The 71,687-nt window shown below is 39.4% G+C and overlaps 3 protein-coding genes across 7 annotated transcripts; 1 reads left to right on the forward strand and 2 right to left on the reverse strand.

Moving 5' to 3' along the window:
• Positions 1-204: 204 nt before the first annotated feature.
• On the reverse strand, positions 205-9,148 carry atp1b3a (ATPase Na+/K+ transporting subunit beta 3a). Its single transcript, XM_055033401.1, has 7 exons — positions 8,702-9,148; positions 6,751-6,879; positions 6,376-6,474; positions 6,068-6,261; positions 4,035-4,085; positions 3,371-3,457; positions 205-1,752 (listed from the first exon to the last, which is right to left on the reverse strand). The coding sequence occupies exons 1-7, from the start codon at positions 8,811-8,813 to the stop codon at positions 1,585-1,587; spliced, it is 840 nt and encodes a 279-aa protein (XP_054889376.1). The 5' UTR covers positions 8,814-9,148; the 3' UTR covers positions 205-1,584.
• A 4,932-nt stretch (positions 9,149-14,080) lies between these two features.
• gk5 (glycerol kinase 5) lies at positions 14,081-29,329 on the reverse strand. Of its 5 annotated transcripts, none has more exons than XM_055033407.1 (17): positions 29,286-29,329; positions 28,644-28,942; positions 27,766-27,859; positions 27,553-27,628; positions 27,335-27,428; positions 24,674-24,805; positions 23,463-23,538; positions 23,059-23,120; positions 22,890-22,963; positions 21,565-21,625; positions 20,777-20,903; positions 20,577-20,681; positions 20,398-20,492; positions 19,045-19,148; positions 18,895-18,954; positions 18,568-18,701; positions 14,081-16,985 (listed from the first exon to the last, which is right to left on the reverse strand). In XM_055033407.1, the coding sequence occupies exons 2-17, from the start codon at positions 28,779-28,781 to the stop codon at positions 16,831-16,833; spliced, it is 1,587 nt and encodes a 528-aa protein (XP_054889382.1). In that variant the 5' UTR covers positions 28,782-28,942; positions 29,286-29,329; the 3' UTR covers positions 14,081-16,830. The 5 variants fall into 5 exon arrangements, with proteins under 5 accessions (XP_054889382.1, XP_054889384.1, XP_054889385.1 ...); XM_055033409.1 differs by having other exon boundaries at positions 29,289-29,319; XM_055033410.1 differs by having other exon boundaries at positions 29,209-29,295.
• LOC129362078 (nucleolin-like) lies at positions 29,090-35,034 on the forward strand. Its single transcript, XM_055033414.1, has 14 exons — positions 29,090-29,432; positions 29,774-29,834; positions 29,924-29,986; positions 30,246-30,347; positions 30,557-30,628; positions 30,710-30,833; positions 30,944-31,101; positions 32,122-32,248; positions 33,378-33,529; positions 33,612-33,759; positions 33,838-33,971; positions 34,048-34,174; positions 34,296-34,471; positions 34,789-35,034. Exons 1-14 carry the CDS (start codon positions 29,418-29,420, stop codon positions 34,848-34,850), a joined length of 1,521 nt encoding a protein of 506 aa, XP_054889389.1. The 5' UTR covers positions 29,090-29,417; the 3' UTR covers positions 34,851-35,034.
• The last annotated feature ends 36,653 nt before the right edge of the window (positions 35,035-71,687 follow it).

The raw sequence follows: 71,687 nt of genomic DNA on the forward strand, positions 1-71,687 counted from the left end.
ATCCTTGTCTTGTCAGTTTATCTGATGCTTGACACCATTTCTCAAAAAGAGACTCGGCTTCAATGAATGCCAAAAATATCCCTTTAAGATTGAAATGTTTGGGCTTATTATTGTCCACAGTCACATAACAGTTAAAGTGAATAAGTTAGCGTGCTAACATGCTGGAGACCTTACAAAGGCAAAAACAAGCAAAAATGGAAATGAAACAACAAATCAGGCTTTTTTTTTTTTTTTCTTCAAAATCACAATTTATTTCATCAGGTCTTAAGGCACCCTGAAGAGATGTTACAGGTTGTTCCTTTAAATAGGGGCTCCTTTTAAGACTGTGTAAACATAGCTTTGAATAAGATAATCTTTTGTAAATCTTTGCTTAAATTATATTTCTTTACAGTGCACAGACATTATGTTTGGTGACCAAAAATACAGTGTGACTTCAGTAAATATGGTAGATATTGTGTGTGTGTGTGTGTGTGTGTGAATATATTTATATATATGTACATTAAAGAGTAATAGATCAGTAGACAATCAGATAAACAGGCTGAAGAAGAGAGTAAGCTAAACAAACAATCTTTGAGACCCAGATAGATATACAGATCACGTAGAGACATACAGTACATATTGCAGTGAAGTTATTTCTCTCCGCCTCAAAACAGCAAACCCTCACCGTCCACACACACCCCGCCGCCCTGGGCAACGCAGCTCGCCCGCTCCTGGAGGCACTCACCCAATCGGCTGCAAGAGGTGGACAAACATGAAGACAGGCAGACAGACAGAAGGACGGACAAACACACATGCAGACACACAGACAGACAGACAGACGGACGGCACAAGACTGGCCTGCAGCTTGGTGAGCCGCAAGACCAATTTCTACCTATAGTTCCCTAAATATGCTTAAGTTCACTATGTATTTATAGTTAAAAGGGCGTTTGGAGTTGGCATTTCATATACAAGGATACATTGGCTATACTCGAGTATCAAGACTTGATGAAGTCTTTTGAGATGAAAGATACACTGGACATGTCCTACAGCTCTACATACAGCAAGATCCCACGTCCTCGCAACACCGGCATCGACGAGGTCCTGCTCACAGATTCAGAGGTGGAAACACTCATTCTGACAGGAGGAGGGTTACAAATTAAAAGAAAGAAGTATCAGCAATTACACACGACAGCTCCAAATAGCTTGGCTCCAATGGCTATAGGTTATTAAATCACATCAGCGCTAAAAGAAAAGAAAAAAGATGGGATCTGAGCTAAGAGAGGGATGAACGGTGTGCAACAGGGAATGGAAAGGATCTGGTTCAGAAACTTGTTCTGAGAACATCAGCAAGAAATCAGATGGAAAAAAGAGTCAGGAAGGTCATCAAAGCAACATCTGACACCAAGCGGCTTCCTCTGCTGGAGGCGTCAAACATCTATACCAGACCCAGAACAGAAAGAGAGATGAAATAATAATCTTTGTGACATATTTGACACTTCCTTCGTTTTTTTAATTTAATTTTTAACATTTTTTCGTAATCCCAAATCTGTTTGTAAATTCAGGGGCCGACAAGGTGCGCTGCCCTGATCCGCCTCCGGATCACTTTTACTCCACCACCTTGATCCGGAAGGTGATGCGGCCCAGGAACTTGTCCCTGTCGTCGTTGTTCAAAAGGTTGGAGCCGTTCACCTTGCACTCCACAGCCAGCTCCTTGTTATAGTCCTCCTTGGTGAACAGAAGCTTCACAGCCACCAGCGGCTCCACGTAGTTCTCCTGCAGCGGGGCGGAAACGCTCTTTCAGCAGTTCTGACACCAGTTCTGACACCAGTTCTGACACCAGTTCTGACACCAGTTTCTCAAACTCAACCCACAATTGCTCCCACAACAACCCAACATCACAATATGTACAATCTGAACTGAAAATGTTTGTCTCTGAACTCTTTTATTGCTCTGTTCTTTGGTCATTCCGATGAGAAGGGGGTGTTTGGTAAATGTGACTGGCCAAAAATACTCAAGCGACAGATCTGAACACCGGGACGTCTCCACATCAGAACGTTCAGTAAGACGTCCCTGTGTCTGTGTCCCAGAGTTGAACGTCTTTAAACGTAAAGAGACGCAGAACAAAACCAAAGCCCATGTGAAGAGGCCGTTCACAGAAAGGCCAACCAGTGAAGCCGTTATTCAAAGAGCAACAAAGTGAAACAGACAGATTACAATTAGCCACTCAGGGACAAAGACCTGAATTTCTGGCGACGTGTCCAGTGGACTGGAGGAACTACAGTGGAGCTGTGTTGCCATAACGTCAGGAGGAACATGTGGGAGGCTTGTAAGCCTGGGAACATCATCCCATCTGGGAAGCATGGCAGCATCATGACGTTGGTGCCTTGTTGCTTCAAGAGGGATTATTGATGCATTTTACTAAAATCTTAATAGACATTTCTCAATTATGTGGAAATATCATATTTCTCATGATGTCAATCAGGCAGTTAAAGGTTGTGTGGAAGTGGGTTTTCCAAATGGACACTCTGCCATATTGGCTACAAAAGCTAATTTGTTGATAATTACTGTAAATTAGCTACAAAAGCACCTTGAAAACAACAAAGTCAATGTTCTAAAGTGACCTACAAACCTTCCTCAGTTACACTAGTTCATGTTTTGGGGACATGAATTGTGACGATTTAGTGGGAGGACAGCAGAAACATTTGAACTGAATCACACACTTTCAAAGGGAAATCTTTCAAGGACTAAGGAAATATATGCAAACTTATAACATAAAAATAATAATAAACCAACATCATTGTGGCTGTTATAAAATAAAACATTTGTTTTGGTTATCCTTTTCCCACTTAAAGAGTGGGAAAAAAATATTTTAATACAGTAGAGCGTAAGTGTAAATGCCTGGTTTTAAGTGCAATGCCTCTGTGCGCCTAAAATGTTTGCAGGAACGACCCAATTAACAAGCAGAGCTGTGCTGACGCTCTGTCTGCACTGATGAATACTTCATCACATCAGCGTTTAGAAAAATCAGAGTGGCTCAGACTGTATTGATGAATTCAGTGAGTAAATATTCGCCCGCTAATAAAGAACCTGTAAGCGATTTCATCAGAAACATGATGGTGACGTCGCTGCAAAAGTAACGCACAGCGACACATTTCACACCCTCCCTGCTACACACACCGTGAGAGCAGGTGAACATCAAAAGTGACAGATGTGTGGCAAGATTTGATGTTTCATAAAATGCATTTCATTGCCTCTATTTAGCTTGTCAGTATAATGCTTGCTAACTCAAAATGGAGTTTGGAGCTAAGACATAGATCTATGTCTTAGATCTATGTATCTAAGACATATTCTTAGATACATAGACATGGACCTTTGAAGACAAGATACTTACATGGGCTTTCTTGCCATAGTAGGGGAAATACATCTTGTCAAAGCGTCCCTCTTTGGGGAAATAGTGCATTTGGATCGGGTTCTCTTTCTGCAGGGAAGAATACGTGTCAGTTTAAATTTCTCATTGGATGCAAGCGAGTTTAGAGTTCAATTAAAAGCAAATGGGAAATGTTTTTAATACAACATGACGCAGGACATGAGCAAGCAGAAGCAGCGTCCCTCTGAGGTTGAGGCAAAGAGATTTGAATGAATTAGTTAAATGAGATTGTTCTGTGTTTAGTCTGAAAAACGTGACATTTCCGGGGTAAAGGAACGACACTGGCTGGGCTAAAAATAAACCCTAAAATGCCACTAAGATGGGTTTTGGAGGCGCCCACGTAATGACCCGTTACATAACAGAAATGTGCTCTTACTCCTACTGGCCTTATCCTGATAATTCACATATCCGTCTTACCCTAAAGACGTCAGTGACAGCATGCAAAAAGACATGAGACACACACAGAAATAAAAAACACAAAAAAAGAAGGAAAACATGAAAGATCAACAAAGGAAATACTAAATCCACAGTGGTAATAAATATGTCTTGTTTTTAATGGAAGAACGTAAAAGACACAAATACACATACAAGAAAGTTGCACATGAAATGCTCCAGTTTTTGTTTTTACTTTGACAGTGCAGTTGATGTAGGGATCCCCGCCGGGCTTCAGGCCAATGATCTGTGAAGGCAGAGACACGGGAGGAGGGTCATGTCAGGGCGCCGCGCCGCCGCACGCAAATCACATCATTTAGGAGCCCGAGCTCACAAGCCTATTCAGACCTGTTGTAACTTTTTGTCATATTGCAGCTGCACAATCTGACAAAAGGGACAGCAAGAAGTGGAAGGAAAACAAAAATAAATAAGAGAATGAAAGCCAAAAACCTGTTGATCAGACACATTGCAGAGGCTGCACTGCTAAAGTCACACATTCAAAAGTTAACATCAATAATTTGGGTTATTCAGCCCGTCATCAAAAACACAATGAGGCTTAATTTGGCAGTCATATTTTCACCATCTTATTAATTCATCTATAAATATCATGGTTTAGAACTAAATATCTAATTACCAAGATAAATATATCATTTATAACCTAAATATAGGAGCTACAGATTTATATTGAGGCTAAATATTTAATTTGAAGCTAAATATTTATCATCAAAGTAACTATCTAGTTTCAAACAAAAATGTGAATCTTTGTATATTAATATATAGCTTCAAACTATATTCTTAGATTGCTATATAAATAAATAGTTTGGAGCTATTTGTGTGAATGTTGAGTTTATGGTGTCATATTTAGCTTGTTAAAATAATGCTTGCTAACTCAAAATGGAGTTTGGAGCTAAATGCTGAAAATATAACTTTTTTTTTCATATGACTGGCTAAATAATCCAAATTATTGCTCTTAATTTTTGACTTTACAGCATCCCATACCTTTTATTTTAATATTAGCTGCAAAATCCATCAGGGCATGTCTCTGTACTTCCATAACATAACATTTGTGTCCCAGTTTTTTTCCCGCACAATATCTCAAACTCCATCAGTTTGCATGGAGCGCATCAATAAAAAGCTATTTAAAGCCATCGCACGGATTCAGACTTTGACTGGGCTATTCTAAGACATAAACAAGCTTCGATCTGAACCATGCAGCTCTCTTCTTTCTCACAGCCTCTCACAGTTTTCTATTTGTATTTTTATTTTCCAGTGTTGCCCTGCATTTCCCTTCAACTCTGGCCAGCTTCTCTTTTCTTGCTAAAGAAGAAACATTCCCATGGCATGAGGCTGCCACCGCCGTGCTACACAATAGGAGGCTGTGTTCAGGAGGATGTGCAGTTTTAGTTTTTCCATCATTGAGACCAAAATGTTCAATATTTTGCCACACTAGTTATCTGCGGCAGTCCATCATGCGTGTGGTCATTTATCGTATTGTGTATCATTTATTGTGAAAATTTCTTAAGGAAAGCTGTGAATGCTAAAAAAAAATAAATTTATAAATAATTTTAATCAATTCTAAGTCTTTACACTGGATTAAAAAATATGTTTTGTTAGTTGTCCATGGTTTTCAACGGAATTAGGTTTATTTGCAACGCTGAATCCAAAACTGACATCCATTTTTCTCCGTCAGGTTTTTATGCTGATTTGATTTAGAGAAATTTCATCTTTTGACTAAATTGATGACATTTTGTGACATTATCAGTTCATTTCCATAAATATTTCTCATCCAAAAATGCTTTGTAACATTTAACTGAATGTTATAAACTTGGATTTCTGTAAATTGAATAATAAACACTGATAAGGGTAAGTACATGTGAACTGAACTTCACGTCTTCATTGTGTAAAATTCTTCATCTCTGTTCTGTCCTGATGATATCTGCTCAAAACTCACTGATCCCAGATCCTCCATATATCAGAACAATCATCCATTTTGATGCTCATGATGCTCCACAGTTCAGAAAGATGATCTGATGGAGCAACATGAATGTGATTTTTGGGTTCAGCACATCAAAAACACCCTGAAACAGTTGGAAAACACAAGACGGTTATTTGATCAGCGTCATCACAGAGCATCACAGAAACTCCCAATGAAACACATGAAAGATTTACAATTGTATTCTAACAAGATGTGAAAAAAAGGCAGACTGTGCCATGAAAGCCATTTGGTACCCGGTTCATTTTGAGCAGCACACAGGGTTTTCCTTCATGGTATCCGAAGTTAGTGTCAGACAGGCCGGAGCAGAAACTCAGGAGCGCCCTCCTGAAGCGGCACGCTTTCTGCAACATTCCTTCCCCTTCCTCCCGCAGGGTGTACTCTCCTGGAGAACAGTTTGTGTTTCCCTCCTGCTCCGTGTCATTGTATCCTGACAGAGACATGATGTGGACAAAGGTCTGCTCAGATCCAAGTCCACAAAAACAAAGGACAGCTATTGTTCACCTGCAGAGCTCTTTTTTTTTTTTTTTTTGAGCGCACTCACTCTGAAGGAAAGACTCCAGGTTTCGGACGTACTGCGAATACTTCTGCGGGTCAGATCTGTTGAAGGAGATGTCCAAAGAGTTTGGCCGGATCGCCAGTCCTGCAGAATGGAGACGTCAAGTGGAACAATCAGAAAGTGAGAGTGAAACCAAAACACAGCTATTAGAGGAAGCATCGTCCACTGAGCCGTTCCTATTCTAGGCATCACTCAGGAAGAGACTTCCAAACAGATCAATGCGAAAAGCAGCAATATAAAGTAGCACTTTACAGTGACAGCATCTAGAGAGCATGAATAATGCAGGCCTCAAAGAGAAAACATGGCCGCTCGTAGCAGATGGTGGTGCCAGACCTTTAGGTGGAGCTGGAGGACACTGACCTGGGCTGGGGATGCGGTCCCTGTACCTCGGCACGTAGTCGTCCAGCGTGAGCAGCATCACCCACATGGTGAGGACAAACATGCCGGCCAGGAAGCAGTAGAAGACCAGGTAGAAGAGCAGGATGAGGGCTGCAGGACAGGGAGACACACACAACGTTTTTAAAGGGCCAGTATTATGTGTTCTCCAGCCAGAGTATCATTTTATAAAATAATTTAGTAACTATGTCACCTTCAGGGAAGTCTGGGCCTCCCTGCTTGGCTGCTACCGCCATGACACGACCCCGGATAAATGGAAGAACGTAGATCGATGGATGTCACCTTCAGTGTTATAGACGTGACATATTTATCAAGTAGGCCTATGACTTAAAATAAATCTGAATTTGTAATTAAATGCTATATGAAATTGGACCTCTGTCTGTGAAACTCCACCTTCAGAAAGTCATCACACTACGGCTCCTCCATTAAAACTTAAACAATGTTTTTAACCAGCGTTTCACTGAGAAGCTGCTCCTATAAAGAGCTCAGCAGATGCTGAGTTCCACCAGGTGTTTGCTAATTCCTGGTGGCTAGTCTGAAGGAGCTGAGCCGAGGAGGGCAGACCTGGGAACTCCAGCTCTGAGGAGGAGTTTCGTCCTCGAAGGCGGAGCTTGGTCCAACCAGGCATTTTGCCACGGGAGATGAAAGGATTTGAACATCTAGTTTTTTTCTGAACTGATGTAAATAGTCGGCTTCTTTTCCAAAAATTTACATCATGTACATTATTATGTACAGTATTCAGTGCAGTTATTACAGAAAATAATGAGATACAGTAATAATACTGTATGTTATTATTATCATTATTACTACTACTATTGTTGCAGTCTTGGTTTTTAATATATTGTTTTTACTTCTGTTGTGTGAACCTTGATGCTGCTGAATCTTCTGTCTCTCTGCAGAACATTAAAGTTTGTTTCCATGGAGGCAGAGGGTCCAGCATGATGTGGGACCTGCCTTGGTTTGCTGCTGGTCTACAGAATTACCCACTTGACACCATTTTAAATCCACTACCTCTGACAATCACAGGTATTTTTCTCCTCAGTCTCCCTTCACACCCTCCCCAACTTTTCAGCAGTTTTCTGCTGCTGTAAAGCGAGAAAACATCAGAATCAAAATGGTTCACCAGCACCTCAGAGATGCCCTTTAAGCAGACCAAAAGAGAGAGTGGGGGACTGGGGGGGGGGCAGCCACCCCCTTCCCACAGCGACCCACCCCTCCTATCTTTTTTCCCCTCATTGCTCTCCAGCAGTATCCCACAATGCACCTGTCCAGTGCGAGAAAGACAGAGAAAGAAGAGAGAGGGAATCCCATTTGACCTTGACAGGCATGCTAATGTGGGCGGCCATGCAACTGCAATGGAGCATCCCACTGCACAGCAGCATGGGGGCCCAGGCAGCCTGACTGAAGCCGGCACCAGCCTATAGGAGCCGGCTTCTGAGAGGGGAACAGCGTGTGTGTGTGTGTTTTGTGTGTGTGTGTGTTGGTTGAGTGTTACCACCTCAGCCTGGGGAGAAGCAAGCATTACATAAAAATTTAAAAAATTCTACATCCTGATCAGCTTTGGATGCAGCTGAGGAATTCAGCAGGACCCTGATTATTTGAGAAGGAAGCAGCTCAGTCAGCAGGGGGAGGGGCCATGGGGGGCAGTGGGGGTCTCTGCAGATACATATCATAAATTATATCTGCTTGAAAACCTAAATAGTCTCACGCAGCAAGAGGAGACCTGGGCACACCTTTAGACCATCCTTCACCTCCATGCGGGCCTGGGATGCCTCCACAACTCAGCCTCACAGTCACCTTCATTCAGCCATCCACGCGCACAAATCAATCATAATAATGAATAATAATAATAACAATAATAAAGAAATCAGGCTGCACAGGTTGAATGTCTGGCAGGAGGAGGGCGCATCCTCACCCCAGCTGCTGGCCGTGCGCCCCAGCAGCTCCCCGGTCCTCGGGTTGTAGATGGAGTCCTTCCAGCTGGACGCGCTCTCCTTGCTGGCCGCTTTATCCTCGGCGCTCGCCATGGTGATGAGGAGGGAGGGGGGCCGAGGGCTGCGGGGGGAAACTTTGTGTAGTCCAGGAAATAAAATTTAAAAATAAGTAAATGTATAAAAATACAAATGTTCCGGTTTTCGCGCCCTTAAGAAAAAAAATGTTAAAGAAAAAAAAAAAAAAAAGAAAAATGCGGAAAAGCGCAGCGGGACGATGCGATGATGAGGCGGCGGTGCGGTGAGTGGTCAGGATTAATGGCTGGGAAGAAATGGGCGGTGGAGAAGGAAAGGAGAGCAGAAGGAGAGAGATGCTCCGGTGGAATAAGAGGAGGGGAGGAATAAAGGGACGTGAAGGTGATGAAAGAGAGAGAGAGAGACAGAGAGAGAGAGAGACAGAGCTGTGACGTCAGCTCTGAGTCTGCGCTGGCAGCTGATGCAGTGCGAACTGGGAGATGCGCATTGGTTCATTCCAGAGACGCACCGCGACGCGCACAAATTCTAAGTAGAGCCCTCACCATTATTATCACCACCAGCTATTAGACCGAGATCTTCTGTTTTTTTAGTTGGTTTTTTTTTAGCAATGGCCTCTTCACTCCTTCAGCGGATTATCCATATAAATCAAATCACAACTTGAAGCTCTCAAAGACATTCGAGAGGATTTGCATTTTATTTTATTTATTTATTTCGTGTTTGACATCGTGGTTTCATTGTAGATTCATTGATCCTGCATCAGAGTCGGAAGTGGTGAGTCACTAAACCAGGCCACAGCCTGAGAAATCAGGACACAGATTTGAACCCAAAGTCCATTTAAAGGGCCAGTATGTCATTTCCAACAACATAGAGGCATTTTATAACACAGTCAAGAATACTACCTTCAGTTATATTGAGCATAACTTCAAAGAAATGTAAGCAAATTACCGTCCTGAAATTGGGCCTCTGTCTCTTTAAGAAGCTCATAGTCTGGCCTTGTTTGGGATCTTTTTTTACTGGCTGAGATATTTTCCTAAATTTAAGAAGATTAGGATGTTTCTGCAGCAATTTACACATTTTACAACTAGCTTTACCAGAGTAGTTTCTATTACTGTCATTATTGATTTATTCATGTTTCTTTCCCCCTTTTGATAAGTTTCAATAAAGGTATTTTTGATCTATTTTTTCTGTTTCTTCTGCTGTTTATTTTGCTTTATTTTTACACTCAGATGTATAAAAACATAACTAATTCTGTGCTTTTTTTGTGAAAAAGTGTTTTTTTCTCTCTCTTTATGTTGTCCTGATGTGTTTGTCTGTTTTTTGAGTTTATACCATTTTGTTAACAAGGAAGTTGTACTGTTTGTTTTATTTGTACAATATGATAATCTTCTGAATATACAATTTGTTAAAACCATATAAAGTTAGAAGGGGTAAATAAAAGAAGCTTCTACTCTTTCCAATTAACCCTTTAATGATGTTTTTTACACCAGCATTGCTCCTGTAATGCTCAGTTCCTGCAGGTATTTGCTACTTGCTTCTGGCTAGTCTAAAGGAGCTGAGTGGGGGAGTTGTGGGAGGAGGGGCGGTTTGTGGAGTGGAAGGTACCCCTGAACGAGGAGCTGCATGGAAAATACATCACTTGGTGAAAGCTAGGGTTTCACTCATAATGGTTGCCATGGGAGATTCAAGAATTTCTCAAGGAGGCATGAAAAAAAAATCAGAACACACCAGGTATGTGTTTGATGAGAAAATAACATCATAACATGAGCTCAAAAAGTCAATTTTGCATTAAAGTGCGTCTTTGAAAGCAGCTGCCGTGTGAGAGCAGGCGAGAACAGCCTGAGATGCTGCAACACTTATCATGGAGATTTGTGGGTTAAGCAGATCTCTGAGCATGTGGGTTCTGCCCAGGGGCAACTCCAGGCTATTTTTAGAGTTAGAATTTCTTTACAAGAAATGTGACTGCATGTTTAACACATCATACTGCAAGTGATTGTGAAGTTTTAACCAAAAACAACAAGATCTGAGGATTTGTTTCCCGAAGTACATTTTGCTGAGTTTGTCTTCATTCATCTGAGGAGTTGTAGTGAATAAGACAAAAAGCAGCAAAGCTTTTGTTTTATATAAGGATATTTTTCATGGATCCCCATATTTCAAGTAGATTTTACAGTATATTTTAGTTCAATGAGCAGTGGATCCTTGCAGTTTCTACTCCCTGTAGTATCATCATATTTATATTTAGTATAAAATTGTAAGGTGTTTAATCTTATCTAATATTTACACATGCTCCTGCCACCTCAGGTTACAAGGTAAGGTCAGGTTATAAGGTAAGGTCATTTTACTTACATAGTTCATTTTCAGCAACAAGACAGGTCAAAGTGCTTAACAGGAAATAAGATTATCTACCATATATGCAGATGATACACAGCTCTAGATTTCCATTTTGGCTCTGAACCCGTCCAGTCACTGAACAGATGGATAGAACAAATGTGTGGATGTGCCAAAACTTCTTCCAACTGAACAGAAACAAAACTGAAGTTATTATCTTAGAAACCCACTGTCTTAGAACTGATCAAAATCGCACAGCTTCTAGTTGTAGTTTTCAGTTACTACAACTAAAAACCAGCGATCAGACCTAAAATCGGGATGTAGTGATGGACTCTGACCTGAACCTTCAGAGTCACATAAAGACAGTTCCAAAGTCGGCCTTCTATCACCTGAAGAACATCTCCAAGATTAGAGGACTGTTTCAGCAAGAGCTGGAGAAACTCAACATTTCTCTTTAGTTGCATTGATTACTGCAGCAGTAAAATGATGGTGGATGATTTTTTTAAAAATCATTCACCATGGAGGATGGAGAGCTGCAGCTGATCCAGATCGCTACTGCTGGTGTTCTGACTAAAACCAGGAAGTCAGAGCGCATCACCCCAGTTTTAAAGTCCTTCCACTGACTCAGAAAATAGACTTTAAAATACTTCTGTTTGTTTGAACATGGTGCTCTGTGACAGAATGGCGACCTGTCCAGGGGGTACCCTGCCACTCGCCTGAAATGTTTGCTAGAAGTAGGCACCAGCACCCATCCTGACCCCTCTAGGGACAAGGTTGTACAGAAAATGGATGGATATTTAAACATGGAGAAGAAGCTTCCAGCTTTTGTGCTACAAATTGCCTCGTAGTTTTCAGATACACTGTTTAAAAAAGCCCATCTAGGAACAAGTGCTACAAATTAGCTTAAGTTATAAGCACCATGACATGAGCGTGGGCCTGCCGCTTTATTCAGTTTGTCTATGTTAATGTGTATCTGTCCCTATCAACTAAACCTAACAAGATGAAAATAAATGAAAATTAGAAACAAACATCCAGAAAACTGTGAAACAGCCGAAACACTTACTTTAAATCTCGACTAAAGACCCACCTGTTTAGAGTTGCATTTGAAACGATGGCACTTGACTTAATGTAATGTTTTGATTATTGATTTTTTGTGTTTTTGTGTTTGTTATGATGTAAAGCACTCTGAAATGTCTTGCTGCTGAAAGGTGCTATAAAAATAAAATTTGACTGAAATTTGATTGGTTTGTATTGGGATCAAAGGTGTGGATCTCAGTGTTCTGTTGCTTCAGAACGGGGGGCGTTACCTGAATTGAAACCCTGATTTTTCAGCTGCGGACAGAATGTGCCTGAAGAGCAAAGGGGAAGTTTCAATCTCACGGCAATGAGCTCTGCGGCTGTAACAGTACTCAGATGTTGTTTTTGCCAGAACAACAATCCTGCTCGGCATATTTGGAGCCCTGGAGGATTTGATTTGTGACAGACAAAAATCAAAGGCTACTTGGTATTCCTTTTGAGGGAGCATCGGAGAAAAAAGAAGGAATGTTACTTTATTCAGAGAGCCTAATTGTAAACTGATGTAATAAAGTTAAAAGGAGTAGGGGCAAAATTCCCCTAGAGACTAGAGACGAGTGAAATAAACTGGGCTGGGACAGAACCAACACCCAACTCCCTCTCCTGCCCAACTGCACAATCCCAGTGTGTCACAGAGAGCCAGAGAAGAAGAATGTAGAAGAGACAGTTATATAATGACAAGGGTTCCGCCTGCATGGGGGAAGGGGACTGGAGTAGCGGTCACACAGCACTCACTTCCTGCTGTCACTCTGAATTTGTTGCAAGGCGAAGTCTAACTGAAATCATGCGATGTAGCACTGGCACACACACACACACAATCTCGTGTTTCTAGCAAAGACGTCCCACTACTGATGAGAAGCTTTAGAAGGACTGCTAATGTCCTCATGTTTTAGTGACGAAGCGTTCTGCAGTAAAGCTCCCAGAATGGACAGAGCTACGTGATGCAAACAACACTCGACTATGCTCTCCTTCTGACAGAATGGACACACAATCCTCCCATTGTCAGGATGCCCCCACTGCCCCCCATTTGTCCACTCAATTAGCAACCCCCCCCCACTTTGCTCCACCATACCAGCAGGAACACACACTCCGCTTGTTCTCAGCCACTCCATCCTCAAGCTGCCATAGCAACACTCGTAGCAAGTTTTTTTGTGTGTGTGCGTCACGTCAGAGAGACTCCAGACACATCTGACAGTCTGTGTTTCTGATGATTCCCTGGAGGTGAACATTTTGAGCATCTGCTCACTCGTGTTGTCAGTGACACCTGTGCAGCTGGAGGCAGCGGGACACGTCACCAGAATCCATCATTTATTATTAGCCCTTTAATAAAGTCCTCTTTGGAGAGATTACACAAAAGAATGGGTTGCTTCCCACACATCTGGGCTAACAAATGCCTGTGCGTGGGCAAAATTTCTTCTATCATTGTCTTGATCAATTTACATTAATGTTAACAGACAAGAGAAACAAGTTATGAGATCAATTTAGCTGGAAAATTGTTTATTAATAAATTCCCAGACTTCATCAAAAATAGATGTGTCAGAATTTGTTGCTTGTGTGACGTTTCTTCTGTCCAGTAGTTTTGAATTCATTCCTGCACAAGAGACTGACAAAGTTTGAGTTATGGTTCCAGACTCTGAATGGAGCCCCAACTCAACTACAGAAACTTTAAATGTATTAATAATTCCATTAATAAGTTATTAATCATAGTTAATAATTACATAAGCAAAATATTGATGTAAGTTTTGATTCCCAACACCATTCTTTTTAGATTTATTTGTGAAATGTGTTAAAAGCAATGCATCAGTCTTTCATCTTTGTTTCATCTTCATTGGATTGTGTTGGTCAATTGCATAAAAGGCTACTAAAATTTTACTGAAGTTTGAGGTTGTAACACAAAAAAGTTTGAGACATAAATACTTCTTGCAAGACATATTTCAAAAAATTATGTTTAATCCAAACAGCAGCAGGTCAGAGGTGAAGAAAGAGATTTAGAGTTCTCAGTTACAGAACAATCATGTTAAAAGAAAGGCATCAAAGTTCACACTGATCATGACATCAAAATAAAAAAATCTACAATGATAAGCAGAAATATATTGGAATGCTTCTTTTTTCTGCCAGTTCTACCAATTCCTATATCCCCGTTTCCGTCTTTATAAAACATTATGTAGTACAAACGTTCTTAAATACTGAGAAAAGTGGCTTTCATAGGCTCACAGGAACAATCACATTTTAGCAGTGAGTCATGATTTAACACCGTTATAATTATAACATTATATACAAACATTCACAAAGGGTTTAAAATGAAGTTGCTCCAAATTTCCCAAAGGAAACAAGTATTTTTTAAAATCAGGTCCTCATCTTTTCAAAATGACGATGCAAACATTTTATGTGAAATCACCAAGAAGCAGCTTCATAAAAAAAAATAAAAAATAAAAAAAAAATATTGGTTCTGAAACATTAAGAAGTCAGGTCAGTTTTCTTTTAATCCAAAATGAACTGAAATTTGTGCTTGAATCTGAATGGATTCTGGCTCGAGTCCCAGGATTAAACATTTGGCACTCAGTTGTTGCTATGGAGCGCTCATGAATTAAAAGCTGATAAGCCAGTCGTTGGCGTCATAGCATCGGGTAATATTATTTCATTAACGAGACAAAAGGACTGAGAAGTGAAATCCAATTTAGACTAGAATGAATAAAGTTATCTTCTGAATAAATGGCACTGTTGAGAAGAAATAATGGAGCAGGAACTTCTTCATGCTGTTTGTTCTTTATGGAGCTGGTTCAGACTTGGCAGTAACATTTACCTAGAAACACTTCCTAAATGATCCGATCTCAAGTTCCGGCTTGCTATCAAAAAAAAAAAAAAAAAAAAAAAAAAAAAAAGTACTTAATCCCTTACAGATTTCTTCTGTTTTTGCTTTTTTTGGTCACATTTAAGGTGCCAAATCCAACCATTTTAATATCAGATGACATCAATCTGATAATCATAAAAAAAGGAGAATATATGAACTTCTCATTTTAAGGCTGGGTTTCTTATTTACTCAGATTATCATTGATAATCAAAATCATGAAAGTGTGGCAAAGAAAATTCAGAACACAAGAAATCTGCAGGGAATTCATGGCAACAAGCAGAACATCAGCTGGTCTCCTCATGAAATCCCTAAAAACCTGAACTATAAAATAATCATGAACACATTGGAGGTTTATGTGTTGTTTTTTTTTACACTCACCTCACAAAAACAACAACCCATACATACACACATGTATTGGTGCATTCCTTGATAATCAAGACTCTGGCAGGACTGAAGCTTTTGTCAACTCTAACCACTGTTTTGCTCCAATGCAATTAAATGATTGCATAGCATTTTTTCCTCAGATCTAAATATTTATATGAATTATAAAATAAACTGTCAGAAAAGTGCTTGAATCTGGAGAAACAGCTGATAAAACTTTCTGCTTAAAACATCAATGTGTTGTCACGACAATTACATTTTAGTTGTTTCATTGCCAATCATTTTGTCTATAAGGCACTTTAGCCAACTGTGGTTTACATGTTCTATATAAATGCAGTTATCTTTGACTTGATTTGAATGAAAATATTTGAATATTATCTCCTGAAGGCTTATTTCATCTTAATTTATACTTAATTTTGACCATTTGACTCTTATTGAAATATGACTGATTATGATTAACAAAAAATAGATCTGACCAACCTGCTGCTTGTACTGCATTTGTCTTACAGTAGCAAATTTTTGCCTAAAAATCTACCTCCAGCTGGATACATAGATTAGTCATTCATTTCGTTTTTATTAGTTTTCTTAAAACCAGAAGAATCCGATGTAGAGCTGCTATCCTGAGTCATGAGTGGACCTTCAACTGAGTGTTTGTGTTCAGACTACAATGCAAATAAATTGAAGATATGCTGAGAAGTCAGCTGGTGACCAGAATCTGATTATTTTTAGTTTGATGGTCAGAAATGTAAAAATCTGGTCTGCTACCATTCACAGTGCTTTTGGGTCTACTGAGAAAAGAAGACTCAAAGTTTGCTACTTTCCTTTCCAACACAGATTCATAGGAAGCACAAAAAGTTGTGAGAAATATTTAAAAACAGAGATGTTTTCTTTAGCATTTTGCTTCTTCTTTCTTCCTGAATTTGGAAAAATTGAAGTTAAGGTAAGGCACTGCAGGTTTCCCCCAGAAAACCTGCTAAGCCCAGTGGTCGGGCTTATCAAGTTTGTGTATTAAAAGATGTTAAGCAGACAGGAAAAGTGAAAATATTACTGGGTGATTATATGTTAAGGGAAGACATTGTCAGTGAATTTGCTAAGGTTGCTTTTAGCAAGTCAAACCTCTAAATGAAATGTCAGCAGTTTCTGGTCTGTACTAGGAGAGTTAAGCAAGCAGCTGAGGTTGTTCATGCTTAGCATCATGATCTGATCCCCGGGTTTGGTTGCTAGTGTCTGGTCTGAACAGGGCCTTAGATCAGTTCTGACTTTCCTGGAAAGCTCAGAAGATTTTCATTTTCAAGTAACTTTTGGTCCATTGTACCCCTTCCGTCAGGTCTCCACCTGGTGCAGCTTTAAGTACCGTGTCCTTAAATTACACGGACCATGATTCACAAAGATAAACACTTATATTCTTATGAAGGCACAGACCCTTCCTGTTGGTGCGGCCCAGAGTCAGGGCTTGTACCAGTTCATGGAGCGCCTCAGGGCTCTCTCCCAGCTCTGGAGGACGGGGTTGTATTCCTGACCGGGACCGGCAGCACCTTTAGGCAGGAACACCTCATCGGCGGTCTGCAGCTTCTTCAGCTCTTCACGGGTCATCCAGAAACCTACAGAGATGCAGTTAACATGTCTTACAACTAGGCATCCACTTGATCTCCAATAATCTCATTACATAATGCAGTGAATAAAAAAATAGCAAGACTCATTTCTGCTTTTGTGGCCCTAGTCAACAAAATAAAAATAGGACTTTTGATCAGGAGCTTTCAAATGAACACTTGTCATGAGTTGCAATATATTTAGAGTATGAACGCTGAAAAAAAAGGATTCATAAAGTGTCTTTTTATGTGCTCCATTTAGGTAGAAAAGCATTCCTTCCAAATCTCAGACTCCTGGAATTGTTTATTTAAAGAAGAAACATAAAAAAACCAATACAGACAGAAAAAACAGGAATATGTGACTTCCTAAATAAAATCTAATACCTTAAAATCCACCCAACTAGCAAATAGAGTCCATATTATGAATGCAACTTTTCAGTGAAGGCCTCAGAAGTTTATTAGAGAACATTAGCAAACAAACAGCTTCATGAAGACTGGAGGAACACAGGTCACGGAGGAAGTTGGAGAGATTTAAAGCAGATTTAAGATCTAGAATGATATGCCACGCTTTGATGTCACAGAGCTCCGCTCAATCCATCATCTGGCGAGAGCAAACATCCCAAGATGGACGACCATCTTCACAATTCGATGCCAAGTGGGAGAATCTGTTGACTGGACAACTTGACCACTCCACTACCCTGGTCAAACAAGCAGATGAAGAAATTCTGTCCAAACGAGACCAAAATGAAACTTTTGGGGGCAATAAGCATATCACTGTAAGCATCACCATGAAAACACCATCTCCACATTGGTACATAATAGTAGAAGCATGATGCTGTGGGGATGCTGGTCTTCAGCAGGGACAGGAAAGATGGCTGGAGTTGATATATTGATCAATAAATCCAAGGCAATCCTGGAGGAAAAAACTGCTGCAGGAGGGTGTGGAAGTTCAACCATCCTGATTGTACAAACAGAGTTACAATGGAATGGTTTAGATCAAAGAACATCCAGGTGTTTAAAAGGCTCAGTCAAAGTCCAGACCTAAATCCATTAGAGAATCTTTGAAAAGGTTTCCTGTTCACATCCGATCTCCATCCACAAAGACCAATGGTCACAAATTCCAGTATCCAGATGTGGGAAGACTCTCATCTCAGTTGGTATGGCAACTGAAGGACGTACCATACTTGTCACACAACACAGTCTGTTGATTTGGGGACAGAAAAATGCCACTGCTTGTGTCACGTTAGTCACTAGTATGACATCAAGTTGGGTGTTTGGGTTTAACCTTGCCTCTCCAGGAAGAGTCTAACTGGCTCTCCTGAATATGCCGGACCCTAGAATACCACAGCACACCTTCTCCTGATGTACCGTTCAATGGAAACACGGCAATAGTACTGACTCTGAGGGCTGAATGGAAATGAAAGCCACCAGAAATGTAAAAAATAAAAAATAAAAATTATGCATCTTTTTTTTTCCCACTTCACCATACACTATTTTGTCTTGGTCTCTCACATCAAATCCCTCCAAATAAGAATTAACTAGAGGTATGAATACTTTTGCAATCTGGCATTATGTTTTGAGTGTGTTGGCCTACCCACGCCGAGTCCGGCAACAAAAGCGGCCCCCAGAGACGACATCTCCCGGTGTTGGGGTCGGATCACCTTTCTGCCACACAGGTCTGCAGTCAGCTGCAGGATGAAGTCGTTGGAGGAAACGCCTCCGTTCACTCTGAAACGGAGAGGAGCAGAGTGCTCAGCTATCGCTCAAATCATTTCACTGTAACTATGTCAGAGGAGCATCGAGCCAGATAATGTATTATCGATACGCCTGCATTAGTTGGTCCAGTGAAGTTCAGGCTGACACACCCAGCCTGCTGGAAACAATCCAGGTTCCACATGGAAGACTGGAGCATTAACCTCACCTGATCTTTGTGATGGGGATGCAGGTCTCTCTGAGCATCGTCTCATACAGCTGCTTGTTTCTGAGGTGAAAGTTAAACCAGTAAGCATAAAGGAGATGAGTTCAAACAAGTTCATGCTGATTTGTTTGAAGCCTGCCTAAAGCCAATCACCTGAAGGCGACCGACTCCAGAATGGCTCGGACCAAATGGCTTTTAGACGTGGAAGGTTTGAGGCCCATCAGGGAAGCGCACGCTTTGGGGTCATTCAGAGGAGCCTTTAATAGGACACACACAGGTTAAAGATGGTGCACATTATATAGAAATCCAGGTGGGATAGAAGTGTGGAGCTGAGATATAAAGTGTTTTGGTAGCAACTGATGCAAACCGTATCAAATGTTTAAATAATACGTTATAAACTATTGCTATATCTTGTCAAAAAATAAAGGGGGTGAAGAGAAAAAGTTTTCTATGTCTACCAACTCCTTTTTGGACACTTTGCTTCGTTTTCTTGTCTTGGATTTGACTATTTGTATTAGTGCTTGAAATCAAATCAAATCAAGTCTGATTTGAATGAAATCTGACTTGATTTGATTTGATCAAATCAAATTTGAATCATCTGCCACGCCTGATGGTGGCAACGTTGCAACCCTGCCAGCAGCACAAACTCCTAAAGTTTTTCAGGTATATGGCAGAAGCTAGACTTCTGAAAAGCACTCAGATCATGTCTTCTATAATCACTGAAGTTGACTGTTGTGTAATCACTGCACTCTGAAAATACAGCAGTTCAAACATAAAGAACAAAATGAAGAGATTTCCAGGACAACACTTAAAACCACTTGGTTGGTGTTTTACTGGAAATGTTGATATGGTCATTCAGCCGTTTGATTTGAGCTGAAGGAGGAACATCAACTGAAAACATGCAGGAACGCCGGCCATTTCACGAGGCAACATTCGGCTGGCCAACAAGGGGAGGGGAGACATTTTCTAATCAGAACTAAAATATCAACATCCAGCAGAAAACACTTACTGCCAGTTCAAAACGGAGGGCAGAGGGGGAAAAAGAAAAGCATGTTACAGAGAGACAATGCGAAACCCGTGGCGGCATATTAGGGCCATTGTAGACAGAAAAAAAGAAAAGGAGGAGTAGATTTCTGCTAAACATCTCAAGGAAAAAAAACAAGGAAATATCTGAGTTTGAAAAGTCGCAAATTTGCTAGAAGTCTCAGAATTTTTAAGATAAAAAAATTGTCTAGAAAAACAACTTGGAAATTTCTGAGTTTGAAAACTTGCCAGAAAAAAATTTCACAAATATTCCAGAAAATTTGTGAATTTGTGAGTTTTTTTCTTGAGCAAAAATTCCTGATTGATTTACTACTCTTTTTTTTTCTATCTACTGAGGCCCAAATACACTGTCTTAGAAACCAGATGAAAACCACAAAGCATGTGCTTTTATTAGAGACAATATGCATGTGCATAAAAATATAATATGTCACATGTTAGGAACAAATATATGAGTGCATTTACCTGCAGCCCACTGAAGGAAGGGACGAAGCACACTCCATCAGAGTCGCTGACACTGTAAGCCATGTCGCTGGTCTCTCCGACGTCTGAGAAGAGCTCTGCAATGTCATTTTAGACGTGAAGAGGAATAATTATTGGATTTTTTAAAAAAAAATCAAACATTTTTACAGTTCAGTCCTCACCCAGTTCTTGGGCCCATCTGATGGCAGTGCCTGTGTCTGCTGCGTTGCCCTCTGCCAGGTAAACGACGTCTGAGCCGATCTTCCACCCCACCAGCGGATACAGACCTGCAGCAGATGGGTTGGAATAATCCAGCAGGATTAAAATCTGGATGAAAAAACACAAAACAAAACAAAAACAAAAACTTGTGCTGCTCCTATACCTGCCACAGATGTGTGTGGTTTGCTCCCAGTGTTGATGTCCATGAAGGTGCCGGTTCCCATCGTGATTTTCACGTCGCCCACATCAAAGCAGCACTCTCCAAACATGGCCGCCTGCTGGTCCGCCATCTGCCACAGGAGGGCAGAGCGAGTTGATGGAGCAGGAACGAAAAACGCCAAGACGCGCCACGACTGTTTTGACCAAACTTAGAAAGAGTCTGATGTTTAAAGTAGGGCTGAAACGATTAATTGTGATTAATCTTTAACTAATTGTTAACAAATTTAGTAATTGATTAATTGTTCACTGGACCATACAGACTCCAAAAACAAAACAAAAAACAATTGATGAAAGAGCAATTGTACAAAATATACACACTTTGCGTTTTAAGATTTAAAAAAAACCCCATCTTTGTCTGTAAATCTGTTCTATTCAGAACTCAAGAGGCGTAGTTGTAGCTTTACCTGATTTATTAAAGGAAAGTTGTTATTGTATTCTATGCTATAAAATGTTTATCTTCTTGTTTAAAAAAGGAGTATAACTTTATTGGTCTTTTTTAATGTATTTTCAATATTGCTTAAGAGGCCAAATGAAAAAAGTCTGCAGGATTCTTTATCCAATTCATGTGTTGATCGTCAAACAAAAATGCCTGAGTGAAAATTCTACCGAGTAATTTTTTTAACAACACAGTAAGTGAGATCCGGAGGAACAAATGAGACGCAGATTCATTGTGGCTGTTTATCATATTCATACTGCTGCTGCTGGATTGTGATGCCAGGAACGTTCACTCACCACTGACATGATGGGAATGGACACTCCGAGGACGGACGGATCTGTGGAGCCGAACTTATGGCTGATGGATCATGAAAACAGAAACCATTATCTCCTGCTCTCGTCTCATCCATCAGCAATCTATTCTAATGCAGGAACCGGACTGGGAACATGACATAATGTACAATACACTTCATCATAAAAACATGGTGAAATTATCATTAGCCTGTCCAACAACCTATTAATGTTTCCACCTCACTGGAAATGGAGGTTATGTTATTAATACACAGATATTAGTATGTTAACTTTAAAAAGACAAAAATCTAAATCAAATCCACTTACAAACTAGTAAAAAAAAGAAAAAAAAACTTTCCTACAGTTAAAGGGGCAGTGTTATGTAAAATTGACTCTTTTGAGCTGCAGTGTCCAAGCTTCCACTTCACTGAAAGGCCCTCACCAGCTCTGCTCCTTCAGACTAGCCAGCAGCATTTAGCAAATACCTGGTAGAACTGCATATCTGATTAGCTCATTATACAAGCTACCTCTCAGTGCAACTCTGGTAAAAACGTTGAGGGGTTAATAGAGCCATGTCGTGATGACTTCCTGAAGGTGCATTTTCAAACAGAGCAAGAGATTTTAAAGAGACAGAGGCCCAGTTTTAAGGTGCGAAGTCAAAAGAAACATTTATTTTTAATCATATTTGATATATATATATTGCATTTTCATAATAACTGAAGGTAAAATAGTTATATTGCAGTAAAATGGCAATATGTCCCTTGTAAACACATAATACTGCCCCTTTAAGTCTGAATGTAGTCATACCTCCAGTAGTTTTAGATTTGAAATCAATTTTATTGATTTTAGAAGTCTGTATATAAACAAAGCAATGCAGAAGTGCCAATCAGTTTAGAAACAAAAAAAAGTTTTTATTTGCATTTTATTTTTAAATATCATGTTAATGATTTATACTCCTTTCAATGATCAATGGAAACATCTTGATTAGCATTACACCGATCGAAGCCTTCTTCTAATTGCTGAGCAGCTGTTTGGATGTTTCCATGGGGATTTTGGTGATGAGCTGTGAGGTTGGCAGACCTCCTTGCCATCACCCTAGTCTTTAGATCCTCCCACAGATTTTCTGTCAGATTCAAACTAATAGTAAATTCCAACCCTCATCAGCAGCCCGACACCTCCAGGAGAGGAAAGCTTTACAAAAACGAGAAATCAACCACACAGTTCAGATCTATGCTCATCTTGTTTTTAATGTCTCTGTGTTCTTCTACTGGTAAAAACTTCTACTGACCAGAAGCTGAAACGTCTTGACTTGCAGTGAAGGTTTAACTTACCCTGTATTTTCTACTTGGGGGAATATTGAGAGGGGCAGAGAGACAAGAGAGCAGAGAAACCCACTCCAGCACATCTGTGAAACAACACATGACAGAGAGGTAAAAAAATTAAAATACAGTAACCCCGCCATGCTGAGCAGAGAGGAAGCAGCAATGTGATGCACCACACCTGGTAGGAGTCAAAAATCCCAGTTGAACTGGCGTTGGAGTAGTCTGTGGCGTGGACACGACCTGAAACAGATTGGGCAGCAATATGTGAAGGAACTACCTGGAAAAAAAAAAGTCCTAATCGCTTGTTTTCCACTTTGCCTCCTGCAGAGGGCTGAAACATTCCTCAGAAATTGCAGGCAATCAGCGATGCAAGAGAAATGTGTGAGACAAAGAGCGTCCAGTATGGACCTTAATATCCTATTAGAAAGTCCACAGTGTCAAACTGGCAGGTTTGTATCAAACATTTCTACAAATGCTCTGTCTGTGTGTGTGTGTGTGTGTGTGTGTGTGTGTGTGTGTGTGTGTGTGTGTGTGTGTGTGTGTGTGTGTGTGTGTGTGTGTGTGTGAGTGACTGACACCAACCTTTGGTGAGTTTGAACAGGAGCCAGGTGTCTATGGTTCCAAAGCAGCAGTTGCCTTCTTCGATCGCCTGATGGACCTGGAAAAAGAAGAAGCCGTGATGATGAGGAGGAGGAAGAGTACAGTCTGTTCCTGCTGGGATTATTGACCCGGTGTGAAGGTTGGTTTGGAAAATGAGCCACACTGGGATCATGTCTTTTTGTGCTGCTCTCGTTAAAAACTACAATGCCCTGAAAAAGTATTGTTTCAGATCGCTAAACAAATTCTTGTATTAGTGAAACATAACCAGAGCTAATACAAAAACAGTTCTTAAGTGGTGATATAATTTATTAATAGTAAAAAGAAAAAAAAGTAACCCATTAGCACAGGACAGCCAGTCTTTTACATCTCAGTGGATCTCTCAATCTCCTTTTCTTAGCAGGATTGTTTGAATTCACCCCTTTGGGGACGTTTGAGCATGAACAGTCAGCCACCAGGTCTTCACTTTGTGTCTAGAAGCTATTCAGGCTAAAATGGCTGAGGTGCTTTTGTCACTGTCCTGCTGTATTACCCAGCTTGAGCTCAAGTCCTTAAACATTTGGGATTTTATGCTAGATAGAAGCATTCACAGTTATGACATGTTGTCCTGGTCCTAAAGCTGGAAAGTCAAGCCCAGACCATCACACAACCACCACCATGTTTAACTGTTACCAAAATATACTTTTATTTTTATTTTTATATTTAAATTAAAGTTTGTGAATGATGAAGCACCTTCTAAAAAATTTGAGTTGCACCGATTGTAGTTTCCTGGCTGATCGCTGGATGACTTTCAAAAAGCCTGACCTGCCAATTCTGATTTTGGATAATTTTTTTTTTTGGCTATATATTGTGATAAAGTAAAGGAGGAGGAATTCTTTTTTCACAAAGGAACAGATTCAAACTGCATTCTACATGAACTCAGGTTAGCCTTCATGTTAATGTTTGCTTGTTTTGTTTCCCACTAAAAGTTTTAAGAAGTTACCAAACAAACAAAAAGAAGAAATAACAGAACACACTTTGTGAGAGATCTAAAACCTTTGCAGCGTTAGAGCTCAAGACGCTGCAAACCCTGGAGATATTGTTTTAACTCATGCTTGTGGGTTTTTACTTTATCTACCTAGGCAGGAAACAGAAGCACATCAGCAGAGCTTCATTCAACCTTCCTGTTGTGTTCACCGGACGGGTCGTCCACACACCTGCTTGTAGTGGGCCAACACCCACACGAGACGAAAGGTGACATGCTGGGTGGAAAAGACGATCAGGCTCGCTGCGAGCGACCGCTTGTCCCGCGTCAGGAAGTAGGCCACCTTCATTGCGCCGTGGATTATCTGAGAGTGTCAAGAAACACGAATAAAGATAAAAAAAGAGGGTGAATGAGTGGTCATCATGTTCAGCTCCAACTCAGCCATGTTTATCTAAAACCTGAGTCAAAGTCATGTTGCTATCAGCCAATCAGTGGTGGGTACCTGGTAGTTTAGTTCTATGATGTACCCACTGCACTGATAATCAAATACGTTTGGGACTGATTATGTTGCTGACATGGAAACAAAATATTAATGTGATTATCAGCGGGAACAGAGTTCACACACATCGTAAAGTTGTGTTAAACTAGAAGAGCGACAGCCAATCACACGACAGAGTAGAGGTCAGAGTGTATTCCCACAACTTATTATGACACTGTCATTTATACATTCCATGATTACATTAAAGAGTCATTTTATTATTTTTAAACAGTGCCATGTAACAGCACCCTCCACCTTTATGTATCTCTGATACAAATAAAAGAAATTCCACCAACATAACCTCACATTGAAAAGACATTAAGCTCTCTGTTCTTCAGCTCACATGTTTTCTACAGGATTTAGGTCTGAGGACTGAGGTGGGCATGGAACTAGGAGGAGTTAGACTGGTGAAATATCTATGCTCATTTGGTCACGGGTTCTGGGTCATTATCCAGATTCCCACGCAGCTTAGCAAGGTTCTGACGAAAGAGAAGCAGGCCCACAGCGTCACGGATCCTCCACCATACATGACAGTGGCCTTGATTTGCCTTTCTACATCAGTGAGTCTCAGTATACGCAATGTTATATTATTACCCAGAAGGACTGTCATATGGAAAGTTTCTGCAAATGTATTTTATATGTAGCTGCGATTTCTAATTGTTTTAGTAATCGATTAATCAATTAGTTATTCTGTCAATTAATCAGATTAAGAAAAAGTCACATTATGCAGATTTTTCATTTAACCACTTAAGCTTATCTTATACATAATAAATAAGAAAAGAGAAATTGTATTGCCTAAAATGAGGTTACATGGTATGCCTGAAGTGAATGCATTTGTTTTATGAAATGCATCCGCAGCTGAAGTAATGTAAAAAGCTCAGGCCTTTCTGCTTGGCATGGCATCAGTAAAGTGTCACCCAGGTGATGTTGTGATTAGGTTTTTGATTAACCAAATGATAATTGTATATCAAAATCTGCTAAATAGAATAATAATACAACTATTCTACTTAAGGAGTTCTGGTTAGAACATTTCACAGACAAAGAAGTTTTATTATTAGTATTTTCAAATGCAACATTTTTGCTTAATTGCTTCCCTGTATTTGTTGTTCTTTTAACAATTGGCTTTTTTTGAACTTGCATACTTCCTTTAACGATTAATCGATTACTAAATTAGTTGCCATTTATCTCAATAATTGATTCATTTCTCAATCAATGGGCCTGAAATGACATTAATCATTTCAGGCCTGGTTTTACGCACCACAGGTTTCCACTCTGCAGGATATTTAGGTTATGGGATGGAGTGGAAACAGAGTTAAAAATGACTGCCTAACCTGCAGAGCTTGTTGATGAAATCCTCGTTCTTACGCCCCCTTTGGGCTGCTGCTCCAAATTACACACGCAAACATGAACCCTAACCCTATGAATCACTTACTGCTGTATCACACTGGGTGGACATGATGAGAACAAAGTTACTCAGCCTTTTGAGTAAGGGATTTAAAAAGATCTAAAATAATTACACTTAGCAATTCCAATGTCTGGGAAAACGGTTTATAAGCAGAAAACATTCCCAGGTCTGGCTGTTCACCCTGAAAGCAGTCAGCAAGATGCTAAAGGAGGTTACCACACCTCTAAAATGTCCTTATGGGACCAGCATCAGGCTGTTGCTACTGTTTATATGACATTGCATACTTGTACAATAAGAGATACACTAGTTTAACAATCAAGAAGGAAACCTTTGTTCTGTAAGAAGGCCAGAATAATCTTTTGATTGCATTGTGAGATCCTTTGTGTTATTGGCAAACACCGGATTGTAGTCTAAACAAATCAATCTAATGTATGTAGATAAAGCAGGTGATTTATACACCTATTTAATGACTAAAAATAGTTATCAAATATTTTTAATGTTTTTTTATAGTTTTTAATCGCATCACAGAAATTATTGCGCTAAACAATCTTCATTTTTGTGATTACTGTAAATAAATCAGTTCATTCCAGAGAACATCTTTTCTTAACAAAGAAAAGAGGATTTATTTGTGCTTCTTTAAACAATACAAGTCTAAGAGTTTCTTGGAAAATCTCATTTAAAAAATTAAATTTCAAATATTTAAATATTCCAATCCCAATATGGTTACATAAAGTACTACCTCCATGAAAATGTACTTTCTTATATGATGTTTATTAGCGATATATAAGACGTAAAGATGTCAAGGAGCCCATTGATGGACCCGCCTCTGAATGAATGAATGAATGGATGAATGGATGAATGAATGAATGAATGAATGGATGGATGGATGGATGGATGGATGGATGGATGGATGGATGGATGGATGGATGGATGGATGGATGGATATCCACCTTCATAATGCAGGATCTGTTCCAAGACTTCACCAGGTCTGCAGCTCTTTGGTCCTGCCAGCTGATGAAGTTGTGAAAAGGAACCCCCGTCCTCCTGTTAAAGTTCCAACACAACGAGAGAGAAGAGGAATCATAGGAATGTCAAAGCGGAAGCATTCTCGTTCACTTTCCAGCTTCTCAATGAATGGGAAACTGTCAGGCTATTTCATTTCTGTGACCTGTCCCAGGTGGTGAAGGTTGCTCTCTGAGTGGAGATGCCGAGGGCCTCCATCTGGCACATCTGGACTCCTGCATCTGTAACAGGAACGCAGCAACACTTACCAAAGGATTAGCGTAGAACTGTAACAGTTAACGCTGCTCGAATCCTGTTGGCATTGCTGCCCTGACATAGCTGCAGATAGATTCGATAACAGGACTTTGTGTGGCTGTACCTTGCACTGCTCCTTTGACCACAGTGATAAAGCCTTCCCACAATGCATCGGGGTCCATCTCCACATGTCCCACCTCTGGATACAACAGGACAACCTGGAACATTCACAGGGAATAATCTGGCTTTAAATGTGGCAGAAAAACAGGTTTATGCAAAGAGCTTCAAAATACTGAAAATACTTCATAACCATTCTACATTTCTACATTTGCAGTGCATTTTGTTAGTGTGTTAAATAATAAACCAACACAAAGCGGTGCAGCTTAGGTAAGAGGATCTGTTGGCAGTAGGTGTGCCACAATAACAAATGTTGCTCAGACAATAAATTGTTCCAGAAATCGTTGTGATAAACAATAACATTGTCGTTTTCAGACCATTTTCAAGTACTATAATAATAGTGACAGAAAAATGCAAATTCGCCCTCTCAAAAGACCAATAGTTTAATTTTGTAAACAAATGCTTATTACTGAAACTAGAATATGTTTTAAATGACCGTAAATGACAAAAAAATGTATTAATCTGAGTTCGGATCCATCATTTCTGGATCTGAATTCTGTCCTATCTTGATCAAGTGTCTGTTGTGATATTGTTTTTCTGTCAAGTCCATCAATGACCCAGCCAAAGCTAGAGTGAAAAGGTTTAGATCACAATATATCTATGCAGTATATCTATGTGTTAGAACCGCCCAGTCTAGATCCAGATCCTCTCCGTCCAATCTGACAGAGCTTGAACTATTTTGCAAAGAAGAATGGACAAACATCTCAGTTTGTTTTCATCTAGTACTTTCTGTTACTGAACCACATACAATCCCATTTAAAGGTTTACACCCTTATGGAAATAGCGGGTAAAAATTGAAGAATCTATTAAATGTAAATATAATACCTCGCTGCTGCATGACCCTCGAATCCTCGCTTCCTTGTCATACACATGACATCTGATTGACGTTGTACCGACGTCCACAGACAGGATGAAGCTTTCCTTCGTTAAGCCGTTTCTCCGACTGCCCATTATTGTAAACATCAGATGAGTTTACGAAAAGGAAAACCTAATTATGTGTCTCAGAGGAATCCCGGGTCCTCCATGGTCTGCTCCCACCGGCTCTGGTTTGAGCCTGGGCGGATGGTGGGACTGCAACTCGAACCCTGGACTTTGGTTTCTTTGGAGTCCAGTTCCAGTCCAACCTGCTCAGAAACAAACATAGCGCTGCAGATTACATTTCCGGCCATTTAAAGCTCCAATCTGCTCTAATAACATACCGACATCCTGGAAATGTGTGAGAAAAGCTAACGCGATTACGTGTCAGGAGAGTCTCTACAGACTGGGTGGTGAATACAGAGGGGAACTATTAGATTAGACTCAAGCTAAGGCTACATGGCTAACTGTTAGAAATAGACATTTATATGATTATTAGTTGAAAATGAGACTGTTAGAAACCATTTCATGCTACCTAGATAGAGTTTACAACGTCGACGGTTGTCATTAAAGGAGGAATTCAGAAACTGTTCAGTTGTAGTTTTCGCATACCACCTGAGCAGCGCGCTCTCCCTGCCGGCATCCGTAGATTGGTGCAACACATGCGCAGTGTGTAGCATACGCTTTACTTGCATCTGATCCACACGTGTGTTTTTATGTCTACGCTTCCTGTTGCAGCATAACATGGCAAAGAAACAAGTAAGAATAATATTTATGTTCATATTAACTGCTGCTGGCGGTGTTTATAGACAACGTAAGTCAACCGTTGTAAGTAAACCGTCAAGCTAACAAGTTAGCTTGTTATTTAGCAGCTTAGCTTAACAAAACATGGAACCTCTACGTGAAAGCACTATTTTAGATATTAGAATTTTGTAACAAGTTAAATGTATTTTTTTACTAGCGATAACTTTATTAACTCTATTATTTTACTTATAGACCTGTACGTTTTTCAGTCACTTTCTGATTTGACTGACAAACAGCCAGCAATGCAAAACTGTAACTTTCTTGTTTTTTTGTTTGTTCTTTTTTTTTCTTCTTAGAATAAGAGACAGAAAAAAAGCCAAACTAACAACGTAAAGGAAGAGAACACACACAATAATGGTAGGTTATTTTATCTTGATGATTAATATGAAGTATGCTCACGTCTTTCCATTTGCATGGTGATAATAAAAATAGTTTCATTGCATCAGATTGGCAGCCAGAAGAGAACATCGAAGTGGAGATGCGACAGGAGGAGAGTGGAGACGAGCAAGGTACTGTGACTCATAGCATGTAACTCTGAGAGGTATGACAAGCCGGATCCGAGATATGTTTGTCACAGTACACACAATTCAATCTCGACACAATATCAATAATAATAATAATAGCTTTGTTAATAAAGACAAATAGCATAGGGTTAATTTATTTCAATACAAATAAGTTGATTAAGAACAAACAGGCAACATTTTTAGGGAAACGGCTACTTTTGACAGGTCTAATAATTAATGCAAAGTTCTTTTTTTGTTTTTAAAGATCTTCAAATGGACATTGAGGTAAAAAGAAACGTTCCCACGGTGACGGTATCTTGGGAGAAGAAGGATGCAGAAGGAGAAGAAGAAAAGACAGAGACGACAGGTGCTGGTCAGGGTTGGCTCCATTGTGATGCTGAGCTCTTTAATTTGAGGAATTGTAGCTCAGTAATGAATTAATGTAGTTAATGGTCTATTTATTTTTCCAAAGACACATTTTATTTCATAGGTTCAGACTCTTTTAACAGCTGTCATTGGAGAATAAAGTTTTCTTTTACGTGTTGGTTGCTGATTGTCTGAATTTGTGTCTTACAGTAAATAGAAAACGGAAAGCAGACGTTGCCTCTGATTCTTCCCCGTCAAAGAAAACCAAACCGACCAATGACGGTATGAACTCATTCTGTGGTGGACACCCAAACGCCAGTTTCTTTCAGTAAACAGCGCTTCAAATGTTTTCCTCCGTTGCAGGTCTTTGTCTTTATATTGGCAACCTGAACTTCACCAAAACATCGGAGGAAATCAAAAGCTCTCTGGCGAAGTGCTTCATGACGCAAAGTCTGCTGTTTCAGGAAATCCGGTTGGGACATTCCAAGTGAGTTTATTTAGATGTTTACGATTGAGGGGTTTTTTTTGTTGTTGTTTTTTTTAGAGCTGCTGATGCATGGAACGGTTAATAAAACAAACAACTTTCTGCTCTTGTAGGAGGCATGCGTTTGTAGATATGGCCTCAAATATGGACCTGAAAAAAGCTTTGGCTCTGAATGGAGAGGAAATCCTCGACCAGCCCATGATGCTGGCGAAAGCCAAAGTTAAAAGCATCGACCAGGGCAAGTCGAAAGCGCCACCTGTGGATAAGAAAGGTAAACTTGTACAGCAGACCCCAGATATTCGAGGGGGTGAGTGTCTACAGATCAAGACACCCTCTAAAAACACTTATATCTGCTTGTTTGCAAATGCCAGCCAATGCTGTGTCAAGTAGCATTGTGCCTAAATATTTCAGCTTCCCAAGCTGCATTTTCTTTGAATATTTTAGATATCCTCTAAAGAGAAATTTTGAGTTCTGTTGTATAACCTGATGTTATATAATTATTTATTTGTACAAACCAGTGGCACCAGCATTCTGCATGCAGTCAACAGTTTCTCAAAATAGCTTAATAAAATGAGCTGCAATAATGTAAATGCTAAGTTGTTGCAGGTTTTGATCAATTGAAATTGGAAACTGTTTTAACTCAGTTAGCGACATGTAAGCAAAACATGTGATTCTCAAAAGAGAAAAAGAGCAAAATGATTCACTTCAAGTGTTACCATGTTTTGTTAGACTAAATGTCTCCATCCCACCTCCTCTGTCAGCTCTGCACTCTGCGAATAGAAACAGACTCTGCTTTTAGAGTTCCAGTCATATTTTAAATTCAAGTGGTGTTTACATTAACAAAACAACAGTCATATAAAAATATTGCATTTGGTTCATCAAAAATGTGCGTAACAGTGGTGTTTAATTAATTCTTAAATGCTGGAAGTGTTTTTAACCATAAAGTGTTTTTTTTTTTTTTTTTTTTTTTTTTAAAGGGCGTTAAATATGAAAGTATTTTGAACAAAATGAATAAAAAGTTAAAACATTAAGGAGCCTGATGTAAAATTATACAAAAGCCATATTTATTCACAGATTATAACATTTTGAGTTTAATTTGAGTTAAACTTTTGGTCAGTTGATAAAATTCTGCTCCTGTTTCTTCTTTTGGATTTTTGATGGTCAGCTAAGAACCGGTCATGATCCTCCAGCATGAAATGGGGAAAACTTGTCATCTCTTCCCTGGTCTTCCAGTTTTAAACAGATTTGTACATGCGAATGATTGAGTATTTGATGTTTTTTGTTTTGTCAGCGAGAGACAAGCGGTGCTTGTTTCTGAAGAACGTCCCATACGATGCGACTGAAGAAGACATCCGAAAGGTTTTCCGCAAAGCCGTCTCTCTTCGCTTTCCTGGCGGAGCCAAAAGTCCGACTCATGGGTGAGAGTTTGGACGTTTTCATATTTCTCCCTTCTACAGTTGAAACCAAAAGGTTAAATTGTACCAGACAGGTAACTATGGGTGGACAATTTGGACTTTACGTTTCATCACAATGTCTCTTCCTTTACTTACTCACTCTAAAAGTTAAATTAGAAGAACTTCCCCTGTTTTAGGTCAGTTAGATTATTTCTAATAGGATACAGTTGTGAAAATAAAAATGATAATTAGTTTTTCTTTTTTAGGTACCTGTATGGCTGTGACTGCATGACAGCATTCATAACGACACAAACACAAATATTGTTCTTGGAAAAAAGAAATCTTATTTAAAACAGGCTTTTTGAGGACACTACTTAACTAAAGAAGTGTGATTTATATCACTAAACTCCACATAATAACTACATTAATATTTATTGAGACTGTCGTGGAACAAAAACTGGTGAAAATAGTAAAGCAACAGTTCCTAAAATACCGTCAGTTTTTGTCTCTTAACATCTTTAATTCGAATTTATCCGTACAATAATGTGAAAACTGATAAAAATCCTGCAGGTTACTCACTGCAAATAAGTGCTGAAATTGAAAAACAAATCAAGATAAACGGCATAAAAGAACATCGAAAGCAGAAGTGCAAATGTTTTAATGGCTGAGTATCTCAAACTGAACATTTTATGGCTAAATGTCTTATGGAACGAACTCTATCGTAGAGCTTCGTGTGCAATGTGTCTTTTAGTTGCATGATGTTTTTTTAGGCTTTCAGTTCAATGGGAATGTGACCAGATACAGAGGACGTGTATGTAGACATCTGATTTCAAAGATATTGAAGAATAAATCTTTGACTACTTCTTGCTGTTATTATTGTGGCATTTAGCAAAAAGAAAGCATTCTTGTAATTCTGATTGTCAAACAGGTTTTTGATCTGATTTAACTTCAAACAGTAGCTGCATTTTCATACAAATGTGTGCAAAACTATGTCAATATCTTGCTAATGTCGAAAAAACACAATTTCACAATCGCAGCATTTCCTTTAAACAAGAAACAAAACTAAAAAAAAGCATCATCCATCTTTTTATTGATGTTTTATGAGGAAAGCATTTTTCACAAATTTCTCATCTAATGGACATTTTTTTAACAGCATTGCCTTTGTGGAGTTTAAAAACAAAGCCATTGCTGATGAAATGCTTAAGAAAAAACAAAAAGCTCAGATTAAAGGCCGGGACCTGATCGTGGATCGTGTACAACAAAGAGAGGCCGCTAAATCCAAAGCCAGCGGTAAAAAAGCGAAGGGTAAGAAGACCTCATCATCAAATCAAGTCTGTTAGCCGCCTGACAGTTTTAAAAATTAATGAGATCCTTTTAATTCCAACAGCTGCAGCTCCTCCAAGTAACATCTTATTCGTAAGCCATCTGCCTGAAAAAGCAAAAGAAAGCAACCTGAAGTCCGCCTTTAAAAAAGCTGTTAGTGTGAGGATTCTCACACGGCCAGTGGTCACTGCAGGCAAAGATGAAAGAAAACGGTAACCCAACGCTTTCTCCACTCTTTATGCTACGGATTCCCTTCAGGACTCTCACCAGACATTTGCGATTCTCTGCAGGTTTGCCTTTGTCGAGTTTGCAACCGTGGCCAGCGCTGAAAAAGCGCTGCAGCAGTCCAAAACCATCAAGATCTGTAACCAGAAGGTTAAAGTTGAAAGGGCTCGCAGCGGTGTGGAGCCTGAGAAAGCTGAAGGTACTTTAAGGCTTTCTTCATTAGTTGAATGTGCCACGCTCTCCAGAAGCGTTTAAGTGAGCGCTGTCATGTTTAGGTCAGCTGAAAACCCTGTTTATTGCCGGCCTGGCTGAGACGACGACTGCAGAAACTCTTCAGAGCGCTTTCGACGGAGCCGTCAGCGCAAGAGTCGCCACTGATAAGAAAACCAGAGCTTCAAAACGGTTGGTGTCGCATGGTTTTATCAATGGATCGTGTTAGCTTTTTATTTAAAAAAACCCAAAACAAATAAAACTTTCTTTTTTGTTTACTCTGCTTTTTGCTACTTTGCTATTTTTCCTCCAGGTTTGGATTTGTAGAATTTGACAGTGAGGAAAACTGCAAAGCTGCCAAAGACAGCATGGAGGACTGTGAGATCGATGGCAGCAGGGTCACTGTAATGTACGCCGCACCAAGGGGTGAAAGTTCATCTGGGCCTGCAGGCGGGGCGTCGCCTGGCACACACAGCGGGAAACACAAAGGTATACGGGACGACATCATTGTGAACCCAACAAAGAAGGGCTGGAACTAAACATTGTTTTACTAATCAATTATTCGGGTCATTTTATTGGCTAAAATGCAACAACAGCAAAAGATGCTTCATAAGAATTTTTGGTTTTACAGAATTTGAACCTAATACTATACAACGATCTTTATACTGGGCAAAAATTTTTGTCCAATTTTATTTTCTAGCTGAACACAAGCTTGTTTATCAGTTCATTCTATTAATAGACCAAACAAATTGTAAAACTTACTTTTTTTAAAGAAGAAGATGATTTGCTTGTCTTGGTTTTTTTAGGTAAACGACGTGGATCTGCAACACGCCACCAAACTGCTGAAGAAGCGAATACTACAATTTAACTTCTGGAAGACTTTCCTGCTGATATTTCTTTGTTTCAGTTTGTAACACCTTTAAGCTTCTTTCAGTACAACTGTAACTTATTTTTAAACAGATCTTGTAATAGGAAACCATGTTTTTTATTGAAAAACATTCACTGTTCGTTTATTAAAAGTTTGCCAATAAAAACATTGTCAGATGATAAAGTTTTCGACCATTGATGAACTTATTTAAAACCCAACCTGATGTTTTTGGTGTTTAAATATCAAAAAGTCCAGCCTGTAGATGAAGTCTCCAAACAAAGCAATGACCTTCAGGTCCTTTTGACTATTTAAGTATAAATAATTGATTATTTTCTAATACATTTTATAGCTTTAGAATATTCATGAATAGAAGCTCAATGCTTTTTCTCCATGTATGGTTCTGATTCTGGAGATGCAGAGCAGCAGACTTGAGAGAGCTGGAAGGTTGAACAACAGCAGATCTTTAATGTGTTGTGCTAAACCGTTCAGTGAATTATAACCTAGCAGTATTTTAAAGTGTAATGACTAGAAATGGGTGATGTGCTCTGTCTTCCTGGTTGAAGTTTTAGCTGCAGCTGCCTGTGACTAAAAGATAAATGCGTGTTGAGACCAATTCCCCAGACTCAAGTCTTTGGCAGAAAGAGTTAAAGACAAGAAAAAGATACAATCATGCAAATGGAAATAATCCAGGTTGTTTTAATGTGTCATGCAATCAATTATTGTGACGGGCTTATTATGCATGAGACTGAATGGCCCTAATGAAGAACTGTCAACAATTGCTGATATTGGAGAAGCCCAGTGTTGGACCAACTGACTTCGTCAGTGCAGCTCCACCTGTTCCATGCTGCACCATGTTGGAAAGAGAAGACAGCATTTTAAAAAGATGAAACAGTGATCACCATTCAAAGTTGTTTCGTCTAACATCAATACAAGAAATTTCCTGACTATCATTCAGTAGTTGACTAATGCCGGGCATTACTAGATCATAGATGTGGCAATGTTTGTGTGGCACCAAGCTACACTTAGAGGCCCTTTAGAATGACTAATATCAAGATAACAATTCAACATTAAAATATAAATATATGATACATAATAATAAATGTTTTGCCTTGTAAGAGTGATTTGTAACTGAACTATGCAGTACAACACAAGCTGTTCTGCATGAATCTTTGACTATTTAACTGCTGCAATCTGCAACTTCTGTGGACAATTTCTCTGACGCACCAGCGCGCGCATTCGTCATTGAGCCTTCGTCAATGGAAGTCATGGAAAACGACGTCAGTCTCGGCAACCCGATAAATGACGCTGACCTCCTGGAATCTTCCCCTTTGCTACGAGACTTTGAAGGAGACGCCAGAAGACGCATAACGCCTCGGAAGGTCTGAACCTTTGGACAAGTCCGCTTTGCAAAACTCGCTCAAGAAGCTCTTGGTGGAAAACGCATTTGCTGAAGAAGCCGAAAACCCGCGAAGATGGATCCTGGCCCGGAGAAGCACCAGCAGGGTGATCAGCTGGAAGGTTAATATCATTATTCTACTGTTTTTAATAAACAAAAGCAACTTATTACTAACATAACAATGAATTGTTTAGTTTATTTTGTGTTTGTGTCCGGTTTTATAAAGAAATAGTGCCTGCTGAACAAAAAAGACAAGTAGCATTCTTGCTAGCATAGATCTTTCTTAGCCTTTTTCTTGACTCAGTTTCCAGGAAATGTCAGGAATATTAAACTGTGGTGTCGTGATTGAAGTAATATATGTATTTGACCTAATTATAGTCAAAAGTGTTGAATTAATGTCAAATGTTTAAAAAATTGACAGTTATTTTTTTGAAAAATGCAGATAAACACATGGTTTCCATGGATACTCTAAATAAAATACATTAGCTATTTTATGTTACTTTAAAAAAAAGATTTAACAACATGTATTTTCCCCTTTGATAGCCTGTAATCGTTTAGTTTGATCATTTCTTCAAGACAGGGACATGTTGGTTTGTTGTTGTTTTAGCATAGCCAGGAATGCTAACAAGGTGAATTGATTTGAAAAAGAACAATTTTGTTGTCTTCTTTGAAATATGTATCTTCTATCCTCTCTTTTGGATTTGTGGGATGAAACAAATGTGTGAGTTAATTTAAATAGTTTTCTGACTGTATATGTGTTTGCAAATTGGAATTTGTGGATAAATGTCTGGGATGTTAGCACTAGTCCTTGAGAATAACTGTTATGTTAATTTTAAACAAAACAAAACGGGAACGCTAGCTTGTTCTTGATCATTAGTTTTAATTTGGTTTCCATGACAATGCCATCAGACTTGTAGAGGTTTCTTAGGACACTCATAAAGACTTTACATCAAATCAGTTTCCATTCATGCACACATTCACACAATAATGATGATAAGCTCATGGATTGTAGCCACAGATGTTCTATCAAGCCATTGGCCCTTCTGACCAACAGCAGCAGGAAAGGTGGGTGAAATGTCTTGACCAAGGACACAACGCCAGAGGCCGGCCATTGCAGAGCAAACTCCACCACTGTGGCCACCGTGACCAGCATCATATGTGTTCATGTGTGTCTGTGTCAAAATGATCATCAATCAAAGCTGATTTTCAAAATCATTATTTCTTTGTGAAAATCAGCTTTTATGACTTTGGTGTCCAATTCTTGGCAAACTGGATGATTCTTTGTCCATTTTTTGGAAAAATCCACAAACATATTTAGTTTCCATGGATACATTGGATACAAGTGTCATTCAGGAAATCATGACACTTTTAATACAAAGTTGATATTCAAAATGTCTTTGTTATGACAACAAAGATATTTGTTGTCATAACAACAATTATGTTTGTCAAAACATAACAATTATGACATTTGTTGTCATAACAATTATGACAACAAATGTCATAATTGTTATGATATTATCATCATGACAGTCTCATTCACATCCCGTCAAATAAAATGTTTCCACATTTTAGGTGAGATTGTGGAGGTTTAACACTGCTTAAATAAAATCTTCTGTTAAAAGGTTATTTCTGGTTTCAGAAGATCTGTTTTGTTTATTCAGAGTTTTGGAATAAGAAGTCAGAGCTTGTTCCAGGTTTCAGAAAATGCCTCAAAAACACATTTGGTCTCCTTGGATACATTGCTTGAAATAAATCCTTAAAACTTGAAGTTTAGAAAAGTTTTTAGATATATTTCTATTATATATCTTTTCCTGTTTATAAAGTAAATGGTGTCGTTATATTTTTATTATTTTTTGATTTTATTTTTCTAAGAGATAGAAGTTTTGAATAATTAGTGGTTTACGAAATGATGTGTTGGTCCTTTTTCTATTTGTGGCTGTAATATATTTTCACGTTGATTACGTTTTCAGAAAGTATTAAAGTTATGTAAGGACTAATTTAAGTTGAATAGTAATAAATGGCTCATGTATCTTGTTTTGGTTATTAAAATAAAACTTACCTGTTCAGCAGCATTAAAGATTTGTGAGTTATAGGAAGGTAAACTGAGTCACTTGTTGCAGTATTTTATTTTATTCACACTAATAGTACAATGTAAGGTTAAAGGTATTTTATTAGCTGTTAAAAAGTCATCAAGACACAATAAAATGTCTTTCTATTTAGACATTGTCAACCCTAGGTATTGTGGTATTTTAGTGTTCTACTGAAACATTGCTTTGGGTTTTTGTGAAGGTCTTCATACTGAACTATAGTGTTTTTCTTGTTTTCCTTCACAGCTCATAGTGTAGCGCTTCCAGCAGATGGATCCCCAACGTCAGAGGAACATCAGGATGATGGTAAGGATTTGGGTAAGATGTGGTCAAATGTTGACATTTCAGGCAACATGGTTTCTGGAGATCATGGAGAGGAGTCTAGGTGTAGTTCCCCTCCGCAGTCTGTTGACTGTACTAACAGCTCCAGAGGTAGCTCCAGTCAGGATGACTGTTCTAGCAGTTCTGTTGATAGCTGTTTTAGCAGGTCTTGTGGTAGCTCTACGACCAGCTACAGTGGTAGCTCTACTCCTATCTCCAGTGAAGCTGAGGTAGGTAACGAGTTTACTAGCAGCTACGGTAGTATCAGCACTACCAGCTGCAGTCCAACAGTGGACCGTCCTTACGCTGAGCTGGAGATGGCTCAGAAGCTTGAAGAGGGCACTTCTCAGTTGACCTCACTTGAATCCACATGGATTTGTCAAGCGGGAAGAGTCCATTTTGAGCCCAGATGACTCCACACTCGCTGGTATCTCGCACCGTCATCAGGTAGGTCTGGTAGGGGATGTGACTCGTGCGCCATCCATCACCGGCTTAAACAGAAAGAGGACAAATCAAAGTGACTCTGAAGAGGAGCCCCCTGCCAAGAAGACCAGGGACGCTGTTGCAGAAGAGGAGCTCTCTTCCAAGAGGACCAGGGACAGTGAAGATGCTGAAAAGGAGCCCCCAGCAAAGAAGTCTAGGGAGAGTGAATATGCTGAAGAGGAGCCCCCAGCCAAAAGCACCAGGGAGAGTCAACCTAGAGATGGGCTCCCCTCCAAGAGGACCAGGGACAGTGGTGCTGAAGAGGAGGTCCCTGCCAAGAGGTCCAGGAACAGCGACGATGAAGAGGAACCTGTTGTCTGTCCCACCACAATACGTGGTGTGAGGATCCCGTTCCGTCATCCCCTCGCCTCAGTCCCTCTCCCTTGCCATTCTGGGTGGATCCCATTTTTTCACCCATCCGTCTTTCACCTAACAGCGCATGTGAGGATCCCATTTTGCCCTCCCCTGTCTTCAGTCCCTCACCAAGACTGCCCTGTGAAGGTCCCATTGCGTCAGTTCATTCCATCAGTCCCCCAGTCTGTGAAGATCCTGTTTTGTCATCCCCTGTCCTCAGTCGTCCACAAAGGATAGTGTGTGAGGATCCCACTGTGTCTTCCCCCGTCGTTTGTCCTTCACCGTCAACATACTGCGGGTTTCAAAGTTCGTCATTCCCTTGCATGTGTGCCTGGATGAAGTTTCAAATGGACAAAGAAGAGGAACCAGTACCATCAACATCTGGAATTGGATCTGACAGAGCTAGAGGAAGAGAGAGTTCCGGACAAGTGTGGTTTAGACCTCGCTACGACTTGTCAAGCGACGACTCTGATTAGATTGGGATCTTGAAAAACTGAAGACCTACCTGAGAAGTCCCATTACGAGACCATCTTTTCTCTGTTGTTTGTTAAAGCCGATGGCTTTCTAGCAGGACCGAGGATGCCTTAGGTAGCGTCTTGCACCGAGGCTTTTCTTTATCCCGCTGCTAGAGTTTTCATTTCAGACGTTAAGGATTCTAGCAGGACCGAGGATGCCTTAGGTAGCGTCTTGCACCGAGGCTTTTCTTTATCCCGCTGCTAGAGTTTCATTTTAGACGTTAAGGATTCTAGCAGGACCGAGGATGCTTGGGTAGCGTCTTGCACCAAGGCTTTTCTTTATCCCGCTGCTAGAGTTTTCATTTTAGATGTTGAGAATTCTGGTTGAACTGGCAATGCTGATTTTTTTTTGCTATTAATCAATGAATGTCTAGATGCTGCAGGAGGCTAATTTCAATTTGTGAGGAACAAGACCATTCTGATGAACAAAAAACACTAAAAGGACTCGGACATGGCTGGTGCATGAAAGAAAAATGCTAAAAGGAATCAGACATCGCGACAGGATTAATACAAAATCTGAAACAATCTTGCTGGGTAAAAATCAAACCTAAAAACGATTAAGATAACGTGGCTCGGGACACTGGAATTAATAAAATTGAGATAACACTGCTGCAAATTTAAGACATGAAAAATCAAAAATGGAGATAAAATATAATCGGTTGAAAGAGCGGTTTTAAAGTTATTACCTTTCTGGTCTGGACATTATAAAGTGAGGCATTTCTACGTATGAAATAACGTCGGCGACAGTAACAACAGGAGTTGATTCAAATGTTCAAAGATGACAAGTAGAAGAGAGAAATGGGCAGGTCCTTTGGATCCCGGAAATGAACTGTTGATCAACGGATCAATCATTTATCAAGTCCACATGTTAATGTCGTTAAACGCAGGTGATAATGGGTTAAATATTGGTAATGCTGCTGGGCGTCAAACCTAAAATGTCTTAGGACTGAGAAGAGACGATGCTTTTCTGGACAAATTCATCTCTCAACGGACAAATGAAATATTTCAAGCAGTGAGAAATCTAAATGTTTCAGGACTAATATGATGCCATGGTGGACAAATTAAAATGTAGAGGAAATAAAACAACCCGCGGATTACAAATAAAACTCTTTAAGGATAAAAGAAAAAGACAAGAGATAAATCTTTGGTTAAGGCTTGGTCCAGTGACTTGGACCACCATGGATATTTTCTGAGGACCACCAGGATCACCTTTCAAGCAAGGCAAAAGTAAGTATCAGTCCCAGACAGCAGCGCAGTGAGACTGCTTCTTCCAGATTCTCTGTGCTTCTGTCTCTGTTTTCCTCTCTGCTCTCACGTGTTTCATGGTGCAGTAGTGCTGCTTCCCCACACGGTGTTCTCTGATATACTACATTGTCTTCACCTGTTCCTTCATTAATCCACTCTCCCAGTTTTAATCTTTCAGGTTTTAGATGCTCTTCGTTGGATTCTTTTGTCGTTGTCCTCGTGGTTCCTGCTTGTAAGTTTTTGCATTCCACAACACATAATACTGTTTGCCTCCTTCTAGTGTGGGACCATCAGCTTTACTAGATAAACACAGAAAGAAATTCACTATTAGCAGAGTTCAAATTTACATTTAGTAATAAAAGTTTGCCTGATAATATTTTGTATTAGAGACTAAATTAAAGCTTCAAGCCAATAAGAAATAGGAAGACAGAGGAGAACATAGACAAAATGTATTATTTAGGGATTTAATGAAAAACTTTTATTCAGTAGGAAAGTAGAGAACAGGAGAGTATGTGGAGTAAAGATAAAATATTAATCTCATAAAACAAATAGTTTATATAGCCATATTTACATGTTGCAACACAGAAAGATCACAAAAAGAGAATAGACATTTAAAATACAGACACTAGTCTCTGATCACAGGTCCAGACTTCTCAGATCTCTGATGTTCTGATCATCTCAGGTTGGATCTCCTGAACTTGCAATCCTCCACCTTCAACACCACCAGTCAGGTGGAGGAAGATAAGAGAACCCAGTTGACGAAAAAAGTAAGAACATTTATATCTACTCAACATAAGGAAAACATTTCAGATCAAGCTGCATAGAGTTGAGCTTAAAGTTAGAAACTGGTTATGTCTGCTGTCCATGCATATTGTCCTCTAACTCTGTTGTCTTTTCTCTTTGTTTCTTTTCTCCGTCAACTCATGTCACATGACTTGAGTTGACCAACAATTAAAGCAGAAGACCTGCTCCACCTGCTGCTCTACTGGTTGTAAGAGATTGTGAGAAAGGTGAGGACATGATGTTGACTTGATCAGAAAGTCTCCTTCTATCATCTGGTATTTAGACTGAATGTGTTGATTCTCTAGCATCTCATGTTAAAGTTCACCTGTACAGGGGTTAAATATCAAAGAATTTGAGAAACATGATAGAAAACCCAGAGCCGGTTTCGGGTTCCAAATTCAGATTCTGCAGATCAATAATGTTTCTGATCATTCCAGGTTGGATCTCCTGAACCTGCAATCCTCCACCTTCAACACCACCGGTCAGGTGGAGGAAGATAAGAGAACCAAGTTGACGAAAAAAGTAAGAACATTTATATCTACACAACTTAACTAAACATTTCAGATAAAGCTGCATAGAGTTGAGCTGAGATTTATAATCTAGTTCTGTATTTTTCTCTTTAACTCTGTTGTCTTTTCTCTTTGTTTCTTTTCTCCGTCAACTCATGTCACATGACTTGAGTTGACCAACAATTAAAGCAGAAGACCTGCTCCACCTGCTGCTCTACTGGTTGTAAGAGATTGTGGGAAAGGTGAGGACATGATGATGACTTGATCAGAAAGTCTCCTTCTATCATCTGGTATTTAGACTGAAATGAAGGAATGTGTGTCTCATCATGTGTTGGTTCTCTAGCAACAGCACTGGACCAATCAGCAGAGAGAAGACACAGAAAATCCTGCTGGAAATCCAGAGAAGTTTCCTGATGCATCAGGGGGACAGCTGAGGACGAGACACAGAATAAAGAGACTGAGATCATGTGAAGTGGATCATCATCAACCTGCAATCCTCCACCTTCAACACCACCGGTCAGGTGGAGGAAGATAAGAAAACCCAGTTGACGAAAAAAGTAAGAACATTTATATCTACTCAACATAAGGAAACATTTCAGATCAAGCTGCATAGAGTTGAGCTTAAAGTTAGAAAACTGGTTATGTCTGCTGTCCATGCATATTGTCCTCTAACTCTGTTGTCTTTTCTCTTTGTTTCATTTCTCTGTCAACTCATGTCACATGACCTGAGTTGACCAACAATTAAAGTAGAAGACCTGCTCCACCTGATGACCAGAAACATTGTTGATCTGCAGAATCTGAATTTTCCAACAATATAATTATTGTTGGAAAATGTTGTAATGCTTAATTATATTTATGTAATCAGAAATTGTTACAATAAAAAGTGACATACTAACGTGTGATTGATTTTTTTTATTTGTTTTGACCAATTATTTTTGAAAACTGCCAAACAGGCAACAAATTAAGCAGATGTTAAATAAAAGAGAAAAACAACAAGAACAAAAACAGGTTTTTAGGAAGGTGGTGCATGACATCCGGTTCACCAGATGCACCGTGAGACAGTTTAGCAGGCCTGATGGTATTTTATTCCATCTTTCCCTGCTTTCATCAATGTCACATTGCAGCAAACTATGAACACAAACCACACTAGACATGTCTGATCATGTCTCTCCTTCAGATCATTCATCAGATCATCCAGAACTGGAACTAACAACAAACCAGAATTATAACAAATTCAGAAAAATTTCAGAGAAGACAAACAGTCAAGAATGATGTCATTGGTTTCCATAAAAGTGATCAGTTCTTAAATATGCTCGTTAAAGAGCAAAGGTCATGAAACTATGTCTTAATCAGATCCTCTACTGAGAGCGAGTCCAGCACCAACGCTGTAAAAGAAAATAGAGCAGAATAGAAATTGTTTTGCTGTTCAAAAATGGGAGAAACTAACAATGTAACAGAATTAAAGCAGATGGGTTCACATAAAGACAGGAGTTAGCAAAAGGTGCTTCAAAAGAACTTTTGTTTTTACAGAATTTGAAGCTAATTCCATGCAATGATCTTTATATTGGACAATAAATATTGAATTTCCTGTCTGACTATCATTCAGTAGTTGACTAATGCCGGGCATTACTAGATCATAGATGTGGCAATGTTTGTGTGGCACCAAGCTACACTTAGAGGCCCTTTAGAATGACTAGTATCAAGATAACAATTCAACATTAAAAATAAATATATGATACATAATAATAAATGTTTTTGCCTTGTAAGAGTGATTTGTAACTGAACTATGCAGTACAACACAAGCTGTTCTGCATGAATCTTTGACTATTTAACTGCTGCAATCTGCAACTTCTGTGGACAATTTCTCTGACGCACCAGCGCGCGCATTCGTCATTGAGCCTTCGTCAATGGAAGTCATGGAAACGACGTCAGTCTCGGCAACCCGATAAATGACGCTGACCTCCTGGAATCTTCCCCTTTGCTACGAGACTTTTGAAGGAGACGCCAGAAGACGCATAACGCCTCGGAAGGTCTGAACCTTTGGACAAGTCTGCTTTGCAAAACTCGCTCAAGAAGTTCTTGGTGGAAAACGCATTTGCTGAAGAAGCCGAAAACCCGCGAAGATGGATCCTGGAACGGAGAAGCACCAGCAGGGTGATCAGCTGGAAGGTTAATATCATTATTCTACTGTTTTTAATAAACAAAAGCAACTTATTACTAACATAACAATGAATTGTTTAGTTTATTTTGTGTTTGTGTCCGGTTTTATAAAGAAATAGTGCCTGCTGAACAAAAAAGACAAGTAGCATTCTTGCTAGCATAGATCTTCTTAGCCTTTTTCTTGACTCAGTTTCCAGGAAATGTCAGGAATATTAAACTGTGGTGTCGTGATTGAAGTATTATATGTATTTTACCTAATTATAGTCAAAAGTGTTGAATTAATGTCAAATGCTTAAAAAAATTGACAGTTATTTTTTGAAAAATGCAAATAAACACATAGTTTCCATGGATACTCTAAATAAAATACAGCTATTTTATGCTACTTAAAAAAAAAAGATTTATCAACATGTATTTTCCCCTTTGATAGCCTTAATCGTTTAGTTTGATCATTTCTTCAAGACAGGGACATGTTGGTTTGTTGTTGTTTTAGCATAGCCAGGAATGCTAACAAGGTGAATTGATTTGAAAAAGAACAATTTTGTTGTCTTCTTTGAAATAGTATCTTCAATCCTCTCTTTGGATTTGTGGGATGAAACAAATGTGTGAGTTAATTTAAATAGTTTTCTGACTGTATATGTGTTTGCAAATTGGAATTTGTGGATAAATGTCTGGGCTGTTAGCACTAGTCCTTGAGAATAACTGTTATGTTAATTTTAAACAAAACAAAACGGGAACGCTAGCTTGTTCTTGATCATTAGTTTTTAATTTGGTTTCCATGACAATGCCATCAGACTTGTAGAGGTTTCTTAGGACACTCATAAAGACTTTACATCAAATCACTAGTTTCCATTCATGCACACATTCACACAATAATGATGATAAGCTCATGGATTGTAGCCACAGATGTTCTATCAAGCCATTGGCCCTTCTGACCAACAGCAGCAGGAAAGGTGGGTGAAATGTCTTGACCAAGGACACAACGCCAGAGGCCGGCCCATTGCAGAGCAAACTCCACCACTGTGGCCACCGTGACCAGCATCATATGTGTTCATGTGTGTCTGTGTCAAAATGATCATCAATCAAAGCTGATTTTCAAAAACAAAATTGTTATTTCTTTGTGAAAATCAGCTTTTATGACTTTGGTGTCCAATTCTTGGCAAACTGGATGATTCTTTGTCCATTTTTTGGAAAAAATCCACAAAACATATTTAGTTTCCATGGATACATTGGATACAAGTGTCATTCAGGAAATCATGACACTTTTAATACAAAGTTGATATTCAAAATGTCTTTGTTATGACAACAAACACATTTGTTGTCATAACAACAATTATGTTTGTCAAAACATAACAATTATGACATTTGTTGTCATAACAATTATGACAACAAATGTCATAATTGTTATGATATTATCATCATGACAGTCTCATTCACATCCCGTCAAATAAAATGTTTCCACATTTTAGGTGAGATTGTGGAGGTTTAACACTGCTTAAATAAAATCTTCTGTTAAAAGGTTATTTCTGGTTTCAGAAGATCTGTTTTGTTTTATTCAGAGTTTTGGAATAAGAAGTCAGAGCTTGTTCCAGGTTTCAGAAAATGCCTCAAAAACACATTTGGTCTCCTTGGATACATTGCTTGAAATAAATCCTTAAAACTTGAAGTTTAGAAAAGTTTTTAGATATATTTCTATTTATATATCTTTTCCTGTTTATAAAGTAAATAGTGTCGTTTATATTTATTATTTTTTTGATTTTATTTTTCTAAGAGATAGAAGTTTTGAATAATTAGTGGTTTACGAAATGATGTGTTGGTCCTTTTCTATTTGGGGCTGTAATATATTTTCACGTTGATTACATTTTCAGAAAGTATTAAAGTTATGTAAGGACTAATTTAAGTTGAATAGTAATAAATGGCTCATGTATCTTGTTTTGGTTATTAAAAAAAACTTACCTGTTCAGCAGCATTAAAGATTTGTGAGTTATAGGAAGGTAAACTGAGTCACTTGTTGCTGTATTTTATTTTATTCACACTAATAGTACAATGTAAGGTTAAAGGTATTTTATTAGCTGTTAAAAAGTCATCAAGACACAATAAAATGTCTTTCTATTTAGACATTGTCAACCCTAGGTATTGTGGTATTTTAGTGTTCTATTGAAACATTGCTTTGGGTTTTTGTGAAGGTCTTCATACTGAACTATAGTGTTTTTCTTGTTTTCCTTCACAGCTCATAGTGTAGCGCTTCCAGCAGATGGATCCCCAACGTCAGAGGAACATCAGGATGATGGTAAGGATTTGGGTAAGATGTGGTCAAATGTTGACATTTCAGGCAACATGGTTTCTGGAGATCATGGAGAGGAGTCTAGGTGTAGTTCCCCTCGCAGTCTGTTGACTGTACTAACAGCTCCAGAGGTAGCTCCAGTCAGGATGACTGTTCTAGCAGTTCTGTTGATAGCTGTTTTAGCAGGTCTTGTGGTAGCTCTACGACCAGCTACAGTGGTAGCTCTACTCCTATCTCCAGTGAAGCTGAGGTAGGTAACGAGTTTACTAGCAGCTACGGTAGTATCAGCACTACCAGCTGCAGTCCAACAGTGGACCGTCCTTACGCTGAGCTGGAGATGGCTCAGAAGCTTGAAGAGGGCACTTCTCAGTTGACCTCACTTGAATCCACACATGGATTTGTCAAGCGGGAAGAGTCCATTTTGAGCCCAGATGACTCCACACTCGCTGGTATCTCGCACCGTCATCAGGTAGGTCTGGTAGGGGATGTGACTCGTGCGCCATCCGTCACCGGCTTAAACAGAAAGAGGACAAATCAAAGTGACTCTGAAGAGGAGCCCCCTGCCAAGAAGACCAGGGACGCTGTTGCAGAAGAGGAGCTCTCTTCCAAAAGGACCAGGGACAGTGAAGATGCTGAAGAGGAGCCCCCAGCAAAGAAGTCTAGGGAGAGAGAAGATGCTGAAGAGGAGCCCCCAGCAAAGAAGTCTAGGGAGAGAGAAGATGCTGAAGAGGAGCCCCCAGCCAAAAGCACCAGGGAGAGTCAACCTAGAGATGGGCTCCCCTCCAAAAGGACCAGGGACAGTGGTGCTGAAGAGGAGGTCCCTGCCAAGAGGTCCAGGAACAGCGACGATGAAGAGGAACCTGTTGTCTGTCCCACCACAAATACATGGTGTGAGGATCCCGTTCCGTCATCCCCTCGCCTCAGTCCCTCTCCCTTGCCATTCTGGGTGGATCCCATTTTTTCACCCATCCGTCTTTCACCTAACAGCGCATGTGAGGATCCCATTTTGCCCTCCCCTGTCTTCAGTCCCTCACCAAGACTGCCCTGTGAAGGTCCCATTGCGTCAGTTCATTCCATCAGTCCCCCAGTCTGTGAAGATCCTGTTTTGTCATCCCCTGTCCTCAGTCGTCCACAAAGGATAGTGTGTGAGGATCCCACTGTGTCTTCCCCCGTCGTTTGTCCTTCACCGTCAACATACTGCAGGTTTCAAAGTTCGTCATTCCCTTGTATGTGTGCCTGGATGAAGTTTCAAATGGACAAAGAAGAGGAACCAGTACCATCAACATCTGGAATTGGATCTGACAGAGCTAGAGGAAGAGAGAGTTCCGGACAAGTGTGGTTTAGACCTCGCTACGACTTGTCAAGCGACGACTCTGATTAGATTGGGATCATGAAAAACTGAAGACCTACCTGAGATGTCCCATTACGAGACCATCTTTTCTCTGTTGTTTTTATTAAAGCCGATGGCTTTCTAGCAGGACCGAGGATGCCTTAGGTAGCGTCTTGCACCGAGGCTTTTCTTTATCCCGCTGCTAGAGTTTTCATTTTAGACGTTAAGGATTCTAGCAGGACCGAGGATGCCTTAGGTAGCGTCTTGCACCGAGGCTTTTCTTTATCCCGCTGCTAGAGTTTTCATTTTAGACGTTAAGGATTCTAGCAGGACCGAGGATGCCTTAGGTAGCGTCTTGCACCGAGGCTTTTCTTTATCCCGCTGCTAGAGTTTTCATTTTAGACGTTAAGGATTCTAGCAGGACCAAGGATGCCTTAGGTAGCGTCTTGCACCAAGGCTTTTCTTTATCCCGCTGCTAGAGTTTCATTTCAGACGTTAAGGATTCTAGCAGGACCGAGGATGCCTTAGGTAGCGTCTTGCACCAAGGCTTTTCTTTATCCCGCTGCTAGAGTTTTCATTTCAGACGTTAAGGATTCTAGCAGGACCGAGGATGCCTTAGGTAGCGTCTTGCACCAAGGCTTTTCTTTATCCCGCTGCTAGAGTTTTCATTTTAGATGTTGAGAATTCTGGTTGAACTGGCAATGCTGATTTTTTTTGCTATTAATCAATGAATGACTAAATGCTGGAGGAGGCTAATTTCAATTTCTGAGGAACAAGACCATTCTGATGAACAAAAATACTAAAGGAGTCGGGCATGGCTGGTGCATGAAAGAAAAATGCTAAAAGGAATCAGACATCGCGACAGGATTAATACAAAATCTGAAACAATCTTGCTGGGTAAAAATCAAACCTAAAAACGATTAAGATAACGTGGCTCGGGACACTGGAATTAATAAAATTGAGATAACACTGCTGCAAATTTAAGACATGAAAAATCAAAAATGGAGATAAAATATAATCGGATGCTGGTATAAACGGATTGAAAGAGCGGTTTTAAAGTTATTACCTTTCTGGTCTGGACATTATAAAGTGAGGCGTTTCTACGTATGAAATAACAACGTCGGCGACAGTAAAAACAGGAGTTGATTCAAATGTTCAAAGATGACAAGTAGAAGAGAGAAATGGGCAGGTCCTTTGGATCCCGGAAATGAACTGTTGATCAACGGATCAATCATTTATCAAGTCCACATGTTAATATGTCGTTAAACGCAGGCGATAATGGGTTAAATATTGGTAATGCTGCTGGGCGTCAAACCTAAAATGTCTTAGGATTGAGAAGAGACGATGCTTTTCTGGACAAATTCATCTCTCAACGCTTCTGCGGACAAATGAAATATTTCAAGCAGTGAGAAATCTAAATGTTTCAGGACTAATATGATGCCATGGTGGACAAATTAAAATGTAGAGGAAATAAAACAACCCGCGGATTACAAATGAAACTCTTTAAGGATAAAAGAAAAAGACAGAGATAAATCTTTGGTTAAGGCTTGGTCCAGTGACTTGGACCACCATGGATATTTTCTGAGGACCACCAGGATCACCTTTCAAGCAAGGCAAAAGTAAGTATCAGTCCCAGACAGCAGCACAGTGAGACTGCTTCTTCCAGATTCTCTGTGCTTCTGTCTCTGTTTTCCTCTCTGCTCTCACATGTTTCATGGTGCAGTAGTGCTGCTTCCCCACACGGTGTTCTCTGAAATACTACATTGTCTTCACCTGTTCCTTCATTAATCCACTCTCCCAGTTTTAATCTTTCAGGTTTTAGATGCTCTTCGTTGGATTCTTTTGTCGTTGTCCTCGTGGTTCCTGCTTGTAAGTTTTTGCATTCCACAACACATAATACTGTTTGCCTCCTTCTAGTGTTGGGGACCATCAGCTTTACTAGATAAACACAGAAAGAAATTCACTATCAGCAGAGTTCAAATTTACATTTAGTAATGAAAGTTTGCCTGATAATATTTTGTATTAGAGACGAAATTAAAGCTTCAAGCCAATAAGAAATAGGAAGACAGAGGAGAACATAGACAACATTTATTATTTAGGGATTTAATGAAAAACTTTTATTCAGAAGGAAAGTAGAGAACAGGAGAGTGTGTGGAGTAAAGATAAAATATTAATCTCATAAAAACAAATAGTTTATATAGCCATATTTACATGTTGCAACACAGAAAGATCACAAAAAGAGAATAGACATTTAAAATACAGACACTAGTCTCTGATCACAGATCCAGACTTCTCAGATCTCTGATGTTCTGATCATCTCAGGTTGGATCTCCTGAACCTGCAATCCTCCACCTTCAACACCACCAGTCAGGTGGAGGAAGATAAGAGAACCCAGTTGACGAAAAAAGTAAGAACATTTATATCTACTCAACATAAGGAAACATTTCAGATCAAGCTGCATAGAGTTGAGCTTAAAGTTAGAAACTGGTTATGTCTTCTGTCCATGCATATTGTCCTCTAACTCTGTTGTCTTTTCTCTTTGTTTCTTTTCTCCGTCAACTCATGTCACATGACTTGAGTTGACCAACAATTAAAGCAGAAGACCTGCTCCACCTGCTGCTCTACTGGTTTTAAGAGATTGTGAGAAAGGTGAGGACATGATGATGACTTGATCAGAAAGTCTCCTTCTATCATCTGGTATTTAGACTGAATGTGTTGATTCTCTAGCATCTCATGTTAAAGTTCACCTGTACGTGGGTTAAATATCAAAGAGTTCCAAATTCAGATTCTGCAGATCAATAATGTTTCTGATCATTCCAGGTTGGATCTCCTGAACCTGCAATCCTCCACCTTCAACACCACCAGTCAGGTGGAGGAAGATAAGAGAACCCAGTTGACGAAAAAAGTAAGAACATTTATATCTACACAACTTAACTAAACATTTCAGATCAAGCTGCATAGAGTTGAGCTGAGATTTAGAATCTAGTTCTATATTTTCTCTTTAACTCTGTTGTCTTTTCTCTTTGTTTCTTTTCTCCGTCAACTCATGTCACATGACTTGAGTTGACCAACAATTAAATCAGAAGACCTGCTCCACCTGCTGCTCTACTGGTTGTAAGAGATTGTGAGAAAGGTGAGGACATGATGATGACTTGATCAGAAAGTCTCCTTCTATCATCTGGTATTTAGACTGAAATGAAGGAATGTGTGTCTGATCATGTGTTGGTTCTCTAGCAACAGCACTGGACCAATCAGCAGAGAGAAGACACAGAAGATCCTGCTGGAAATCCAGAGAAGTTTCCTGATGCATCAGGGGGACAGCTGAGGACGAGACACAGAATAAAGAGACTGAGATCATGTGAAGTGGATCATCATCAACCTGCAATCCTCCACCTTCAACACCACCAGTCAGGTGGAGGAAGATAAGAGAACCCAGTTGACGAAAAAAGTAAGAACATTTATATCTACTCAACATAAGGAAACATTTCAGATCAAGCTGCATAGAGTTGAGCTTAAAGTTAGAAACTGGTTATGTCTTCTGTCCATGCATGTTGTCCTCTAACTCTGTTGTCTTTTCTCTTTGTTTCTTTTCTCCGTCAACTCATGTCACATGACCTGAGTTGACCAACAATTAAAGTAGAAGACCTGCTCCACCTGATGACCAGAAACATTGTTGATCTGCAGAATCTGAATTTTCCAATAATATAATATTGTTGAAAAATGTTGTCATGCTTAATTGTTGTAATGCTTGATTGTATTTATGAAATTGTTACAATAAAAAGTGACATACTAACGCGTGATTGATTCTTTTTATTTGTTTTGACCAATTATTTTTGAAAACTGCCAAACAGGCAACAAATTAAGCAGATGTTAAATAAAAGAGAAAAACAACAAGTACAAAAACAGGTTTTTAGGAAGGTGGTGCATGACATCCGGTTCACCAGATGCACCGTGAGACAGTTTAGCAGGCCTGATGGTATTTTATTCCATCTTTCCCTGCTTTCATCAATGTCACATTGCAGCAAACTATGAACACAAACCACACTAGACATGTCTGATCATGTCTCTCCTTCAGATCATTCATCAGATCATCCAGAACTGGAAACTAACAACAAACCAGAATTATAACAAATTTAGGAAAATTTCAGAGAAGACAAACAGTCAAGAATGATGTCATTGGTTTCCATAAAAGTGATCAGTTCTTAAATATGCTCGTTAAAGAGCAAAGGTCATGAAACTATGTCTTAATCAGATCCTCTACTGAGAGCGAGTCCAGCACCAACGCTGTAAAAGAAAATAGAGCAGAATAGAAATTGTTTTGCTGTTCAAAAATGGAGAAACTAACAATGTAACAGAATTAAAGCAGATGGGTTCACATAAAGACAGGAGTTAGCAAAAGGTGCTTCAAAAGAACTTTTGTTTTTACAGAATTTGAAGCTAATTCCATGCAATGATCTTTATATTGGACAATAAATATTGAATCTCCTGTCTGACTATCATTCAGTAGTTGACTAATGCCGGGCATTACTAGATCATAGATGTGGCAATGTTTGTGTGGCACCAAGCTACACTTAGAGGCCCTTTAGAATGACTAATATCAAGATAACAATTCAACATTAAAATATAAATATATATACATAATAATAAATGTTTTGCCTTGTAAGAGTGATTTGTAACTGAACTATGCAGTACAACACAAGCTGTTCTGCATGAATCTTTGACTATTTAACTGCTGCAATCTGCAACTTCTGTGGACAATTTCTCTGACGCACCAGCGCGCGCATTCGTCATTGAGCCTTCGTCAATGGAAGTCATGGAAACGACGTCAGTCTCGGCAACCCGATAAATGACGCTGACCTCCTGGAATCTTCCCCTTTGCTACGAGACTTTTGAAGGAGACGCCAGAAGACGCATAACGCCTCGGAAGGTCTGAACCTTTGGACAAGTCCGCTTTGCAAAACTCGCTCAAGAAGCTCTTGGTGGAAAACGCATTTGCTGAAGAAGCCGAAAACCCGCGAAGATGGATCCTGGCCCGGAGAAGCACCAGCAGGGTGATCAGCTGGAAGGTTAATATCATTATTCTACTGTTTTTAATAAACAAAAGCAACTTATTACTAACATAACAATGAATTGTTTAGTTTATTTTGTGTTTGTGTCCGGTTTTATAAAGAAATAGTGCCTGCTGAACAAAAAAGACAAGTAGCATTCTTGCTAGCATAGATCTTTCTTAGCCTTTTCTTGACTCAGTTTCCAGGAAATGTCAGGAATATTAAACTGTGGTGTCATGATTGAAGTAATATATGTATTTTACCTAATTATAGTCAAAAGTGTTGAATTAATGTCAAATGCTTAAAAAAATTGACAGTTATTTTTTGAAAAATGCAAATAAACACATAGTTTCCATGGATACTCTAAATAAAATACATTAGCTATTTTATGTTACTTTAAAAAAAATTATTTAACAACATGTATTTTCCCCTTTGATAGCCTGTAATCGTTTAGTTTGATCATTTCTTCAAGACAGGGACATGTTGGTTTGTTGTTGTTTTAGCATAGCCAGGAATGCTAACAAGGTGAATTGATTTGAAAAAGAACAATTTTGTTGTCTTCTTTGAAATATGTATCTTCTATCCTCTCTTTTGGATTTGTGGGATGAAACAAATGTGTGAGTTAATTTAAATAGTTTTCTGACTGTATATGTGTTTGCAAATTGGAATTTGTGGATAAATGTCTGGGATGTTAGCACTAGTCCTTGAGAATAACTGTTATGTTAATTTTAAACAAAACAAAACGGGAACGCTAGCTTGTTCTTGATCATTAGTTTTTAATTTGGTTTCCATGACAATGCCATCAGACTTGTAGAGGTTTCTTAGGACACTCATAAAGACTTTACATCAAATCACTAGTTTCCATTCATGCACACATTCACACAATAATGATGATAAGCTCATGGATTGTAGCCACAGATGTTCTATCAAGCCATTGGCCCTTCTGACCAACAGCAGCAGGAAAGGTGGGTGAAATGTCTTGACCAAGGACACAACGCCAGAGGCCGGCCATTGCAGAGCAAACTCCACCACTGTGGCCACCGTGACCAGCATCATATGTGTTCATGTGTGTCTGTGTCAAAATGATCATCAATCAAAGCTGATTTTCAAAAACAAAATTATTTCTTTGTGAAAATCAGCTTTTATGACTTTGGTGTCCAATTCTTGGCAAACTGGATGATTCTTTGTCCATTTTTTGGAAAAATCCACAAACATATTTAGTTTCCATGGATACATTGGATACAAGTGACATTAAGGAAATCATGACACTTTTAATACAAAGTTGATATTCAAAATGTCTTTGTTATGACAACAAAGACATTTGTTGTCATAACAACAATTATGTTTGTCAAAACATAACAATTATGACATTTGTTGTCATAACAATTATGACAACAAATGTCATAATTGTTATGATATTATCATCATGACAGTCTCATTCACATCCCGTCAAATAAAATGTTTCCACATTTTAGGTGAGATTGTGGAGGTTTAACACTGCTTAAATAAAATCTTCTGTTAAAAGGTCTTTCAGAAGATCTGTTTTGTTTTATTCAGAGTTTTGGAATAAGAAGTCAGAGCTTGTTCCAGGTTTCAGAAAATGCCTCAAAAACACATTTGGTCTCCTTGGATACATTGCTTGAAATAAATCCTTAAAACTTGAAGTTTAGAAAAGTTTTTAGATATATTTCTATTTATATATCTTTTCCTGTTTATAAAGTAAATGGTGTCGTTTATATTTTTATTATTTTTTGATTTTATTTTTCTAAGAGATAGAAGTTTTGAATAATTAGTGGTTTACGAAATGATGTGTTGGTCCTTTTTCTATTTGGGGCTGTAATATATTTTCAGGTTGATTACGTTTTCAGAAAGTATTAAAGTTATGTAAGGACTAATTTAAGTTGAATAGTAATAAATGGCTCATGTATCTTGTTTTGGTTATTAAAATAAAACTTACCTGTTCAGCAGCATTAAAGATTTGTGAGTTATAGGAAGGTAAACTGAGTCACTTGTTGCAGTATTTTATTTTATTCACACTAATAGTACAATGTAAGGTTAAAGATATTTTATTAGCTGTTAAAAAGTCATCAAGACACAATAAAATGTCTTTCTATTTAGACATTGTCAACCCTAGGTATTGTGGTATTTAGTGTTCTATTGAAACATTGCTTTGGGTTTTTGTGAAGGTCTTCATACTGAACTATAGTGTTTTTCTTGTTTTCCTTCACAGCTAGTGTAGCGCTTCCAGCAGATGGATCCCCAACGTCAGAGGAACATCAGGATGATGGTAAGGATTTGGGTAAGATGTGGTCAAATGTTGACATTTCAGGCAACATGGTTTCTGGAGATCATGGAGAGGAGTCTAGGTGTAGTTCCCCTCCGCAGTCTGTTGACTGTACTAACAGCTCCAGAGGTAGCTCCAGTCAGGATGACTGTTCTAGTTCTTCTGTTGATAGCTGTTTTAGCAGGTCTTGTGGTAGCTCTACGACCAGCTACAGTGGTAGCTCTACTCCTATCTCCAGTGAAGCTGAGGTAGGTAACGAGTTTACTAGCAGCTACGGTAGTATCAGCACTACCAGCTGCAGTCCAACAGTGGACCGTCCTTACGCTGAGCTGGAGATGGCTCAGAAGCTTGAAGAGGGCACTTCTCAGTTGACCTCACTTGAATCCACACATGGATTTGTCAAGCGGGAAGAGTCCATTTTGAGCCCAGATGACTCCACACTTGCTGGTATCTCGCACCGTCATCAGGTAGGTCTGGTAGGGGATGTGACTCGTGCGCCATCCGTCACCGGCTTAAACAGAAAGAGGACAAATCAAAGTGACTCTGAAGAGGAGCCCCTGCCAAGAAGACCAGGGACGCTGTTGCAGAAGAGGAGCTCTCTTCCAAAAGGACCAGGGACAGTGAAGATGCTGAAGAGGAGCCCCCAGCAAAGAAGTCTAGGGAGAGTGAAGATGCTGAAGAGGAGCCCCCAGCCAAAAGCACCAGGGAGAGTCAACCTAGAGATGGGCTCCCCTCCAAGAGGACCAGGGACAGTGGTGCTGATGAGGAGCTCCCTGCCAAGAGGTCCAGGAACAGCGACGATGAAGAGGAACCTGTTGTCTGTCCCACCACAAATACATGGTGTGAGGATCCCGTTCCGTCATCCCCTCGCCTCAGTCCCTCTCCCTTGCCATTCTGGGTGGATCCCATTTTTTCACCCATCCGTCTTTCACCTAACAGCGCATGTGAGGATCCCATTTTGCCCTCCCCTGTCTTCAGTCCCTCACCAAGACTGCCCTGTGAAGGTCCCATTGCGTCAGTTCATTCCATCAGTCCCCCAGTCTGTGAAGATCCTGTTTTGTCATCCCCTGTCCTCAGTCGTCCACAAAGGATAGTGTGTGAGGATCCCACTGTGTCTTCCCCCGTCGTTTGTCCTTCACCGTCAACATACTGCGGGTTTCAAAGTTCGTCATTCCCTTGCATGTGTGCCTGGATGAAGTTTCAAATGGACAAAGAAGAGGAACCAGTACCATCAACATCTGGAATTGGATCTGACAGAGCTAGAGGAAGAGAGAGTTCCGGACAAGTGTGGTTTAGACCTCGCTACGACTTGTCAAGCGACGACTCTGATTAGATTGGGATCATGAAAACTGAAGACCTACCTGAGATGTCCCATTACGAGACCATCTTTTCTCTGTTGTTTTTATTAAAGCCGATGGCTTTCTAGCAGGACCGAGGATGCCTTAGGTAGCGTCTTGCACCGAGGCTTTTCTTTATCCCGCTGCTAGAGTTTTCATTTTAGACGTTAAGGATTCTAGCAGGACCGAGGATGCCTTAGGTAGCGTCTTGCACCGGGGCTTTTCTTTATCCCGCTGCTAGAGTTTTCATTTTAGACGTTAAGGATTCTAGCAGGACCGAGGATGCCTTAGGGCGTCTTGCACCGGGGCTTTTCTTTATCCCGCTGCTAGAGTTTTCATTTTAGACGTCAAGGATTCTAGCAGGACCGAGGATGCCTTGGGTAGCGTCTTGCACCGAGGCTTTTCTTTATCCCGCTGCTAGAATTTTCATTTTAGACGTTAAGGATTCTAGCAGGACGAGGATGCCTTAGGTAGCGTTGCACCAGGCTCTTTATCCGCTGCTAGAGTTTTCATTTTAGACGTCAAGGATTCTAGCAGGACCGAGGATGCCTTGGGTAGCGTCTTGCACCGAGGCTTTTCTTTATCCCGCTGCTAGAGTTTTCATTTTAGATGTTGAGAATTCTGGTTGAACTGGCAATGCTAATTTTTTTTGCTATTAATCAATGAATGACTAAATGCTGGAGGAGGCTAATTTCAATTTCTGAGGAACAAGACCATTCTGATGATCAAAAAACACTAAAAGGAGTCGGGCCTGGCTGGTGCATGAAAGAAAAATGCTAAAAGGAATCAGACATCGCGACAGGATTAATACTAAATCTGAAACACTCTTGCTGGGTAAAAATCAAACCTAAAAACGATTAAGATAACGTGGCTCGGGACACTGGAATCAATAAAATTGAGATAACACTGCTGCAAATTTAAGACATGAAAAATCAAAAATGGAGATAAAATATAATCGGTTGAGCTGGTATAAACGGATTGAAAGAGCGGTTTTAAAGTTATTACCTTTCTGGTCTGGACATTATAAAGTGAGGCGTTTCTACGTATGAAATAACAACGTCGGCGACAGTAACAACAGGAGTTGATTCAAATGTTCAAAGATGACAAGTAGAAGAGAGAAATGGGCAGGTCCTTTGGATCCCGGAAATGAACTGTTGATCAACGGATCAATCATTTATCAAGTCCACATGTTAATATGTCGTTAAACGCAGGTGATAATGGGTTAAATATTGGTAATGCTGCTGGGCGTCAAACCTAAAATGTCTTAGGACTGAGAAGAGACGATGCTTTCTGGACAAATTCATCTCTCAACGCTTCTGCAGACAAATGAATATTTCAAGCAGTGAGAAATCTAAATGTTTCAGGACTAATATGATGCCATGGTGGACAAATTAAAATGTAGAGGAAATAAAACAACCCACGGATTACAAATGAAACTCTTTAAGGATAAAAGAAAAAGACAGAGATAAATATTTGGTTAAGGCTTGGTCCAGTGACTTGGACCACCATGGTTATTTTCTGAGGACCACCAGGATCACCTTTCAAGCAAGGCAAAAGTAAGTATCAGTCCCAGACAGCAGCACAGTGAGACTGCTTCTTCCAGATTCTCTGTGCTTCTGTCTCTGTTTTCCTCTCTGCTCTCACATGTTTCATGGTGCAGTAGTGCTGCTTCCCCACACGGTGTTCTCTGAAATACTACATTGTCTTCACCTGTTCCTTCATTAATCCACTCTCCCAGTTTTAATCTTTCAGGTTTTAGATGCTCTTCGTTGGATTCTTTTGTCGTTGTCCTCGTGGTTCCTGCTTGTAAGTTTTTGCATTCCACAACACATAATACTGTTTGCCTCCTTCTAGTGTTGGGGACCATCAGCTTCACTAGATAAACACAGAAAGAAATTCACTATTAGCAGAGTTCAAATTTACATTTAGTAATGAAAGTTTGCCTGATAAATTTTGTATTAGAGACGAAATTAAAGCTTCAAGCCAATAAGAAATAGGAAGACAGAGGAGAACAGACAACATTTATTATTTAGGGATTTAATGAAAAACTTTTATTCAGAAGGAAAGTAGAGAACAGGAGAGTGTGTGGAGTAAAGATAAAATATTAATCTCATAAAACAAATAGTTTATATAGCCATATTTACATGTTGCAACACAGAAAGATCACAAAAAGAGAATAGACATTTAAAATACAGACACTAGTCTCTGATCACAGTCCAGACTTCTCAGATCTCTGATGTTCTGATCATCTCAGGTTGGATCTCCTGAACCTGCAATCCTCCACCTTCAACACCACCAGTCAGGTGGAGGAAGATAAGAGAACCCAGTTGACGAAAAAAGTAAGAACATTTATATCTACTCAACATAAGGAAACATTTCAGATCAAGCTGCATAGAGTTGAGCTTAAAGTTAGAAACTGGTTATGTCTGCTGTCCATGCATATTGTCCTCTAACTCTGTTGTCTTTTCTCTTTGTTTCTTTTCTCTGTCAACTCATGTCACATGACCTGAGTTGACCAACAATTAAAGTAGAAGACCTGCTCCACCTGCTGCTCTACTGGTTGTAAGAGATTGTGAGAAAGGTGAGGACATGATGATGACTTGATCAGAAAGTCTCCTTCTATCATCTGGTATTTAGACTGAATGTGTTGATTCTCTAGCATCTCATGTTAAAGTTCACCTGTACGTGGGTTAAATATCAAAGATTTGAGAAACATGATTAGAAAACCCAGAGCCGGTTTCGGGTTCCAAATTCAGATTCTGCAGATCAATAATGTTTCTGATCATTCCAGGTTGGATCTCCTGAACCTGCAATCCTCCACCTTCAACACCACCAGTCAGGTGGAGGAAGATAAGAGAACCCAGTTGACGAAAAAAGTAAGAACATTTATATCTACACAACTTAACTAAACATTTCAGATAAAGCTGCATAGAGTTGAGCTGAGATTTATAATCTAGTTCTGTATTTTTCTCTTTAACTCTGTTGTCTTTTCTCTTTGTTTCTTTTCTCCGTCAACTCATGTCACATGACTTGAGTTGACCAACAATTAAAGCAGAAGACCTGCTCCACCTGCTGCTCTACTGGTGTAAGAGATTGTGGGAAAGGTGAGGACATGATGATGACTTGATCAGAAAGTCTCCTTCTATCATCTGGTATTTAGACTGAAATGAAGGAATGTGTGTCTCATCATGTGTTGGTTCTCTAGCAACAGCACTGGACCAATCAGCAGAGAGAAGACACAGAAAATCCTGCTGGAAATCCAGAGAAGTTTCCTGATGCATCAGGGGGACAGCTGAGGACGAGACACAGAATAAAGAGACTGAGATCATGTGAAGTGGATCATCATCAACCTGCAATCCTCCACCTTCAACCCACCAGTCAGGTGGAGGAAGATAAGAGAACCCAGTTGACGAAAAAAGTAAGAACATTTATATCTACTCAACATAAGGAAACATTTCAGATCAAGCTGCATAGAGTTGAGCTTAAAGTTAGAAACTGGTTATGTCTGCTGTCCATGCATGTTGTCCTCTAACTCTGTTGTCTTTTCTCTTTGTTTCATTTCTCTGTCAACTCATGTCACATGACCTGAGTTGACCAACAATTAAAGTAGAAGACCTGCTCCACCTGATGACCAGAAACATTGTTGATCTGCAGAATCTGAATTTTCCAATAATATAATTATTGTTGAAAAATGTTGTCATGCTTAATTGTTGTAATGCTTGATTGTATTTATGAAATTGTTACAATAAAAACTGACATACTAACGCGTGATTGATTCTTTTTATTTGTTTTGACCAATTATTTTTGAAAACTGCCAAACAGGCAACAAATTAAGCAGATGTTAAATAAAAGAGAAAAACAACAAGAACAAAAACAGGTTTTTAGGAAGGTGGTGCATGACAATCCGGTTCACCAGATGCACCGTGAGACAGTTTAGCAGGCCTGATTGTATTTTATTCCATCTTTCCCTGCTTTCATCAATGTCACATTGCAGCAAACTATGAACACAAACCACACTAGACATGTCTGATCATGTCTCTCCTTCAGATCATTCATCAGATCATCCAGAACTGGAACTAACAACAAACCAGAATTATAACAAATTTAGGAAAATTTCAGAGAAGACAAACAGTCAAGAATGATGTCATTGGTTTCCATAAAAGTGATCAGTTCTTAAATATGCTCGTTAAAGAGCAAAGGTCATGAAACTATGTCTTAATCAGATCCCTACTGAGAGCGAGTCCAGCACCGACGCTGTAAAAGAAAATAGAGCAGAATAGAAATTGTTTTGCTGTCCAAAAATGGAGAAACTAACAATGTAACAGAATTAAAGCAGATGGGTTCACATAAAGACAGGAGTTAGCAAAAGGTGCTTCAAAAGAACTTTTGTTTTTACAGAATTTGAAGTTAATTCCATGCAATGATCTTTATATTGGACAATAAATATTGAATTTCCTGTCTGACTATCATTCAGTAGTTGACTAATGCCGGGCATTACTAGATCATAGATGTGGCAATGTTTGTGTGGCACCAAGCTACACTTAGAGGCCCTTTAGAATGACTAATATCAAGATAACAATTCAACATTAAAATATAAATATATGATACATAATAATAAATGTTTTGCCTTGTAAGAGTGATTTGTAACTGAACTATGCAGTACAACACAAGCTGTTCTGCATGAATCTTTGACTATTTAACTGCTGCAATCTGCAACTTCTGTGGACAATTTCTCTGACGCACCAGCGCGCGCATTCGTCATTGAGCCTTCGTCAATGGAAGTCATGGAAACGACGTCAGTCTCGGCAACCCGATAAATGACGCTGACCTCCTGGAATCTTCCCCTTTGCTACGAGACTTTTGAAGGAGACGCCAGAAGACGCATAACGCCTCGGAAGGTCTGAACCTTTGGACAAGTCCGCTTTGCAAAACTCGCTCAAGAAGCTCTTGGTGGAAAACGCATTTGCTGAAGAAGCCGAAAACCCGCGAAGATGGATCCTGGCCCGGAGAAGCACCAGCAGGGTGATCAGCTGGAAGGTTAATATCATTATTCTACTGTTTTTAATAAACAAAAGCAACTTATTACTAACATAACAATGAATTGTTTAGTTTATTTTGTGTTTGTGTCCGGTTTTATAAAGAAATAGTGCCTGCTGAACAAAAAAGACAAGTAGCATTCTTGCTAGCATAGATCTTTCTTAGCCTTTTTCTTGACTCAGTTCCAGGAAATGTCAGGAATATTAAACTGTGGTGTCATGATGAAGTAATATATGTATTTTACCTAATTATAGTCAAAAGTGTTGAATTAATGTCAAATGCTTAAAAATTGACAGTTATTTTTTTGAAAAATGCAGATAAACACATGGTTTCCATGGATACTCTAAATAAAACACATTAGCTATTTTATGTTACTTTAAAAAAAAAAGATTTAACAACATGTATTTTCCCCTTTGATAGCCTGTAATCGTTTAGTTTGATCATTTCTTCAAGACAGGGACATGTTGGTTTGTTGTTGTTTTAGCATAGCCAGGAATGCTAACAAGGGTGAATTGATTTGAAAAAGAACAATTTTGTTGTCTTTTTTGAAATATGTATCTTCTATCCTCTCTTTTGGATTTGTGGGATGAAACAAATGTGTGAGTTAATTTAAATAGTTTTCTGACTGTATATGTGTTTGCAAATTGGAATTTGTGAATAAATGTCTGGGCTGTTAGCACTAGTCCTTGAGAATAATTGTTATGTTAATTTTAAACAAAACAAAACGGGAACGCTAGCTTGTTCTTGATCATTAGTTTTAATTTGGTTTCCATGACAATGCCATCAGACTTGTAGAGGTTTCTTAGGACACTCATAAAGACTTTACATCAAATCACTAGTTTCCATTCATGCACACATTCACACAATAATGATGATAAGCTCATGGATTGTAGCCACAGATGTTCTATCAAGCCATTGGCCCTTCTGACCAACAGCAGCAGGAAAGGTGGGTGAAATGTCTTGACCAAGGACACAACGCCAGAGGCCGGCCATTGCAGAGCAAACTCCACCACTGTGGCCACCGTGACCAGCATCATATGTGTTCATGTGTGTCTGTGTCAAATGATCATCAATCAAAGCTGATTTTCAAAACAAAATCGTTATTTCTTTGTGAAAATCAGCTTTTATGACTTTGGTGTCCAATTCTTGGCAAACTGGATGATTCTTTGTCCATTTTTTGGAAAAATCCACAAACATATTAGTTTCCATGGATACATTGGATACAAGTGTCATTCAGGAAATCATGACACTTTTAATACAAAGTTGATATTCAAAATGTCTTTGTTATGACAACAAACACATTTGTTGTCATAACAACAATTATGTTTGTCAAAACATAACAATTATGACATTTGTTGTCATAACAATTATGACAACAAATGTCATAATTGTTATGATATTATCATCATGACAGTCTCATTCACATCCCGTCAAATAAAATGTTTCCACATTTTAGGTGAGATTGTGGAGGTTTAACACTGCTTAAATAAAATCTTCTGTTAAAAGGTTATTTCTGGTTTTAGAAGATCTGTTTTGTTTTATTCAGAGTTTGGAATAAGAAGTCAGAGCTTGTTCCAGGTTTCAGAAAATGCCTCAAAAACACATTTGGTCTCCTTGGATACATTGCTTGAAATAAATCCTTAAAACTTGAAGTTTAGAAAAGTTTTTAGATATATTTCTATTTATATATTTTTTAAATATGCCCATTCCTGTGTATAAAGTAAATAGTGTAGTTTATATTTTTATGATGTTTGATTTTATTTTTCTGAGATAGAAGTTTTGAATAATTAGTGGTTACGAAATGATGTGTTGGTCCTTTTTCTATTTGGGGCTGTAATATATTTTCAGGTTGATTACGTTTTCAGAAAGTATTAAAGTTATGTAAGGACTAATTTAAGTTGAATAGTAATAAATGGCTCATGTATCTTGTTTTGGTTATAAAATAAAACTTACCTGTTCAGCAGCATTAAAGATTTGTGAGTTATAGGAAGGTAAACTGAGTCACTTGTTGCAGTATTTTATTTTATTCACACTAATAGTACAATGTAAGGTTAAAGATATTTTATTAGCTGTTAAAAAGTCATCAAGACACAATAAAATGTCTTTCTATTTAGACATTGTCAACCCTAGGTATTGTGGTATTTTAGTGTTCTATTGAAACATTGCTTTGGGTTTTTGTGAAGGTCTTCATACTGAACTATAGTGTTTTCTTGTTTTCCTTCACAGCTCATAGTGTAGCGCTTCCAGCAGATGGATCCCCAACGTCAGAGGAACATCAGGATGATGGTAAGGATTTGGGTAAGATGTGGTCAAATGTTGACATTTCAGGCAACAGGTTTCTGGAGATCATGGAGAGGAGTCTAGGTGTAGTTCCCCTCCGCAGTCTGTTGACTGTACTAACAGCTCCAGAGGTAGCTCCAGTCAGGATGACTGTTCTAGCAGTTCTGTTGATAGCTGTTTTAGCAGGTCTTGTGGTAGCTCTACGACCAGCTACAGTGGTAGCTCTACTCCTATCTCCAGTGAAGCTGAGGTAGGTAACGAGTTTACTAGCAGCTACGGTAGTATCAGCACTACCAGCTGCAGTCCAACAGTGGACCGTCCTTACGCTGAGCTGGAGATGGCTCAGAAGCTTGAAGAGGGCACTTCTCAGTTGACCTCACTTGAATCCACACATGGATTTGTCAAGCGGGAAGAGTCCATTTTGAGCCCAGATGACTCCACACTCGCTGGTATCTCGCAGCGTCATCAGGTAGGTCTGGTAGGGGATGTGACTCGTGCGCCATCCGTCACCGGCTTAAACAGAAAGAGGACAAAGGAAAGTGACTCTGAAGAGGAGCCCCCTGCCAAGAAGACCAGGGACGCTGTTGCAGAAGAGGAGCTCTCTTCCAAAAGGACCAGGACAGTGAAGATGCTGAAGAGGAGCCCCCAGCAAAGAAGTCTAGGGAGAGAGAAGATGCTGAAGAGGAGCCCCCAGCCAAAAGCACCAGGGAGAGTCAACTAGAGATGGGCTCCCCTCCAAGAGGACCAGGGACAGTGGTGCTGAAGAGGAGGTCCCTGCCAAGAGGTCCAGGAACAGCGACGATGAAGAGGAACCTGTTGTCTGTCCCACCACAAATACATGGTGTGAGGATCCCGTTCCGTCATCCCCTCGCCTCAGTCCCTCTCCCTTGCCATTCTGGGTGGATCCCATTTTTTCACCCATCCGTCTTTCACCTAACAGCGCATGTGAGGATCCCATTTTGCCCTCCCCTGTCTTCAGTCCCTCACCAAGACTGCCTGTGAAGGTCCCATTGCGTCAGTTCATTCCATCAGTCCCCAGTCTGTGAAGATCCTGTTTTGTCATCCCTGTCCTCAGTCGTCCACAAAGGATAGTGTGTGAGGATCCCACCGTGTCTTCCCCCGTCGTTTGTCCTTCACCGTCAACATACTGCGGGTTTCAAAGTTCGTCATTCCCTTGCATGTGTGCCTGGATGAAGTTTCAAATGGACAAAGAAGAGGAACCAGTACCATCAACATCTGCAATTGGATCTGACAGAGCTAGAGGAAGAGAGAGTTCCGGACAAGTGTGGTTTAGACCTCGCTACGACTTGTCAAGCGACGACTTGATTAGATTGGGATCTTGAAAAACTGAAGACCTACCTGAGATGTCCCATTACGAGACCATCTTTTCTCTGTTGTTTTATTAAAGCCGATGGCTTTCTAGCAGGACCGAGGATGCCTTAGGTAGTGTCTTGCACCGAGGCTTTTCTTTATCCCGCTGCTAGAGTTTTCATTTTACACGTTAAGGATTCTAGCAGGACCGAGGATGCCTTAGGTAGCGTCTTGCACCGAGGCTTCTTTATCCCGCTGCTAGAGTTTTCATTTTACACGTTAAGGATTCTAGCAGGACCGAGGATGCCTTAGGGAGCGTCTTGCACCGAGGCTTTTCTTTATCCCGCTGCTAGAGTTTTCATTTTAGACGTTAAGGATTCTAGCAGGACCGAGGATGCCTTAGAGCGTCTTGCACCGAGGCTTTCTTTATCCCGCTGCTAGAGTTTTCATTTTAGATGTTGAGAATTCTGGTTGAACTGGCAATGCTGATTTTTTTTGCTATTAATCAATGAATGTCTAAATGCTGCAGGAGGCTAATTTCAATTTCTAAGGAACAAGACCATTCTGATGAACAAAAAACACTAAAAGGACTCGGACATGGCTGGTGCATGAAAGAAAAATGCTGAAAGGAATCAGACATCGCGACAGGATTAATACAAAATCTGAAACACTCTTGCTGGGTAAAACTCAAACCTAAAAACGATTAAGATAACGTGGCTCGGGACACTGGAATCAATAAAATTGAGATAACACTGCTGCAAATTTAAGACATGAAAAATCAAAAATTGGAGATAAAATAATCGGTTGAGCTGGTATAAACGGATTGAAAGAGCGGTTTTAAAGTTATTACCTTTCTGCTCTGGACATTATAAAGTGAGGCGTTTCTACGTATGAAATAACAACGTCGGCGACAGTAACAACAGGAGTTGATTCAATGTTCAAAGATGACAAGTAGAAGAGAGAAATGGGCAGGTCCTTTGGATCCCGGAAATGAACTGTTGATCAACGGATCAATCATTTATCAAGTCCACATGTTAATGTCGTTAAACGCAGGCGATAATGGGTTAAATATTGGTAATGCTGCTGGGCGTCAAACCTAAAATGTCTTAGGATTGAGAAGAGACGATGCTTTTCTGGACAAATTCATCTCTCAACGCTTCTGCGGACAAATGAAATATTTCAAGCAGTGAGAAATCTAAATGTTTCAGGACTAATATGATGCCATGGTGGACAAATTAAAATGTAGAGGAAATAAAAAACAACCCGCGGATTACAAATGAAACTCTTTAAGGATAAAAGAAAAAGACAGAGATAAATCTTTGGTTAAGGCTTGGTCCAGTGACTTGGACCACCATGGTTATTTTCTGAGGACCACCAGGATCACCTTTCAAGCAAGGCAAAAGTAAGTATCAGTCCCAGACAGCAGCACAGTGAGACTGCTTCTTCCAGATTCTCTGTGCTTCTGTCTCTGTTTTCCTCTCTGCTCTCACATGTTTCATGGTGCAGTAGTGCTGCTTCCCCACACGGTGTTCTCTGAAATACTACATTGTCTTCACCTGTTCCTTCATTAATCCACTCTCCCAGTTTTAATCTTTCAGGTTTAGATGCTCTTCGTTGGATTCTTTTGTCGTTGTCCTCGTGGTTCCTGCTTGTAAGTTTTTGCATTCCACAACACATAATACTGTTTGCCTCCTTCTAGTGTTGGGGACCATCAGCTTTACTAGATAAACACAGAAAGAAATTCACTATTAGCAGAGTTCAAATTTACATTTAGTAATGAAAGTTTGCCTGATAATATTTTGTATTAGAGACGAAATTAAAGCTTCAAGCCAATAAGAAATAGGAAGACAGAGGAGAACAGACAACATTTATTATTTAGGGATTTAATGAAAAACTTTTATTCAGTAGGAAAGTAGAGAACAGGAGAGTATGTGGAGTAAAGATAAAATATTAATCTCATAAAACAAATAGTTTATATAGCCATATTTACATGTTGCAAACAGAAAGATCACAAAAAGAGAATAGACATTTAAAATACAGACACTAGTCTCTGATCACAGATCCAGACTTCTCAGATCTCTGATGTTCTGATCATCTCAGGTTGGATCTCCTGAACCTGCAATCCTCCACCTTCAACACCACCAGTCAGGTGGAGGAAGATAAGAGAACCCAGTTGACGAAAAAAGTAAGAACATTTATATCTACTCAACATAAGGAAACATTTCAGATCAAGCTGCATAGAGTTGAGCTTAAAGTTAGAAACTGGTTATGTCTGCTGTCCATGCATAATGTCCTCTAACTCTGTTGTCTTTTCTCTTGTTTCTTTTCTCTGTCAACTCATGTCACATGACTTGAGTTGACCAACAATTAAAGTAGAAGACCTGCTCCACCTGCTGCTACTGGTTGTAAGAGATTGTGGGAAAGGTGAGGACATGATGATGACTTGATCAGAAAGTCTCCTTCTATCATCTGGTATTTAGACTGAATGTGTTGATTCTCTAACATCTCATGTTAAAGTTCACCTGTACAGGGGTTAAATATCAAAGAATTTGAGAAACATGATAGAAAACCCAGAGCCGGTTTCGGGTTCCAAATTCAGATTCTGCAGATCAATAATGTTTCTGATCATTCCAGGTTGGATCTCCTGAACCTGCAATCCTCCACCTTCAAACACCACCGGTCAGGTGGAGGAAGATAAGAGAACCCAGTTGACGAAAAAAGTAAGAACATTTATATCTACACAACTTAACTAAACATTTCAGATAAAGCTGCATAGAGTTGAGCTAAAGTTAGAAACTGGTTATGTCTGCTGTCCATGCATATTGTCCTCTAACTCTGTTGTCTTTTCTCTTTGTTTTTCTCTGTCAACTCATGTCACATGACTTGAGTTGACCAACAATTAAAGCAGAAGACCTGCTCCACCTGCTGCTCTACTGGTTGTCAGAGATTGTGGGAAAGGTGAGGACATGATGATGACTTGATCAGAAAGTCTCCTTCTATCATCTGGTATTTAGACTGAAATGAAGGAATGTGTGTCTGATCATGTGTTGGTTCTCTAGCAACAGCACTGGACCAATCAGCAGAGAGAAGACACAGAAGATCCTGCTGGAAATCCAGAGAAGTTTCCTGATGCATCAGGGGGACAGCTGAGGACGAGACACAGAATAAAGAGACTGAGATCATGTGAAGTGGATCATCATCAACCTGCAATCCTCCACCTTCAACACCACCAGTCAGGTGGAGGAAGATAAGAGAACCCAGTTGACGAAAAAAGTAAGAACATTTATATCTACTCAACATAAGGAAACATTTCAGATCAAGCTGCATAGAGTTGAGCTTAAAGTTAGAAACTGGTTATGTCTTCTGTCCATGCATATTGTCCTCTAACTCTGTTGTCTTTCTCTTGTTTCTTTTCTCCGTCAACTCATGTCACATGACTTGAGTTGACCAACAATTAAAGTAGAAGACCTGCTCCACCTGATGACCAGAAACATTGTTGATCTGCAGAATCTGAATTTTCCAATAATATAATTATTGTTGAATGTTGTCATGCTTAATGTTGTAATGCTTGATTGTATTATGAAATTGTTACAATAAAAAGTGACATACTAACGCGTGATTGATTCTTTTTATTTGTTTTGACCAATTATTTTTGAAAACTGCCAAACAGGCAACAAATTAAGCAGATGTTAAATAAAAGAGAAAAACAACAAGAACAAAAACAGGTTTTTAGGAAGGTGGTGCATGACATCCGGTTCACCAGATGCACCGTGAGACAGTTTAGCAGGCCTGATGTATTTTATTCCATCTTTCCCTGCTTTCATCAATGTCACATTGCAGCAAACTATGAACACAAACCACACTAGACATGTCTGATCATGTCTCTCCTTCAGATCATTCATCAGATCATCCAGAACTGGAACTAACAACAAACCAGAATTATAACAAATTTAGGAAAATTTCAGAGAAGACAAACAGTCAAGAATGATGTCATTGGTTTCCATAAAAGTGATCAGTTCTTAAATATGCTCGTTAAAGCAAAGGTCATGAAACTATGTCTTAATCAGATCCTCTACTGAGAGCGAGTCCAGCACCAACGCTGTAAAAGAAAATAGAGCAGAATAGAAATTGTTTTGCTGTTCAAAAATGAGAAAACTAACAATGTAACAGAATTAAAGCAGATGGGTTCACATAAAGACAGGAGTTAGCAAAAGGTGCTTCAAAAGAACTTTTGTTTTTACAGAATTTGAAGCTAATTCCATGCAATGATCTTTATATTAGACAATAAATATTGAATCTCCTGTCTGACTATCATTCAGTAGTTGACTAATGCCGGGCATTACTAGATCATAGATGTGGCAATGTTTGTGTGGCACCAAGCTACACTTAGAGGCCCTTAGAATGACTAATATCAAGATAACAATTCAACATTAAAATATAAATATATGATACATAATAATAAATGTTTTGCCTTGTAAGAGTGATTTGTAACTGAACTATGCAGTACAACACAAGCTGTTCTGCATGAATCTTTGACTATTTAACTGCTGCAATCTGCAACTTCTGTGGACAATTTCTCTGACGCACCAGCGCGCGCATTCGTCATTGAGCCTTCGTCAATGGAAGTCATGGAAACGACGTCAGTCTCGGCAACCGATAAATGACGCTGACCTCCTGGAATCTTCCCCTTTGCTACGAGACTTTTGAAGGAGACGCCAGAAGACGCATAACGCCTCGGAAGGTCTGAACCTTTGGACAAGTCCGCTTTGCAAAACTCGCTCAAGAAGCTTGGTGGAAAAAACGCATTTGCTGAAGAAGCCGAAAACCCGCGAAGATGGATCCTGGCCCGGAGAAGCACCAGCAGGGTGATCAGCTGGAAGGTTAATATCATTATTCTACTGTTTTTAATAAACAAAAGCAACTTATTACTAACATAACAATGAATTGTTTAGTTTATTTTGTGTTTGTGTCCGGTTTTATAAAGAAATAGTGCCTGCTGAACAAAAAAGACAAGTAGCATTCTTGCTAGCATAGATCTTTCTTAGCCTTTTTCTTGACTCAGTTTCCAGGAAATGTCAGGAATATTAAACTGTGGTGTCATGATTGAAGTAATATATGTATTTGACCTAATTATAGTCAAAAGTGTTGAATTAATGTCAAATGCTTAAAAAATTGACAGTTATTTTTTTGAAAAATGCAGATAAACACATGGTTTCCATGGATACTCTAAATAAAATACATTAGCTATTTTATGTTACTTTAAAAAAAATTATTTAACAACATGTATTTTCCCCTTTGATAGCCTGTAATCGTTTAGTTTGATCATTTCTTCAAGACAGGGACATGTTGGTTTGTTGTTGTTTTAGCATAGCCAGGAATGCTAACAAGGGTGAATTGATTTGAAAAAGAACAATTTTGTTGTCTTCTTTGAAATATGTATCTTCTATCCTCTCTTTTGGATTTGTGGGATGAAACAAATGTGTGAGTTAATTTAAATAGTTTTCTGACTGTATATGTGTTTGCAAATTGGAATTTGTGAATAAATGTCTGGGCTGTTAGCACTAGTCCTTGAGAATAATTGTTATGTTAATTTTAAACAAACAAAACGGGAACGCTAGCTTGTTCTTGATCATTAGTTTTTATTTGGTTTCCATGACAATGCCATCAGACTTGTAGAGGTTTCTTAGGACACTCATAAAGACTTTACATCAAATCACTAGTTTCCATTCATGCACACATTCACACAATAATGATGATAAGCTCATGGATTGTAGCCACAGATGTTCTATCAAGCCATTGGCCCTTCTGACCAACAGCAGCAGGAAAGGTGGGTGAAATGTCTTGACCAAGGACACAACGCCAGAGGCCGGCCATTGCAGAGCAAACTCCACCACTGTGGCCACCGTGACCAGCATCATATGTGTTCATGTGTGTCTGTGTCAAAATGATCATCAATCAAAGCTGATTTTAAAACAAAATCGTTATTTCTTTGTGAAAATCAGCTTTTATGACTTTGGTGTCCAATTCTTGGCAAACTGGATGATTCTTTGTCCATTTTTTGGAAAAATCCACAAAC

This window comes from Poeciliopsis prolifica, unplaced genomic scaffold (genome assembly GCF_027474105.1).
Source record: "Poeciliopsis prolifica strain line A6 unplaced genomic scaffold, Auburn_PproV2 SCAFFOLD008, whole genome shotgun sequence".
In the NCBI taxonomy this organism is placed as follows: domain Eukaryota; kingdom Metazoa; phylum Chordata; class Actinopteri; order Cyprinodontiformes; family Poeciliidae; genus Poeciliopsis; species Poeciliopsis prolifica.

What these genes read in the sequence shown, in the direction of transcription:
- LOC129362078 (XM_055033414.1), top strand. An exon ending in GGAGAGTGGAGACGAGCAAG is followed by an intron (nt 29,987 to 30,245) that starts GTACTGTGACTC and finishes TTGTTTTTAAAG; the next exon opens with ATCTTCAAATGGACATTGAG. An exon ending in CAGCGGTAAAAAAGCGAAGG is followed by an intron (nt 33,530 to 33,611) that starts GTAAGAAGACCT and finishes TAATTCCAACAG; the next exon opens with CTGCAGCTCCTCCAAGTAAC.
- atp1b3a (XM_055033401.1), bottom strand. Translation starts at nt 8,813, where the DNA reads ATGGCGAGCGCCGAGGATAAAGCGGCCAGCAAGGAGAGCGCGTCCAGC. An exon ending in GGACCGCATCCCCAGCCCAG is followed by an intron (nt 6,475 to 6,750) that starts GTCAGTGTCCTC and finishes TCCATTCTGCAG; the next exon opens with GACTGGCGATCCGGCCAAAC. An exon ending in ACATCAACTGCACTGTCAAA is followed by an intron (nt 3,458 to 4,034) that starts GTAAAAACAAAA and finishes TCTTCCCTGCAG; the next exon opens with AAAGAGAACCCGATCCAAAT.
- gk5 (XM_055033407.1), bottom strand. Translation starts at nt 28,781, where the DNA reads ATGTTTACAATAATGGGCAGTCGGAGAAACGGCTTAACGAAGGAAAGC. An exon ending in CCCCAAGTAGAAAATACAGG is followed by an intron (nt 21,626 to 22,889) that starts GTAAGTTAAACC and finishes ATGATCCATCAG; the next exon opens with CCATAAGTTCGGCTCCACAG. An exon ending in CTGGAGTCGGTCGCCTTCAG is followed by an intron (nt 18,955 to 19,044) that starts GTGATTGGCTTT and finishes CTTTCACCTCAG; the next exon opens with AAACAAGCAGCTGTATGAGA.